General features: G+C 32.6%; 4 protein-coding genes and 1 long non-coding RNA gene across 10 annotated transcripts; 4 read left to right on the top strand and 1 right to left on the bottom strand.

Moving 5' to 3' along the window:
- The first annotated feature begins 13,164 nt into the window (after nucleotides 1–13,164).
- Nucleotides 13,165–16,482, top strand: LOC120091457 (probable O-methyltransferase 3). The gene is made up of 2 exons (XM_039049490.1): nucleotides 13,165–13,980; nucleotides 16,050–16,482. The coding sequence occupies exons 1-2, from the start codon at nucleotides 13,222–13,224 to the stop codon at nucleotides 16,356–16,358; spliced, it is 1,068 nt and encodes a 355-aa protein (XP_038905418.1). The 5' UTR covers nucleotides 13,165–13,221; the 3' UTR covers nucleotides 16,359–16,482.
- Nucleotides 16,483–17,825: 1,343 nt separating this feature from the next.
- On the top strand, nucleotides 17,826–23,329 carry LOC120090235. Of its 5 annotated transcripts, none has more exons than XR_005485462.1 (5): nucleotides 17,826–18,132; nucleotides 18,638–21,730; nucleotides 21,842–21,880; nucleotides 22,189–23,009; nucleotides 23,273–23,329. It is a non-coding gene; the product is annotated as an uncharacterized LOC120090235 (long non-coding RNA). The 5 variants fall into 5 exon arrangements; XR_005485463.1 differs by lacking the exon at nucleotides 23,273–23,329 and having other exon boundaries at nucleotides 22,189–22,297; nucleotides 22,514–23,180; XR_005485464.1 differs by lacking the exon at nucleotides 23,273–23,329 and having other exon boundaries at nucleotides 21,536–21,730; nucleotides 22,189–23,180.
- Nucleotides 23,330–52,419: 29,090 nt separating this feature from the next.
- On the top strand, nucleotides 52,420–54,671 carry LOC120091437 (trans-resveratrol di-O-methyltransferase-like). The gene is made up of 2 exons (XM_039049463.1): nucleotides 52,420–53,210; nucleotides 54,238–54,671. Exons 1-2 carry the CDS (start codon nucleotides 52,437–52,439, stop codon nucleotides 54,538–54,540), a joined length of 1,077 nt encoding a protein of 358 aa, XP_038905391.1. The 5' UTR covers nucleotides 52,420–52,436; the 3' UTR covers nucleotides 54,541–54,671.
- A 1,537-nt stretch (nucleotides 54,672–56,208) lies between these two features.
- LOC120091313 (pentatricopeptide repeat-containing protein DOT4, chloroplastic-like) lies at nucleotides 56,209–58,517 on the top strand. 2 transcript variants are annotated; one of them, XM_039049291.1, is made up of 2 exons: nucleotides 56,209–56,702; nucleotides 56,805–58,517. In XM_039049291.1, the coding sequence occupies exons 1-2, from the start codon at nucleotides 56,341–56,343 to the stop codon at nucleotides 58,327–58,329; spliced, it is 1,887 nt and encodes a 628-aa protein (XP_038905219.1). In that variant the 5' UTR covers nucleotides 56,209–56,340; the 3' UTR covers nucleotides 58,330–58,517. The 2 variants fall into 2 exon arrangements, with proteins under 2 accessions (XP_038905219.1, XP_038905218.1); XM_039049290.1 differs by having other exon boundaries at nucleotides 56,209–58,517.
- A 1,876-nt stretch (nucleotides 58,518–60,393) lies between these two features.
- LOC120089807 (DNA replication licensing factor MCM2) lies at nucleotides 60,394–66,690 on the bottom strand. Its single transcript, XM_039047209.1, has 17 exons — nucleotides 66,410–66,690; nucleotides 66,127–66,305; nucleotides 65,254–65,432; nucleotides 64,965–65,154; nucleotides 64,589–64,808; nucleotides 64,278–64,485; nucleotides 63,890–64,024; nucleotides 63,609–63,800; nucleotides 63,356–63,528; nucleotides 63,073–63,261; nucleotides 62,837–62,953; nucleotides 62,273–62,357; nucleotides 62,039–62,191; nucleotides 61,832–61,957; nucleotides 61,527–61,709; nucleotides 60,749–60,910; nucleotides 60,394–60,674 (listed from the first exon to the last, which is right to left on the bottom strand). Exons 1-17 carry the CDS (start codon nucleotides 66,637–66,639, stop codon nucleotides 60,558–60,560), a joined length of 2,838 nt encoding a protein of 945 aa, XP_038903137.1. The 5' UTR covers nucleotides 66,640–66,690; the 3' UTR covers nucleotides 60,394–60,557.
- Nucleotides 66,691–72,089: the final 5,399 nt, after the last annotated feature.

Here is a 72,089-nt window from a genome sequence, read left to right as displayed (position 1 = left end):
CATGCATACTGTTGATGTAAAATTTGGGACAGGAAACATACCTGACCCTCATGTGACATCAACAGTTAATTTATAATTCAAGGAAGAGAGGACCTATAAAATAAAGAAAAAGAGCTTTGATGTCTAAATCAGTAAGAGAATGTAAAGAATAGAGAAGAAGTCGAAAGTTTAAATTACTCATATGGAGCCATGATACTCTATTTATAGGGGATTTAATCTAGGGTTTTATCTTAACCCTACCAGAGTTAAGATTTGAGTTTCCTAATCCCTAGTAAGTTAGGATCAAGTCTATTATTATCTTATATTATCTTGATTTTTTTGTTTTATTTTATTAGGCTAAAATCAACTTCTTCAACACATATCAAACAAGACCTATATATTCAAACCACAAATTTTCTGGTTCTTTAATACATATATAATATTGCTTGTTGGAATGTATTCACTTTGTCAATTTACAACTCAACATACCGCCGTATTTTGTTATAAAACTTTTCCCCCTAGGTAGACTAAATTAAGCAAATCAATATAAATAAATTCACCTAGTAATAAATAAGAAAGTAAAAAGCACAATTTCAAAAACTTATTTAATTTAAGATAAAAAAAATTGGAAATAAATATGCAAAGTTAAATTCTATCCACACAAGTAATCAGATAAAATCAGTTGGAAACGTGATATGGCTAATTAAATATATTTGTTTAAATATCGTGGCATTAACTCTTTAGGAGTTGTTTCATATTTTGTTTTAGTGGATACTTATCTCAGAGGTTATTTTTCAAGGTGCCAACTTTGCAGAACATGATCTTTTTCCTTATTTAAATTATTATGTAGAATATTTCCTTTGAGATATTTTTCTTTTTGGTAAATTGGTATTATGTGAGGATTATTTCCATCATTTCATTGGACTATTTAAGTCCAAGAAGTTCTCGAGCTAGGGTTGCAACACATTATTTTGTGAGACCGTTTATTGTGTTCTATATATAATTATTGCATTGAATTCAAGAAGAAGATTCTGTGCTTTGTTTGTGGCGACGTGTTCTCTACTTGCTCTTACAGTGAGCGTTTCATAGCAACAAAGGTTGTTTAGTCTCAGGGGGAGCCTAAGACATTATTGATCGAGAAGGATTTCTCACACCTTAGGAGGAGCCTAAGGTATTATTCATCGAGAAAGGAGTTCTCAAGACTTAGGGGGAGTTTAAGTTCTCACATGAAGGGAATTTACAAGCATAAGGAAAGATATCATCAAGTGAGAGGAGTCTGATCACGCACTTAGGGATAACCTGAGTCTTACAACACAAATATACACATACTTAGGGGAGCCTAAGTTCGAGTGAGAGGGAGTCTCACATCTAAGGGGAACCTATGTCATTAGATAAGTTGGGCTCTACGTGTGTCACTCTAATATTCATTATTTATAGATAAATATAACATTGTAATTACTTTACTTTCGTAGATTAGTGGATTATCTTTCCTAGATACCCAACCCCAGACGTAGGTGAACCCATCACCAAACTGGGTTAACAATTTCTATACGTCTATTCTTAATTTGCTATTTGTTATTTTTGTTGTTGTCTCTATCTTTGTAAGGACATATTGTGTGACATCTATGTTTTGGGTGAGAAACCACATTCCAAAATTTCAAAAACAATTCATTTAAGCAAAATATTCTAGTAGAAAAAAAAAAGTTAAAATTAAATAGAAAAGGGTCAATGAAATTCAAATTGATTCCATAATTTTATAGTGGTTATGAGAAACTCGACTACCAAGTTCATTTTTTATATTTAACTGAAAAAAAATCTCTTTTTAGGACTTAGAGTTAATGGCTACAACATTTTTTTTCCCTTAAGAACAAGGTCAAACTCCATCTTTTTCCATATGGTTAAGCAAAACGGTTATAATGTTCTTTTTATAGGTTCAATATCAATTTTCAAGAATTGGAAACAGAAGAACAATAAGATTATACTCTCTCGAAGAGTAGCTAAATAAAACTAAGCTCACAAAATTTATAAGAGAAAATATTACAAGTAATAATTAATGACCAAGAAATTTTTTTTGAAAAAATCGAAACTCAAAATTGCTCCAGTAAGCTCTCAAAGATGAGTACAGTTTTCAAACCATTTTAAAATTTTCACAGCTTGGAATAGAAGATCAAGAGAAAAAATGGTTGCTGGGCATTCCGTGCAGCAGTTCCATGGGAATTCCTCCAGTTTGATTGCCTACAAGGCTACAAAACGAAACATTAAAGTCTCGTTTGGTAACTATTTGATATTTGATTTTTGTTTTTGAAAATCTAGTCTATAGACACTATTTTCACCTTCAAATTTCTTCATTTCTTATCTACTTTTTATCACTGGTCTGAATAATAAACTAAATTTTGAAAAAAAAAGAACTTTTAAAAGCTTATTTTATTTTTAGAATTCGATTAGAATTCAACCATTGTAACTGAAAAAGATGCAAATCATTATAAAAAATTAAAAACAAAAAGAATTAAAAGAATAATAGTATAATGATAAGTTTTTGAAAATTTTAAGATGCATCATCAAGCGAACCAGAATATTTGGTTCAGCATCTCAAAGCTGCCACATGTAGTCACCTGATTTGTCAACCTTGGCACATCACTATGACGTCAGCATTTTTTATCATTGATAGAGATTTGGCATTGGCTATATGTTTTAATTAAGGATGTTGCGGATGTTGTGACAGTTATTCCTTGAGTTGTTGGAATACTTATTTTTTTGGATTGTCCTTTAGGATTTTCTCGAATTGTAAATTTGTGTAGAATATATTTTTTTTATCTGAATTTTTTTTTGTGTTTATTTGGTAAATTTCTTTCCTCCTCAATGTTGTGCTTGCTAGTTTTGTATTGTTCTCTCTTTTTCTATTGTATATATTTAAGAGAATATTATTCCCTTTTTAGCTTTGTTGTTTTGAAGATATTTAAGTCATTGTCTTGTGTTTGTGTCGAAAATACAAGTGTGTCAATCCATGTGATTGTGAAGCTTTTGTTACTGTCGATCTTGTGTGATTCTCTAGATCATATTGAATCGTCCTACTGTATCTTGAGAAGGAGTTCTTGTTCTTAGAACGAGTCTAAGTTTTTCCAAGTGAAATAGTCATCATTTGAAGGTGGATTGATCAACGTTCTTGTTTAAAGGGAGTCTCACACTTAACGGGAGCTTTAAGTGATCATTTACTGATACTCTCACACTTAGGGGGAGAGCCTAAGTTTCATCGAAAGAGAGTCTCACATTTAAGAGAGCCTAAGTGATTAATCACTAAGTTAAGCTATTCATGTGTTACTGTAATTGTCGGTTATTTATAAATAAGTACAACGTTGTTATCGCTTGACTTTATATCAATGAAATTATCTTTTCTAGACATACTGTTCTTCAAATATAGATGGTATTATATCTAACTAGGTTACCAAACCTTGTGTTATGTCATGTAATATTTTCATGTGTACTTTACTTTATCATTGAAATTGTTGTAATACTGTGTATAATAAATTACACTTTGTACCAGAATCCTTATTTCAATAGAGACTGCCATATCATCATGCCACAACAATAAAAAGCCATTGTTGGAATTCCACGCTAGTGTCATGTCAATTGTCACATGATGCTTTTTGTCTTGTATCAACTTGTAACGTTACAATTTCTTTCAAATTTTATTTGCACCTAACTTCTCATTTGAATTCGAATGTGAGTGATTCGAAATGCGTTAAAGTCATCGACTATACGATGAATACTTGAAAATATTAAAATTTTCAATAAATAAAATTAGGTTTGTTACCATCACACACAATGATTAATTAATTTGAAAATGGTCACCACTATTAAGTTTCTTTTAGGAGATTTCTTTGGCAAATATCATTATATTCCCCTAAATTTTAGGAATTATTAGTTATTATTAGTTGTAACAAGTTTTTGCTATTTTTTGCTCTATACCATATTGGGAGTGGAAAAGCCAAAAGTAAATAATACTTTTCTTTCTCATTTATTTAATGATAGTAAAGATACATTATATAGATGTACAATAAAGGAGAAAAAGGAGCAGTTACCAACCAATGAGGATATTAATAAAAATAACAAAAACTTGTTACAACTAATAACAACTAACAAAAAATAGCAAAAACTTGTTACAACTAATATCCCTCTCAAGTTGGACTGAAAATGTTAGACAAACCCAACTTGGATTTTATAGCAGAAAACAGTGGAAAGGGAAGAGCTTCAGTGAAGCTATCAGCAAGTTGATGTATAGAACGGATGGGTAGCAGCTTAACAGAACCATCAGCAACTTTATCTCGAACAAAATGATAGTCAAGCTCGATATGTTTGGTCCGCTCATGAAAATAGGATTGTTGGCAAGGTGAATAGCAGCCTGATTATCACAATAAAGCAAAGAAGGTTGATAAATAGAAATGAGTAAATCATGAAGAAGAGACTGAAGCCATACAAGTTCACAGGTTGTGGAAGCAACAGCTCGATATTTAGCCTCTAAAGAAGATCTTGAAACCACATTCTGTTTCTTAGACTTTCATGAAACAAGAGACCTGCCTAAAAAAATACAATAACCTGTGGTAGACTTCCGTGTATCAAGGCAAGATGCCCAATCAGAGTTAGCAAAGGCGCGTAGCTGAAAAGAATCAGCAGGGGTGATCAAAACACCTTGGCCAGGGGCTGATTTCAGATAACGCAAGAGATGATATGCTGCAGATAAATGAGCTTTGCATGGTTTGGCCACAAATTGACTAATTTTATTAACAACAAATACAATGTCTGATCGTGAAATAGTCAAGTAAAGAAGGTGACCAACCAGCCTTCTATAGGGAGAAGGATCATCAAGAACTTCATGGTCAGAATTTCAAAGCTTAACATTCGGATCCATGGGGAGATTGGCTGGCATAGCACTAAAAAGACCAGTATCCTCAAGAATTTGAAGTGTATAATGCCGTTGAGAAATGAAAATACCTTGAGATGAACGAGTAAGCTCAAGGCCCAGAAAATACTTCAACGGTCTAAGGTCTTTGAGCTTAGCAACATGTAAAACCTGTTTAAGTTCATCAATAAGCTTAATATTTGCACCAGTAATGACAATGTCATCAACATACACCAACAAAGCAATAAAACTAGAGCCAGAACCACGAACAAAGAGAGAGTAATCGGCTTTAGACTATTGAAAACCAAGAGAAACCAAAACATCAGAAAATTTGGCAAACCATTGCCTTGAAGCCTGTTTGAGACCATATATAGACTTCTTTAATCTACAAACAAGCTTGCCTTTGTGATGAACCTTAGGTGTATAGCCAAGTGGGAGGTCCATATAAACCTTTTCAAATAAATCTCCATGAAGAAAGGCGTTGTTGACATCGAGTTGAACCAGAGACCATTGATAAGTGACAGCTAAAACAAGAAGAACTCGAACAGTGACTAATTTGGCCACAGGAGAAAATGTCTCAAGAAAATCCAGACCCTCCTGTTGAGTATATCCTTTAGCAAAAAGCCGGGCTTTGTATCTCTCGATGGAACCATTAGCACGATATTTGATTTTATACACCCACTTGCAACCGATGTTATGTTTGGATGGAGGTAAAGGAAGAACTTCCGAAGTGTCATTGTCTTCCATAACTTGCAGTTCAAGCTTCATAGCTGTCTTCCAATAGTCATAAGGTATGGATTGATGATAAAATTTCGGTTCATAATAAGAGGAGATGACAATGGAAAAAGTACGAAAAACAGGGGAGGGGTGATCATAAAAAAAAGATGACTGTATAGGATGATGTGTAGAAAAATTGGAAAGAGAAGTTTGGGATGTGATGCTGCAGTGATAGTCTTTAAGGTAGGAAGGAGGTTTGAGTATTTAGGTTGGAAGAAGGGGAAGGCTGCTGAGATGAAAGATCAGTGGAAAGGGAGGGGGATGTGACAGGTGAAGAAACTGAAGATGTAGTTGTAGGAGGCACCGAATAGGGAATGGATAGGGAAGGATTTGTAGAAGAAAAAGGTTCAATGGGAGTGGAAGGTAAGGAGGGTGCAATGGTAGGGTGGGCTGAAAAAGAGTCAAATTTTAGGGGCTATAGGAAGGACAATATGCTGAAAAGGGTTGGGTTGCTCAGTCTCCAAGGTCACTTTATGAAAAGAGAATAAATGTTCATGGAAAACAACATCGCGGGAAACAAAAAACTTGTTACTAATGATATCAAAAAGTTTGTAAGCCTTTATACCTGGTGGATAACCAATAAAGACAGCAGGGACAACTAGTGGAGCAAACTTGGATCAACCATGAGACAAAGTAGAAGCAAAACATAGGCCCTCAAAAGTTCTAATAAGAGAATAATCAGCCAAAGTACCCTACAACAGCTCATAAGGTGTTTTCCAACCCAGAATAGGTGAAAGTGTTCTGTTAATAAGATATACTGCAGTCAAAACACATTCATTCCAAAATTTGAGAGAGACTCTGGATTGAAAGAACAATGCTCTAGAAACATTTAACAAATATTGATACTTACGTTCACCTACAGAATTCTGTTCTGGTCTACCCACACAAGAATATTGATGTAAAATCCCTCTTTGTAAGAAAAACTCAACAATGAAAAGTTCAGGAGCATTATCAAAACGAAACACTTTTATTTTCTTATCATACTGAGTCTCAACAAAGAAAAGAACTGTGGTATAATCTTCAAAACATCATACTTGGATTTTAACATGAATACCAAGAAAAAACGACTGTGATCATCTACTATAGTAAGGAAAAATTTATGTCCAGCATGAGTAGGTGTAGAAAAAGGACCCCAAATATCAACATGAATCAAGTAAAAAATAGCAAATGATCTATCATTATGCGATTCAAAAGACAATTTCTTTTGTTTTACTAAAGAACAAATGTCACAAGGGAATGTGTTATGTAGAGAAACAGAATCAAGATGTAAAACATGTTTCAAAGCAAATAATTGAGATAGAGATGGATGTCCAAGCCTGGTATGCCATAAGGAAGAATTATTTGAAGAAGCAGCAGTAATAACATGAGAAGGTACTGTACTGATGTGAGGTTGCTCAACAATATACAAACCATCACACAACCTACCCTTGCCAATCGTCTTCAAAGTGGACTTTGCATGAATATCACAAGAATCAGTGGAGAAATGGATAAAGACATTACCATAAGATGTTAAAGCACTGATAGAAAATAAGTTGTATTGAAATTCTAGAACATATAAAACATGATGAAGATGCAGTGACCCAAAAAGTGTGACGGTGCCAATAAAAGAGACTGAAATTCTTTTGTTATCAGGCAGAACAATAGTAGTACTAGTCGGCAGGAGCTCGTGAAATAAATGCCTTTGGAAACATATATGTGTAGAAGCCCTAGAATCAATGATCCATTCATGATTAGAGAGAATTTGAGAACAGTTACTTGCTACATGTATGACTGAATCAATTTCGGCCTTGGCCATATTAAGCTTAGATTGCAACGTAGTAAGGAGTTGCTGAAGAGTGTCATTGGTAATCATATTCCTAGATGGAGCAAGAGACGAGGAAGAGGTAGAATCAACAGGATTAGCAGATGAATTGGAGGAAGGATGTTGCTTATGAACCTGATTTGAGCGTCCTTTATGCTTATAGCCTGGTGGATATCCATGAAGCTTGTAGCATTTATCAACAGTATGACTGGTGATGTTGCAATAGGTACAAACAGGGCGACTTTTAGTCTGCTTCGAAGAGGACTGGTGATGACTCTGTTGCAAAGGGTTATCATTCTTTTGCACAGACAATGTAACAGCAGAAGAAGGGGGGATTAGCAATGGATTGATGTTGTTCTTGTTGAACAAAAAATAGGTGGAGGCGGATCCATGAGAAGAAGCTGAGAACGAGTATGGTTGAAGCTGTCGTTTAGCCCCATCAGAAAACAGAGAAGATACTCGAATTGAAGAAAGTCTTTCATGGATTTGATGTCGTCGCAGGTACACTGCCCACACGTACAACCAGGGCGATAGGTACTCATCCCAGAAACTCTTCATTTTAGTAAAATACATAGTGGCTGAGTCTTGATTTTACTTAAGGCAGGATAACTCGCATTTGAGATGAAAAATGCGAGGTCTATTGCGTTTTTGGAAACGATCTTGAAGTTCAAGCCAGATTTTTTGAGCCGATTCGGTGAAGAGAATACTTGAAGAAATACTCTTAGAAACAGAGTTGAGAATCCAAGCAACAACAACATTATTGTTGTGAATCCATAAGGGAAGAAGATCACCTGTGGGTCGAGGGAGAGAACCATCAATGAAACCAAGTTTGTTTCGAATGGAGAGGCAAGAACCATCGATCTGCTCTAAGAAACATAGTTGTCATCGGTGAGAAATTAGGAAACAAGAACAAGATTGGAAGTGTCACTGTGATGAAGATCGTAGGGAGGGTACTGATCGGGATGAGAAAGAGGAAGCCCAGTAGTCGAAAAATCGGTTGAGGAAGATGGATTGGTCGGAGGATGAAGAGGTGTCTCGGGAAAAACCATTTTGACTTCGCGTGGGAAGGGGAAAGGGGGGAAAAAATTTAGGGATTTGAGGAATTTTCTCGCTCTGATACCATATTGGAAGTGGAAAAGCCAAAAGTAAATAATATTTTTCTCTCTCATTTATTTAATAACAGTAAAGATACATTATATAGATATACAATAAAGAAGAAAAAGGAGCAGTTACCTACCAATGAGGATATTAACAAAAATAACAAAAAATAATAAAAACTTGTTACAACTAATAACAACTAATAAAAAAGAGCAAAAACTTGTTACAACTAATAACAACTAATAGGAATGTATTAATTAAAATCTTGAACTACTAATTGTATCAATTGAAATTATGAAGTTTTGAAAGTATGTGTATCACTTGACACTATCCTCCTGATTTCGTTCGATCAATATCATGTGAAACTTATGATTTGAGCCAATTAAACTCCCAAATTTCTATAATCCAATTGAAGGGGACCGTGAGATCCGCAACGGAAGCGGGATCGTTCTTAATTTTTCAGTTTTTCACACAATTAAATTTACATAATTGAAAATATGCATTATACAGAGAATTTTATAGGATGCTTTGGAGAAGGAATTAGGGAAGAAGTAGCACTTACCTTTGAAGCCAAAAGATCTTCATGTATTTCCTCGAACCAGTCACGATCTCTCCTCTACTAAAATCTCAAAGAATCACTAACCTTCAAAGATTAGGGGAAGAAGATGACGTAACAAAACTGAACAACCTATTCCACCCTACACGTCTGAGGGGGAGAATTAAGTGGAAGGAGTTGTAACTCTCTCCCTTTTTAATTTTGAAAATTTAAATTATATATATATATAATAACTAACTTATTATATGTATATATAATTATATGTTCTATCAAATGCAACCTATAGGTTTTTTATATTGTATCAATATAATTTATAGTTTTTATTTATCTCAATCATTCATGGCATTTAATATAAATAACATTTTAACATATACTAAATTTAATTATATGAATCTCACCTATACAATTAGTATTTGAATCACATTAAAATATTCAATTCATTTCAAAATCAACTTTGTATTATAATGTATCAAATGCATTATATTAATTATATCACATATCATTAATTCCCTCAATTAATTTGAACAATACAACTTAATCTAAAATTAATTCTAAAAAATTCCTATTGAGCTATAGAGGGGACCTTATGAACATGTAGATTAAAGCTCCAATGATACTTGAATAATTAAGCAAATTTCTTTAATTAAATTATTCAATATCTATTAATTATCGGTCACTTCATTAAAGATCAACAACTGCACTGGTCACATTATAAATATATTTCTATGTCCATTGGATATAACCAATCAACAGTGTGATGATCCTTCACAAATTGTCGTAAGTACAGTTAGGCCAAAATTACCATTTTCACCCTCGTAGTTACCTCTAACTCCTTAAGTACCACTTATTTCTCTAATGAACAATAATTCATAATTCAACTATGATCAAATCCCTCTCAAGCCAAGAGAGGGTGTTGCCACATTGTTCAAGCCTCGAAATCAGCTCTTAAGGAAGCAATTTATCTATTTACCCCGATATAAAAAAATGAGTAAATTCTGTCTTGTGTAGCTGTGTTCCCAACTCCATAATCAGGCGAATCCCCAAAATGGTAGACATATTGAGTCGACGATCTGGTCACTCTCACCCATGCAAATTAAAGGATTGCTTTTATAGGCAGGAGTTTGCAACTCACTTAGGATTCAAGTCATATTGTCATCTATGGTCATCTTGGTGAAATGTAAGTTTCTACTATTAACGATGTATAATGAGACTAGTCATTTCGTCATCCGGTCTTATACAAACTCTTTGTATAAGATACCCCACTCACATATCTCCACATGAATGATCAGGATCAGACCATTTGTAGCACTTTATTATACTTGTAACATTTACAAAGCGGGTCGTAGCCGTAGTGTCACCAGGATCTGGTCACTCTCACACATGCAAATTAAAGGATTGCCTTTATAGGCAGGAGTTTGCAACTCACTTAGGATTCAAGTCATATTGTCATCTATGATCATCCTGATGAAATGTAAGTCTACTATTAACGATGTTATATAATGAGACTAGTCATTTCGTCGTCCGGTCTTATACAAACTCTTTGTATAAGATACCCCACTCATATATCTCCACATGAATGATCAGGATCAGACCATTTGTAGCACTTTACTATACTTGAATAAAAAGAAAAAAGTATCGCACGATCAGATCGCTCGAAACTAGGTTCTCCATTTATTCTTTCCATATTAAAACCAGCCGTAGTGTCACCAGGATAAGGTACCCAACCTTATCCATCTACTACAAACCAATTAGGTTATAATTTAAACATAATCTACCTTTATGTCTCTACATACATGTTTAAATTACATAAAATAACTTGGGATTTTTGTAATTGGATTGAGTGTATGCTCATAAAATAAAAATTATTTTAATAATAACAAATTACTTATATAAAGTTTACAAACTACGAGAATACATGAGAGATTTAGGATATCAATCCCAACACCAATTAATCTAGATATTTCATTAGATTACCTTTAAAAATTATCCATGCATTGATTCTCAATGTGTGTAGACTTCTTCAAATGTTGGTTTTACAAAATGAACGATTAGAGTAAATGCAATTAATGATTCTAAGAAAACATATGACTAAAAGTTTCACACAATATTTTCCAAATGGAATGTTATGGGGGAGGGGGAGGTGGAAGTGTTAATTGATATACTTACCAAAGTTTAGGGTTTAAAATGATACAACTATTAGCTATGAAGCAAGACACAGATACGGCTACACGATACGGATAAAATCGGATATGACGATTCATCCATTTCTAAAAAAATTAAGATACGGATATGTCTAATGATGCATAATTTATATATATATATTTTTAATATATATATTTCTAAAAAAACGAGAATACTGATATGTTGAAGATACATTTTTTTTTCTTTAAAAAAATCTAGGATATAGATAAATTTAGCATACAAGATAATAAAATAGCACAAAATAAAATACAAACACTGAAATACAATACAAAAAAGCAACATCTAGATGTTGAAGTACAAGAGTTAATAAAAACAATAGAAAAGTGACTCATATTACAAAGAAGAAGAAGAATATTAGAGAGAGAAGTATGAAGATAAACGTAGAACTTATTGTTGAAGATATCCAAATAGTTTATATTTTGGTGGACTTTGTGGGGACTCAAAATGTGAAGATGGAGATATAGATGATTCTAGTCTAGGGTTTGTTCGTTATTTATTTATTTTTTTTCTTTTAGTTTCAGACTCAAGTAGTGAGCTTTTTAAATAGGTTGCCTAATTTTATATTAGGAAATATTAAATGAGTTACTTGTCTTTTTTCTTAAAAAACAAAAAGTACTCATTGAAATAGATACGTCAAATCGCATGTCAGATACGTATCTAGAAAGTATCTGAAAGTATAAATATGTCAAAGCGCGTGCCAATTACGTATCTGGGAAATATCTGAAAGTATCAGTATTCGATACGTGTCTGATACTGATTCTTTGCCTCACATGAAGTATCTGTGCTTCATAGACTATTAGTCTACAAGTTAAATTGATACAACTCCTAATATTTAGGGGTATAAATTGATATTTTTCTTTTTTCTTTTTTTTTTTCGTAGGTGGGGAAAACCAATACCTGTTTTTGAGTAAGAAAAACCAATAATTTAATGCTACAATTAAATGTGATAGGAGAAGGATAGTATATATATTGAATTCCATTAATAGGAGAAGGAAGATTAATAGAGTTTAAATAAAGGATTCTTTCATTAATTGAGTTTTTATTTTTAAAGATTTGTGTTTATTAATTATTGATGTTCTTATGGTTGGAACTCAAATAGGATGGATTATGTTTTTTTTTTTTTTTTTAATTACAAATTTAGTCTCTAGACTTTTAAAATTTATGTTTATATGATCCTTAAACTTTAAAAAATGTCCAATAAATTTTCAATTTTTCAATTTTTGTGTCTAACACATTCATGAACTTTAAAAAAGTGTCGACTAGGTCCCTCAAATTTCAATTTTGTATCTAATAGATTTTGACATATTCATATTAGAAAAAAAAATTGTTAATTGATCCATTATATACATATAATTGAATTTTGTATCTAATAAATTTTGACATATTCATTTTAAAAATGGTTGAATATATAAATCAAAGATCCTATAAGACACAAAATTAAAAATTAAATAATAGTTTTTAAAGTTGAAAAATCTATTCGATATAAAGTTAAAAGGACTTAAATTAAACACTTCTCAAAATTTCATAAACTTGTAATCTAACTTTTTTTTTTTTTTTACTTGATTTTGTTGTGAATAACGATTTTTTTTTGGTTGAGTTAGAATATTACTTTAAACCTTTATTTAAAATGTTTGATTGACATTAAACTTCACATGGGTGATAATTTGATGGTTATTTTTTAGCAATAATTTTCTAATTTGATTCAACAGTTCCTAGTTTGACCCATAATTCAAGTTGGGTTTTTAGTTTTTGATTAACCTTCATTAATAAATTGATTGAGTTTTATAAAGGAGACTGAGTGATCTCTTGTATATATATATATATACGGAGTGTGAGAGTTTGTCAAAGTGTGGATCAAAAGCAAGGTTATTTGGGGCGGCATAGTTAAAGGTAATTTGAAGAGATAATACTATGGAAGATGAATTATTTCTTGAAGCTCAAGCTCATATTTGGAATCACACATTGAAATACATTAACTCCATGTCTTTGAAATGTGTTGTTGAGTTAGGCATACCAGACATTATCCACAACCATGGCCAACCCATGAGCCTTTCTCAATTAGTTGAAGCACTCCATATTCATCCCTCCAAATCTCAACCCCTTGCCCGCCTTATGCGTCTCCTCGTTCATTCCGGTTTCTTTTCTCAAACTCAACAACAACTAGTAACAAAGTACGGTCTCACACCGTCCTCTCGATTACTCCTCCGGCGCAACACGACGACAACAACGACAATCGAAACCTTACCATTTTTGGTTCTAATACTCCATCAAGCTATGATGGCTCCATGGGAAAGCATGAGCAGCTGGTTGCGTAGTGAAGAGTATGGGTCGGCCTTTGAAATGGTGAATGGGAAGTCAGTATGGAAGTATATTGGGGATGAGCCTGATTTTGGGAGTTTGTTCTATCAGACATTGGTGTATGATTCTCAACTGATTGGGAAACTTGTGAAGAGGCCGGAGTGTCGAGAGGTGTTTGATGGGGTGAAGTCTATGGTTGATGTTGGAGGTGGTGAAGGCATTGTGGCTAAAGCCATTGAGGAAGCCTTCCCACATATCAATTGTATTGTGCTTGATCTTCCCTACCAAACCACAAAAGATTTGAACGTCATTGGAGGAGGAAATTTGTTTGAACCAATACAAATTCCACCAACCGATGCAGTCTTACTCGTGGTATTATTCCCTTCTATAATTACAACAATACTGTTCAGATGTTGATATTTCTATCACTATTTTCACACTCTCGCTAGTTAGAGATATCAACATGAGGGGTGAATCGATATTTTTATTATAACGTAGAGAATTACACAAAACATAAAAAAATAAGTAACAAAATATCACTAAATAATATAAATAGTAGATATGTTAACTTGTTTTAAAATCATAAAAGATATTTATTTACTATTTCAAATATACTTTTTGATTTTTTTTTTTGTTTTTATAATTTTTTTTCAAAAAATTTCATAAAAATTGACATTTTCATTGATATTAACATTTTGAATCTTGGGTGTAGCTAGCCCAAACTACACCTTTCTCTATACATCCCTTCAATCACAAAGAAAAAAAAAGAAAATTTTATACCTGTCTATGTTCAACACATGATGGATACAACTTTTTTTTCTTAATTATAAGGTTTAAATACTATAGTTTTAGTTTTTACTCATTTTAATCATTGTACTTTCAAAACATATATTTTGATTCATATACTATTAAAAAATGATCTACCATTTTAATCCCTATTTGCAAGGTGTTAACACAAGTTTCAATATTAAAATAAATTGGAAATTATTTGATACATATATAATTCAAGGCAACATTCTAAGAAATTTAGTGAATCAAGTCATGGGTTAAATTTTTTTATTAAAAGAAATTGAGATAAAACTAAAAACGACGAAGGGACGAAAATGATTATTTTTAAACGCATAAGGTCAGCAAATGATATTATTTAAAAAATATCGAGAATAGAATGAATCCAAATTAAAAATATAAAAGAGAATTAAACTATAGTCTAGACTGAACTTCTCCATGTTGGCTAGTGCTTTCAACGGCGTCTTTTTTCTTTTCTTTTAGTGCAAGCCCAACTTGAGTTTTTTCTGCTTGGTGTGCTTAATTTAAATTAAATATTAAAATAACGGTACCATTTTGTTTTCATTTTTAAGCTATAATTTTAACTTTCTCCTTTATTAATAATATTTGTTAATACTTTACACCTTTTAGTATTAAATCATTCATCATCTTTCTCACAAAGTTAAAAACTACTCCTTTAAAAAAATAAAATAAAAAATTAAGGGTTATTAGCAATTACAAATTTAATACCGAACCTGCGACTTCATAGAACATTAAGGATCAGATTGAATTGACTTGAGATAAAAATATTTTTTAAAAAATTAATTTTTATTTAAACATTTTTTTTATAAAAATTGATTAAAATACACTTGAAAACCTATTTTGAGTAGTAACTAAACACTTAAATTTCTTTTAAAATGGATTATTTTTTAAATCAAACACTTGAAAATGTATTCCAAACATATCGTAAATGACTAGCTATTATAAAAATCTTAAATTAATTATGGATTAAGTGTGAAATTAGGTACTCTTAAAAAGAATTTGTAAAAGTCAAATTCATCTTGGCATAGTAGTACTAGAACCCTAAACAAAACATCATTTACAAATTAACATATTTGACCGAATTTCAAAATCTAAACTATAATTCTTAAAAAAAAAAAAATACATGCACAAAACTAATGAAATCATTCAAAACACTTTTTAGAAAATTTCTAATATTGTACATAATATCAAATAACTTTTTGAAAATAACACTCACAAACAAATTTAAATAAAACTAAATAAAAATGTAAAAAATCATACCTGGTTGAATATTTACACTAAATGTATAAAAACATACAATATATATATATATATATATATTTAAAAAAAATGCATGTATGATTGTAGTATATTAGACAAAGTAAATAAATCTTTTTTCAATCTAACATTGGAGTGAAAATAGAAGAAGATAGGGACATAACTCTTGTACAAAATAAAAAAAATCATATTAGTATTATTTATAATATATTAAGAAAATAGTTTAAAAAATGGCCAAAATATCTATAAATCTAGTAAAAAAATACATAAACATGTATTCATGATGAACAAGTAAAAAATAGCCAAATAAAAAATTTATGAATTTTAACACTAATTAATCATAGTGTATATTGATTTGGGAATTTGATAACAATCAGTCAGTTCTACACAAGTACAACGATGAAGAAATCATAAGGATACTGAAGAATTGCAAAGATGCAATTACTAATAGTAATGAAGGTGGGAAAGTGATAATCATAGAGGCAGTGCTGGAAAAGGAAAAGCAAATGGAACATAAAGAATCAATTGAAACAGAGCTTTGTGGTGATGTGTTGATGATGGCTACTTTTAACACTACAAAGAGGAATGAGAAAGAATGGAAGACTCTCTTCTTAGCAGCTGGTTTTAGTCACCATAAGATAACTTCTTTCTTGGGTTTAAGGTCTCTTATTCAACTCTACCCTTGATTTCATCCTTTATCTATAACTTCAACATGTATTGCAGTTCCAATAAATGCTAATATGCATGCCCTTGTTTAAGTTAATAATACTTCATCAGCCATAATAAAAGATTGTCAAATAAAGAATCAAATTATTATCTATTTTGCAAAGATTAGTATTTTGGAATCAAAATCATAAGAAGGCATGTATTTTGATGCAGCCAATTTGACCTCCAACCCGCTTCAAATTTAAACAAAAAAGAAAAAAAAAAAGGAAATTGCAAATATAGCAAATGACTTTCTAAATTTGCAAATAAAGCAAACATTTTAAATTCCATTTATGTACTTTTTATTATTTTTATTTCACCCTTGTTTGTTAATCAAAAGGTAAATCTAATCTACTCTATATTTTTGTTATGGTGGATTTTTTTACTTGATTATGGTGAATTTAGGAAATGGTTAAAAATAATATGTTTAAATTTTTATCTTATAAAACTAATATGCTTTTTAAAAACTCGTTAGAATAGTTTTTCTAGGTCTATCTCATCTGAGATCGGCCACCGATATTGAAAATATTTTTTTCTAACTTATCGATTGTTTTGAGCTGTTTTGGTATATCTCGTCAGAATTACACTCTGAGATTTACTAATTTTTCTAAATGTTATGTAATCTTCCCAAATTTTTCTAAAATTAAAAAAATCACACTACCAAGTATTACACAATTTGGAGGTAAATTATTTAGGGGCACTTGCAAAAAGGGCAAAACAAAATACATTAATTAGGCCCATAGCCCACATATTTATTATTTGTAAAAAAGGCAAAAACGCAGCCTGACCCACATGTAAAAGGTCACAATGGCCTCATTACTAATATAAATTCGATATACTTACTACACTATTGATATATAGTTGATACATTTGATACACTTCTGATATGTATTTGATACACTTATATATAACTACTATACACTTTGTACACTTGATAGACTTGATAGGTTACTAATACATCACTTGATACATTACTCATATTTGCAAATGCTCTCTACTTGTTTCTCCCTCTCTATCTTTCACTCTCTCCCAGCGAAATTTTAAAATATTATTTTAATTTTGTTTTATTTATTTTTTTGTATAAATCTGTTTTAATTTAGAACCGACTCCATAACGGAGCCACCGCCATGTATTTCCTACAAATTCTCGGTGGACACCGATCACCCTCTCACTATCGGAATTTCGTAGGACAAATCTTTAACCACCAGCACCATTTCTCAACAAAAACAGTACAACTTCTCACGCCCACACGAAATTTACCGAACAAATCGGTGAAAAAGAGGAATCGAATTACATTCTGATCGTTTTCTACACAGAAAAATTAATTGATTCTAAACCCGGACTATTTTATTTTGGATTGGGTTAAAAATTTTCAAAAATTTAAAATTCAGATCGAATCATAATATATATATATATATATATATAAGGCAGAAAAGAAACCAGTTGACGCCTGACGGTGGACTGGTGAGAGAGAGAGTGAGCCGAGAGTTTTAAAAAAAAACAAGCCCTCGCCGAATGATTTTTATTATATATATTAAAAAAAAACAAAGAGAAAATCGAGCATCGAAACCCTCGCCGAAGTTCACCCTCTTCGCTCGCCCTCGCCGAACGGTCGCCTTCTTCGCTCGCCACCGAACGGTGCTCGTCTTAGTCCGAACTCTGAAAACGAAAACCCTCCGCTTCCGATCCGATCTCCACCTTAGTCCCCTCGTCAGATCCGACCCACGCCTCACGTTTCCAATGAATTAATTTTGGGTACTTTTACTTATCTATTTAATTTTAGATTTTATTTGGCATTTGTGATCTATTTCTTCTCCGAAGTATGCATTTCTTCTGTTTTTCTAGACATTTGTACAGATTATTGTGTTATCCACGAAAGGTTGATAGTTTTAAATGGTAAATTATTAGAGGTTTTATTTGTTTTGCTGTCCAAGTTTTTTTTTTCATTCAAAATTAATAAATTAATTTTTGTTCCATTCAATATTTGAATTGTAAATCGCGATTCATTCAGATTGAATAATAAATTAATTTTTGTTTAATCTCGCGATGTCTTGAGAATAGTTAGATTCTTCAAAGTCGTCAAACTTCATCGTGAGAAATAATTTAATTTTTATTGTGTACATAAACGGTTTATGTGTTATTGATTGATGATTGATCTTTATACATGAGTTATTATGAGTTAATTGAGAAGCTAGTATTTGTTTTTTTAATTGTATAGATAGGTATAATTAGTTGTTTACTAGTTTCATTTATTTTACAGATGGACAGTAGTAGTGGTAATACCTCCTCCTCCCCTCCTAATGTTAGCCAAACTCCGGAAAAATATAGCACCTCTACCTCCCAAGTCCAATCGAAAGAGACCTAATATACCAACCTCGTCTGTGTGGGATCATTTCACAAAAATAGAAGCAAATCCTAATGATGAAGCTAGGTGCAAGTGTAACTATTGTGGTAAAGATTAATGGAAGTACTTAAGAAATCAATGTAAAAAGTACCCATATAAAGAAGAAGAAAAAGGACAAACCACCCTAACTCTCTACCTTCAAATGATGGAAAAAGAGTCAATGCTAGTAATTTTGTAACGACATTGTTTAGCCAACAAGCGTGTAGACTAGCATGCGCTAAGATGATAATTATGAATGAGTTGTCATTCAAATTTGTTGAGATAGAGGATTTTAGACACTTTTGTAGTGTTTCGTGTCCTAAGTTTGATGTTCCATCAAGAGTCACAATCACTAGAGATGTATATCAACTTTATCTTGAGGAGAAAAAAAAAAAGTTGAAATCATTTTTAGTTAAAAGCTCTCAAAGAGTTTGTCTTACGATCGACACATGGACTTCGCTATAAAATGTGAGCTACATGGTCATCAAAGACTATTGGGAAGATGATTGAGAGTTGTTTGTTGGAATGGGGAATTGAATTTTTTTTTCCATTACCGTTGATAATGCAAGTTCTAATGATGTGACTATTTCTTATGTTAAGAGAAGACTTAAACGTTGGAAATCGGTTGTTTTAGATGGAAAATTTTGCATAATGGAAGAATTTAAAGCTTGTATGATACGTTTGATCATCACCTAAGCGAATAGAAAAATTTAAAGCTTGTGTGAAACAAGAAAAAATTCAGTGTAGGACTCTTGTTTGTTGTGGCAACTAGGTGGAATTCTACTTATTTAATGCTTGAACATGCAATTAAATTTGAGAAAGCTTTTAGAACTTTAGAGGAGGAGAAAGAAGACTCAGATTTTGTTGATTACTTCGAGGAAGATGACCGTGGAAATAAAAGATTGGGACCCCAAAGTACATCGGATTGGTTGACTGTAGGTGTGTTTATTAAGTTTTTAAAAAGGTTTTATGAAACCATCACAACGATAAGTGGATCTTCATATGTGACTTTGGTTATAAGGAAATTGATAAAATTCAGTTTGCTTTAAACAAATGGAGCAATAATACCAACTCTATTCTAAGTATGATGGCTATGAATATGAAGACAAAGTTTGATAAGTATTGGGGTTCGTTTGAAAAAATGAATAAATTGATGTTTGTAGCTATGGTGATTGATCTTCTGTACAAGTTAAAGTACTTGAATTATTATCTTTCGAATGTTTATGACAGTGATGTGGTAATGAAGAAGGGGTAAAATGACTGAATGAATACGAGCTCACTTGAGTGATTCTTCCTTTCAGTTGATGGACCGAGAAACTTCTCCCCCCACATACGAGAAAAAGTCACAAATAGAGGCGAGAAAAGGCATATAAATTGTTTACTCGAGGGGATAATAGAAAGAGAATGGCTTTCTTGGAATTTGGCCAGGGCCTGAGTTCGAGAATGTTAGATCCTCAATTCAACATCGAGTTACTCCACCAGACATTGAGAGAGCTGTTTCTGATGTGAGATCCGAGGAGACTCGACTTGAGCCTCAAAACTAGGTTGCATGGTCCTCAAGAACAGTTGGTTCCATAGAAAATGAGGGGGAATTGGCCCAAAAATTGGATAGGGGGCCAAAGTAAGACAGTGAAAAGAACAGGACATCTTTCACGTACTGAAAGGCAAGCCTTTCTCATGGGGAATTCTCCAACTACGATCAAGGAAGAGAAAGCGGGAGTAGTCTGTTTTCATCATTTATATGTAATAAAGAATTTCTCAATGCAATCATACAGGACGTCAGAATAACTGGTAAGGAATCGTGCCTTGAAAAAAAAAGAACGTCCCAACCATCAAGACCTCCCCTTTCCTTTGACCAACGGGTCCTCGAACCAACCTGTCGAGCGCCATATTATTGGGAATAACGAAAGCATCTCTAAATACTCATTTTTGCATATCCGAAGCTTCGCGCACTGGGAAAACGCTAACGCGACGGGGCACGAAGTTCGAAAGAAAGGAATAAAAAAGTTAGATCAAGAATAGCCAAAGGCTAGGAAAGCAAGGGGCCTGATCGACATTCTTGTTTACTCTGATCTGGTCGAGGTGGTTTTCGTTTACCAGATGTGATGAGTCGACATCGAGGTGCCAAACGCAGGGGGATACAAAAAAGTAATAAGAGAGGCACATAGACCAATCAATCGTATTGGTCTTCTTCCGCTTAAATGATTTAGGAATGACTGGCAGCTGATCCCACAAATTATGCTAAACCATCCCGTTCCTTTCTTTGCAGGGTCATGGTTGGGGAAAGACAAATTATATAGAGCTACATCATATATATGTCTAAAGAGTCCTTTTAAGGCTTGTGTACTTTTTTTTTACCAGCCTTGGGTTGGAAAGAGTGCTTCTCGAAACTTGCTCCTTCCTGAGTTTTTGGCAATAATTCTCTATTACATAGCTCTTCTTCTGATTAAGGATATGGTTGAGAGTGTGAAATTATATTTGTATCGTCTATATGACTTTTACAAATCACATAACACTTCGCCTCGAGATAGTCATAGTACCAATGATTCTCAGCAATCAAAGACCGCCACTATAAATGAAGCTGATCATGAGATGGACGAAGAAATAGATGATCTGTGGATAACTTTTAAGAGATTGAGAGAAGAAGAAAGTTCATCGGAAGTGGAGAATGATTTGACTTCTTATTTGTCTGACAAGGTTATAAAAGATAAAGATGATAAAATAAATGACTACAAATATCCCATTTTATAAAAATTGTTCGACATGTTTTGGCAGTTCCGATATCTACAGTCGCTTCTGAATCTGCATTTAGTACTGGAGGAAGGATTCTTGATTCTTTTCGAAGTTCTTTGACTCCAAAAACAGTGGAGGCCTTGATATGTACAAAAAATTGGATTCGTGGTGGCTCAGTGTTACTAGATCTCCATCCACAACTTGAAGAGTTAGAGACGTGTGCAAATATTGAGTCGGGTAATTAAATGATTTTTTTTTTGTACATATCTAAACTGTTTATTGTACATATCTAACATGTATTATGCTCAAATAATTAATATATTTAATTTTGCATGATTTGTTTTGTAGGGAGACCATCATCTCACTACAAGAATTTTGGGCTTTAATGTCAGTTGAAAAAAGTGAAATCGGATGTATAATGTTCGTTTTGTTTTTTTTTTTTTAAAAAAAATGGATCTTTAATGTCGGTTTTAAACCGTTATTGTAGGGGTACCTTTAATGTCAGTTTTAAACCGACATTAAAGACCTGCTTAATTTTTCCCTCTTCACTCTCCCCCTATTTTCTTTTTCCTCTCATTCTCACACTTCCCTCTTCAGATCCTCTTCTTTCTCACTTCTCTCTTCCAAATCCTTACCATTCGTTCGTCGATCGTGGGTGAAAAGTCTGACGTGGTGTAGATCTGGCTTCCATGCAGGTCTGTTCGTTGTGCAATCCACGCTGCCGCACTTAGTCGTCGTGTAACCCGCACCCGTTCGTCGTTCGATTTGAAGTTTAGATATGAAGTTCGTCGTTCGTCCAGATCAGTATGCTCTTCTTATCTTTCCTCTCTTAAACTCATAGCAATTGTTGTTCTTATGTTACGCCTCTCAACTGTTTGTGTAAATGTCTCAATGAAAGCCAGATGCGGTTTCACTTCAATATGTCTCTCTGCTCCTAGATTTGGGCCTTTTTTATGTGTCTATGGCCTTTGAAATTCAATTTGATTAATGGTTTTGTTGTATATGATACATTTGTTGAAGCATTGGCAAGAGGCGTTGCCAAGAGTTACTCCTGCGTTGGGTATGTGTGAGCAAGAGCAGTGAAAGCGAAATGTTGAGCGCAAGGCGCTGGGTAGACAATTGTGTAGCAAATGGGTAGCGCTACACGATGAGGTAGGCGATCGTGTAGGCAGGCACTGGACGATCGTGTAGCAATGCGGCGAGCTAAACGATGAGGTAGGCGATGTGTCTATAGTAGATGTGCGGAGCTAAGCGATGTGCTAGACGATCGTGTAGATATGCGCTGGTGCTGGACGATCGTGTAGGCGGGAGTTGGACGATGGTATAGCAGATGCGCGGGTGCTAAGCAATAGACTACATGATGGTGCTACGCGATGGGCATGAGCGACGATAGCTGTGCTGCGCTAGACAATGAGCAGAGGCGCTACACGATAGGCGAAATGCTAAGCGATAGGCGATGACGTTAAGCGATAGGCGAATGCATTAGATGATAAGGCGTCAGAGCTAAATGATGGAGGTAAACGATTGGCGTGGTAACTAAACAATAGCCTATGCGCGAGATCGTTTACTAAACGATTGAGCTACACGATGGCCTGCTGGAGCTAAGTGATAGATGCAGGAACTAAACGATTGATTGACTTGAGAACATGTGCATTATGCTAATTAAATACAATAAAAGAATGTTTGACTCACTGTTTTAATAAGTTTTAGTTGATGACTCACAATTTTAAAAAGAAGATTCTCTCGTTTATTCAACTATTGAGTTTTCTTGTTTTGCAGGTGCAACAAAGGAGTAAAGATTTGGTATCGCAACCTCTTTATGCTTTTTCTTGGGGAACTCTAGTAAAGAATTTTGCCTTGAATGTACCATTTATACACATTCCCAATAAACACGGATAGTTGAATATGAATTCTGATCACATTTTCACTTTCATCCTTTGTCTTAAACCTTTTTTGTTTGTGATCCTTTGAACACAATGGTCAGACAAAGATGCCTATAACCAGACACTGCTGAAGCTGGGGGTGGGGAGGGGAGGGGGTCTGTTCATCGAAGAATTATGAAGGGATCCATACTTTCCAAGTGGAGAGGGGCAGTAAACTCATAATATTTGTAAAATCATAATGTTTGTATTACTTGTAATTTGTGTTTTCAAGGGCTGAATTATTGTACGACCTTTTAAATCATAATTTTATGAGTTTGTGGATTAAATATAATATATTTGCAATCCATACATAAATAATATGTCATAGCCACAGTGTTCAATGGTGATGTGTCATGTTATACTTTTTGAAATAAGCAATTTGATTTGGAGCATAATGATGATTTTAATGGTAAGTTTTACGCATTGAGAATGAGAAGTGAAAAGACCAAAGATGAAAAAGAAAACTCACTCAAGTCATTCGTCATGCCTCATGGCGCATTGGTGCTCTTGAATGTTATTATTGAACTTGGAGCTTTTGAATATTATTATTGAGCTTGAATTTTATGTAATACGTCAATAGTCATTATTAAACTTGGACTTTTTGTTTCTATTTTGAATGTAGACTTTGAATATTTGGAGGAGAAACTTTGAACTTGAACATTTGAATTGATTATTTGAAGAAGTTTCTTTTGAAGTTTATAATGAATTTATGGTGGTTGTATTTTAATGTAGATGTTAAGATTTCGCATAGATTACATGTTTTTTATTAAATTTTTATTAATTGGTAATATATTTAGAATTAGTTCACTTTTGTAAATATAAAGGTTTATTGACCTACAAAAATCAAATTGTTCAATAGAAAAGGAAGTAATGAAAAAAAGTCAAAATTCAAAAAAAAAAAAAAAAAAAAGTGACCCAACCCGAAAATTTTGGGTTGGGTTGACCCTAAAAAATGAATCAGGTTCATTATTAACCCACACGGATTTTTGGGTTGGTCCACAAAATTCTTCTAACCTGGCCCAACCCAGACCATGCACACCCCTAGGATTGAAGCAATTCTCAACCAAAACCATTCTTTTAAAAAGAAAAAAAAGTGTAAAAGGAATGAGAAAGAAAGGAATTTAACAAGTCGCAGCGAGGAAAAAATACAGGGTGCTAGTTTAGAATTGTTAGAAAGATAGAATTAGAATATAGATAAACGGAAATTAGGAATGAAATATTTGTCTGTATCTACAAAATGAAAAACCTGGATATAATTAACACTAAAACTCGACTTTCTTGGTGATTTTGGGAGGATTAACATCGAGATTCAATATATATCCCAAATTTTACCCAATCTTTTTTGTAAAATTTGATCTTTCCCAAAATTTAAAAATGAAAATGCAATCTTGTTAAATTTTGAAATCTAGAAAAAATAGTTTTGGAAAGTTGTTTTTGTTTTTAGAATTTTGCTAAGAATTAACTTGAACAATCTAATTTGATAACTGGAAAGTCTATTTGGAAATTTGGAAATTCATACAATTGTGAAGTCATAAATTATGATAAAGATTTGAAAAATTACATAATAATTTGATATAATATTTAGTAAAGATAATCAAATTTGGAGAAAATTTGAAAAGATATAAGATTTGGTATAAGATTTAGAAAGATTATATGCAAAATTAACAAATGTCAATGTATAATCTGGCCAGATGTACCGGTCCAAAACAGTTGATAAGTTAGAAAAAGTTTTTTTAACTAAATTTCGGTGGCCAATCTCGGGTGAGATGGACTGAGAAAATCTATTCTATCAATTCTTCAAAAAGCGTGTTAGTTTTGCAATGTGAAAACTTTAAAGTTATTTCTAACAATTTCCAATATTATTTTGTTGTTTTTATTCATTTTGATATGAAGTTGTTTTCATTTAATTAGTTTGAGATTTTGATTGTCTAATTTAGATCTTATTTTGTTGTTTTTATTCATTTTGATATGAAGTTGTTTTCATTTAATTAGTTTGAGATTTTGATTGTCTAATTTAGATCTTGGCATTTGTTAGGCTATGTTTTCAAATTTTTTATATGACTTTGATGGTATATCTTATTTTTATTAATTTGTGCCAATTGATGCACAAAATATAAAATATATCAATTAATATACAATTTTGAAATCAACTAAAATTCATCTTATTAAGATAAGTAACATATAGTTTGGGAAATTGTTATTTTTTACCTAAAAAAGTTTTTGCCATTCAAAAGTAACCTCCTTTTTAAGTGGACATCAATGTTTTGCTTCTTGAGAAGTTAACATTTAATATTAGCTCTTGGAATCTCCTAAATAAATGGTTATTCAATGTTTTGCTTCTTGAGAAGTTAAGATATCAAGACGCGTGCTTCACACAGTTTCTTTTTCCTCTCCAAGAATCCCTTTTCTCTGTAAAAAAAAAGTTCCACCGGCTTATCCTGAATCTTTGTTCATTTGTGTTTGTTGAAGAAGTACCTTCCAATCTTAATCTCGATTCGGTTTTGGATTCCATTGTTTTGGTAGGTCTCAGTATGATTTCTGGTAGGACCGTAATAATAAACCAAAAAACAAAAGTATTGAATCAACAAATCGTTAACGTAAAAAGCTACTAATTTTAAGGAATCGAATTCTAGACCTTTATCCATGCTTGAACTTTAAGGAATTGTAATAAAATGTGAAATGTGTCTTCACGAAAACTAGGAAAGGGATTTGGCATTTAAATGAGTAATTCGCATGGAAGGGCGTAGGGTGACTTTTAAATACAAAGGGAAATCATTTTGTCATTTTCCCCTGAAGTATTGGTAACTAATCTCATAAAGTGTTTACAAGAAAGAAGATAGGGAGCCAAACAGGTCATTGTCGAAGGTTTGAGGCTTTGTCATTTTCTCATAATTTTTAGGGGTCTTATAGCGTCTTAAACATTACGAGAAAGAAGATTGAGTTAAAACTTAAGGATATATTTGGAAAATTCTTTGAAGTGTCACACCCCTCCTGAGCTTACCATTCTAATCCGAAAGGGAGTGTGAAGACTACAGATATTAGGAACTTCTACTGTGTAAGTTTTTTTTTTTTTTTTTCCTATTACAAATCATAACTGAGCTTTTCAGTTAGAAGTGTTTTATACAATACACTATCGTTTATCGATTATAAGATTACACTACTACCATGTGTCTGAACCCTCCTAATAAACGGTCGAGACGAGATGACTTCTGCAATCACTCCACCGATTGGTTCTAAGCACAATCCATCGCCCTCTTTATGATACCTAGTGGGAGGGGGGAGAATTTAGAAAAACATTGGGAAAACATGAGCGAGAGTGCTCAGTGAGTGGTAAATTCGAACTAAAAATTATTTGCTTCCAAAAAATTTTTGGAATATCAATATCATAGCATATATGACCGTTGATTATATACATTCAGTCTAATAAATGAGACCAAGTTGGCATGATCACATAATCCTCCAATTACGTAGCAAAACACCATAAACCAGTTTGAGAAAACAATTTCCAGTACCCCAAACAATCTGTAGAATGTGCACATGTCGACAATTTCTACTAGACATACTCGGGCACGTAGATAACTTCAATCAGATATACTGACAATTCTAATCCAACCTCAATCAGATATACTGATAATTTCAATCCAACATCCATGAAGTATACTAATAATATCTAGGTACAATTTCCAGTTTCCAATCAAACTAATAGGAACAAATATCCAAACCAAGACTCAAAGAGAAAGCAGTCATCCAAACAAAAGAATAAAATTTATAATCCATGAAACCATATTTTTAGATCATGCCAAGTTTACCAAACTGGTACAGATATATAATACATCCAAACATTCAAAAATATAAACCACCCACCGTCAATTTTCTTTCCTTTCGAACTCCCGGTCCTACGAATTTTTGATAAATCCTAAAATTTAGTTAATACTCTCCTAATTATTCTTTATAGTCATAAACGAATCAATAGTGCGTAAATTTCCCAAACTTCTAATTTGATTTTCAATAGAAATAAATTCTCACCATTTCGAATTTACTCATAGTTAAATTCTCTTGATTATTATTTTCCAAATTAGTCTAATTTTCATTTTACAGAACATAAAAATCTCAAAGGACAGAAACATGGATAAACTAAATTAATTGAGCACGAAGATGAAGTTCTTTTTTCTTTTTAGATTGGTCTTTACATAATTACAAAGCTCACACTGAGGTAATATTTCAAAACAAGATCTTATATGGTTCTTAAAGTTTGATTTTTTTTTTTTTTGTTAATGAAACAAACCTTACATGTTTGGTTTAAGATGCAATGAATTGATTTTTTTTTTTGTAGAATGGCTTAAATGTATGAGCTAAACTTTTGGGCATACGATTCTTTTATTCTAAAGAAAACTTTGGCAAACTTCTCTTTTTGAAACTATTTTCACTAGTCTTTATTCATACAAGATGGTTTATTGAACTTATAACTATTGTTGTTTGATGAAAAGGTGTAAAAGCAAAATATTGTACCATACGCTTCTTTAGCTTTTCCCCTTTCTAATTCATCAAATGGGTTTCTTAGGATTGTAAGAGTATTTAGCAGCAGAAGCCGAATCCCTTCAAACACCAAACAGCAAGGACCCACGCCTTTCGGCAAGCACCAGTAGGTAATACATTTTCTTTTATTTTGCAATGATTCATTGAGAAAATATAATGTTTTTGTTAGTTTCCTTCAAAATTTTCAAAGTGGAATCAGTCACTTGATTCTCCGTGTCTTAAATTAAGTTTTTGTTATGCTTAATTAACTTGTGATTCACTTTAACATTAATGCTTTCATAACATTCTTGTTATATTATGGAAGGGTTAAATATGGGATCCACAGATAATATATAGTTAGTGTGTTAGGTAAGTTTTAAATGAATTAAATAGGGGATCTGTTAGGTAAAGGATTTAAAGTTTTAAGGTGTAAAGAATAATTCTAAAAATTTCAAGGATTTCCCGACTAAGTACACTTGAGATGATATATATAAGGAAACATCAAATGTATTGTGTGATTGTTGATAATCAAATAGGAAAGTTTTTTTTTTTGGTGATGTTTGATATTTTCCTGTGTTGATAATGAACTAGGAAATTCAACTTTATGTTTACTTTTAGATATTAGGATTCGAGGTTTAAGTTTTAAAAATCTTTCATAGTCAACTTCCTTGAATTTGCTTGTTTTGAGAAAGACTTCTCCTAATTACCAGTTTTGACATTGTTCCATAGAACTGAAGAATTATTTTTATTATACATGCATGTTTTTTTGTTATAAAATTGCAGTTTGTTGGTGCATGAATGACTATTTGATCTAATAAAGAAAAGCACATTGATCCAATTCTGAAACCCAAAAGCTTTTGTTTCATTATGACGCTTAGTACTCTTGTAGTGACATTCTATTGAATTGTATGTTTAAGATTTCTGTCATTTTTGTGGACTCTAACTTGCTTTACTTTCTTAGCTTTGTTTTTGTTTTACAATATACACGAGTGTTTGTGCATGAGCAATTAACATTTCGAGCATAACTTTTTATCTTCTTTTCTTCTTTTTTTAATATTTTTCTGGTGTTATATTTGTGCTTATCTTTCTAAAATTATTAATTTCTATTTTCAAGTTCAAACTAAGATTTCTATAGAAAGTGCTTATTTAGGAAAATCTAAATCCTAGTTTCACTATGTTCCAGCATGTAACTTTGTAACCTTGAATGTCATAAAGTTTTAGGTGATGTTTAATATGATCAAATAACAAAGTAAAGTTCAATTTTATCATAGAGGAGAGTTGTTGATTTTTTTCTTCATATTAATTAATGGTCCATTAGGTGAAATAATGTATTCGGAGTTTCTGAATAAGATTTGGTAGGGATGGTTGCTTTAATTCTTATTTTAATTTTGTTTTAAGTATTTGAATTATATTCTCAATTGTAAGCTTTGTACAAGCTTTTTTTAGTTTTGATTAATTTACTTTAAATTCTCTATTTTATAATTAAGCAAGTGTTGTGTTGCTCGAGTGAATTAGTTAATTTTGATGTTTGTTGAAAGTTGAATTGTGTATAGAATGATGTTTATTTAGTGCATTTGTCCGATATGCATTAATTATTGGCTTTATATTGTAGTGTCCTTTACAAGTGGGAACTGTCGAATGTGGGTATTATGTTATGAGATATATGCGAGAAATCGTGACTAAAGAGAAGAATATATCACAGATGTGGTATGTCTTTAAACTACTTATATATATTGTATCATTATAAATAGTGTAAATAGTAAATAATATATATTTGACTTTTTATGTTTTATAGATTGATACGAAGAGCTAAGATTGGTCTTGTAAATTTTGGAATTGTTCATATACACGGAAGATAATAGAAGAATAAAATTGTTTATTTTAGTATTGTGAATTGTTACGTTGGATATATTGGGCTGATATGTAAACTTTAAATATGTGAACTGTTTATTTTAGTTGATGAAATTGTCTTATTGAAACACATGTAATGTAGGAAATGAGAAATTGAAATTAATTTTGAATGTTTAATTTGGAAAAAAGAAAGCATAGATTAAATAGGAAATGTGTCAAGAATAGATTACTTGACCATTGTTTCGTTTCAAGATAAAAATATATTTGATTAATAAAAAATGTCAAGAGTAATCATATGATAACTAATAAGTGTCAAGAATTAATACCCTTGACATATTATTAGTGTCAAGTGTATTATATTTCTTGACACAGAAATTGTGTCAAGAATTATTTCTCTTAACGTTTTTACAATATCAAGTTATGACATTATACTTGACAGTCGAATAGACGACACTTTTATTAGCGTCAAGTATACCCTCTACTTAATTTTGGAAAAACATCAAGTAATCCAATTTCTATACTAGTGATGCTTTCTCTGCTGTGAATTTCAAAGGAAAAAAATAAATTCAAAATTTACCTTTGAAGTTCTAAGTCTTCTCGCTTCCTCTCCAACACAGCAAAACTCTAGAAAAACTCCTTAGCAAGAACATCAATCCAAAACGTACATTAGCAACGACACACCATCACAACATCTTCCTTGTTATTCTCAAGGATGAGGAACAATCAGAGAGGCGTAGGCTTCTGATCTTTAATTTTGGTAAGGGAGATTTTACTTTTTTTTTTTTTTTTTTAATAAAGAATTTCACACAGAGAAAACTAACACACCGAGAGAGCTCTTAGGAGGATGGAGATGATGAAGAAGTAGGCTTCAATTTTTCATCTTTGTTCTCACGTTCGATAATGCAAGAGAGAATTAAGGTGGTTGAGGGACTTATCAAATAACTCCCTCCTTTTTTTCATTTAAATTAGAATTAAAATTAAATGTATTTTAATATATAAATATTAACCCATATATATCAATTAACTTAATATATACATAATTAAACTATATGTTATATTACATATAACATATAACCTATAGTATATTATATCACATATAATATGTTTATTATTCTCTTATATAACCTATAACATTAATATGAATCATATTCATATTAATTTTAACCTATATTTTTTATATGAATCACATTAATATAATTAATATTTGAATCATTTCAATTATTTATTTCTCTCATTAAAACTTTATATTATAATATATCATATACATTATATTAATTATATCTTATATAATTAATTCTCTTTAATTAATTTGAACAATTCAGATTAATCCAAAATTAATATGATTCTCATTAATCCTTATTGACCTAACAAAGGGTCTTTATGGACCTATAGAAACTCCAATGATACTCGATTAATTAATTAAACTCCTTAATTAAATTTTTAATTAAATTAATCAACCTTTATTAACTATTGGTTACTCTACTAAAGATCGATAGCTGCACTCTTTGCACTATAGATATATTTCTGTTTTCATTGGATATAACCTATCAACAGTGCTTGACCCTTCACAAATTACTCGTAAGTAAATTGGGTCAAAATTATCATTTTAACCATATAGTTACATCTAATTTCTTAAATACCACTAATCCCTCTAATGAACAATTAATTATTGTCCAACTATAACCTAACCTCTCTAGGATCAGGAGAGGGTGTGGCGCCACATTGTTCAAGCCCCGGATCAGCCCTTAAGGGAGCAATTTATCGACTTACCCTAACAATAGGGAAGAAGAAAATTCCTTCTTGTGTAGCTTTGTTCCCAGCTCCCCAATCAGATGAGTCCCTAAAATGGTAAGCTTATTGAGTCTGCGAGTCTGGCTATCCTTATCCATACAAATCAAAGGACTGCCATCATAGGTAGAAGTTTACAACTCACTCCGAATTAAAGTCAAGTCACTTATGGTCATCTTGGTGAAATATAAGTCTCTTCTAGCAATAGCGTTATAAAAAAAGGCTATTTATTTCGTGGTCCAGTCTTATACAAACTCTTTGTTAGGACACCCACACTCACATGTCCTAACATGAATAATCAGGATCAAATCATTTTTAGCATTTTACAACAATTGTAACAACCATAAAGCAGATCGTATCTGTAGTGTTACCAGGATAAAGGTACTTAGCCTTATCCATCTACTACAGACCGTTCAGGTTATTACTTAAACATGATCCACCTTTATGTCTCCACATACATGTTTAAGTTGTAGGGATCAAATTCCAAGTGGAAGTGTGAGAACGCCTTGCATTCGTTTTTAACATTTTAAAGATACAAAATACAGCAAACTAAAACATAATAGAAAAGGATAAGCATCATAATAAGCATGCATTATAAAGGAGAAACAAAAGGGATGAACGATTCTTACTTTCGTAGATTCCCAAACTTATCAAAATCCCCCTTATTCTTCACACAAACGTATTCTCAATGATTACCGACACTTGGAAGAGGAAGTGGTAGAGAGATTGTAGAGAAAGTGTAGAGGGGAATTCCCTTGGAGGCTAGGGTATAATTTTTGCACAAATGAATGATTGCCCTAAATGGGCTAATAGGATGAATTTATATGGAGAATGGTTTATTCCTTCTTCAAGTATTTTCTTTTTCACCCTTGATGTTAATTAATTAAATAACCCCTTACTTAATTAATTGACACATTAATTAAATAACCATAAATTAAATCTAATTTAATGTATAGTTAATTAATTAATTAATATAAACATCACATGTTTATCTGCTTCCACCTCTCTAACATTATAATTAATTAATTATTCACGAATCTAATTCACATAAATTAAATATTTGAATCTTATAAAATATTTTTCTCTAACATAATTCGAATCATAGATCACATTTATAATTAATTATATATTAATCACATCAATATACAATTTTCGCAATTGATTTGAACAAATCAAATCATTCCTCATTAATATCCTTTAGTGAGCTAACAAGGGGACCTGGTGGACCTACAGATTATAAGCTTCAACGGTATAAGATTATTTGGCTAAACTCATTAACCAAATTAATCAATATTCGTTAATTGTGGGTACATTCCATTAAAGACACGTAGCTACACTCTTCTTACTGCAAATATATTTCTGTATCCACGAATATAGACTAATAGCAATAAGTTCGTCTTTCACGAGTGTTCATAACACTAACTGGGTGAAATTACTATTTTACCCTTGGGTTACCTCTATATCCTTAAGTACCAGTGCTCCTCTAATGAACAACTTGTTTTATGGTCCAACCATTAAATAGAAATCCCTCTCGGGCCAGTGTGAGGGCAGAGCCCTTTATTCAAGTCCCGGAGACACCATTTAAGGGAACACTCATCTACTTTACCCTAAAGTCGGAATGGAGTGAAATCCATCTTGTATTATTATGTTTCCAGGTCCTCACTCGATCTTGTCCCTAAAATTTTATGCTTATTGAGTCTACAAACTAGTCACTTTCACCCATATAAACCAAAGGACCATCCCTCGTGAACAAGAGTTTATAATATCTCAGGATTAAGATTAAGTTACCTAGGTAATCTTATTGAAACAGAAACCTAACTAGTCAATGATGTTACATCTAATGGTTACTATTTTGCAGTTTGGTCTTATGCAAACTCATTCCATAGGATACCCTCACTCACATGTTACCTACACGAACGTGTTGGATTATTACTTTTGTATCAAATACAAAGTGGGTTATATCCAAAGTGTCACTAGGATAAGGTACCTAACCTTATCCCTTTACTATAGACCTTCTAGGTTGTATCTTGAACGTTGACCCCTGTATGTCTCCACATATAGTTCAAACTCATAAGACAACCTAGGATGTTAGTTTATTGGATTTAATATTATATAATTAGTTAAAAATTTTTAATTAACTAAATAAATTTGTTTCATTTTAAAAGGAAAGAAATTTAATTTTTTGAAATTTAATTTTAATTTAATTTAATTTAATTTTAAAATGAAAACTGAGAATTGGTTTTTAAATTTTCATAGTGGAATTATCCAACATTTGATGTTATTAATGGATTAATCCTAAAATCAACACCTAGCCCACTATGTTAATGTCATTTGAAGTGTCAAATGGTTGAAGAACTTAATGTTTGCATGTCTATGTTAAATAAATACTTCAATTTCTGAAATGAAAGTGAAAAAAAAATTATGAGATTTTGGAAATTTCTAAAAATTTTGTCTGAGCTCTCAAACCCACTCCAAACTATATCAAACTTCTCTTAATTCAAAGTTCCACAACTCAAATCCAAAGTTGAAAATAGTAGAGAAGATCCTCTTGGTGGTCCACTGTAAATTTGAAGGTCAAATTCAAGGAGAGCAGAAGGATTAAGGTGGAATTCTTCAAATGTAATGAATTGAAGCCCTTGTATGTGAAAAACTGTATTTAAAGCAAGCTTGTAACTCAAATTAAGTGTAATTAGAGTGCTTAATGATTCTGTTTGCTTCCGCCTTATGCTTGTTTTTTTCCATCAGAGTCAACATTTAAGAGAACGACTTATCTACTATTCCTAGAATAAGGTAGGAGTGAATTCCATTTTGCTAGATTATGTCCCAACTATCTATCCGGTCTTACCCCTAAAATAAAAGGTATATTGAGTTCGGTAATATTGAGCCACTCTCACCCATTCAGATTAAAGGATAATCCCGAATTAACAGGAGTTCATAGTTAACTCAGGATTAAGATCGAGCTACCTAGGTCATCGAATTGAATAGTCAGTCTTATCAGTAAATGGCATTATAAAGTGAAAGTGACTATTTTGTGATTTAGTCTTATGCAAACTCATTGCATAGAATGCCTCTACTCGTATGTCTTCATATGAACGATTTAGGATCACATTGTTTGTATCAAATACAAAATGGGTCGCACCAATAGTGTCCCTAGGTTAAGGTACCCAGCCTTATTCGTATACTATAAACCGTTTTGGCTATATACTCAAACTTGATCCATTTTTATGTCTCCACATATAGTTCAAGTATTCATAATATAATCAAGGATTCTTAGTTTATTAGATTTAGGGTTACAAAGATGCAATTCACATATTCAATAACATCTTTACTGAATAAACATCAATAACAACTTTATTGTAAAATAGACTATATTTAATGTTTTCAAACCACGAGTTTTAGGACATAGAACCTAACATTTGATAGTGTTGCATTTGCTGGAAAAGGTAAAATTCTATGGAGATGTGCTACTCGTTCGCTCTTATCGTGCTTTTGGGAAAGAAAGACAACATAATTTTTTAAGATAAGTATGCCTCTTTTAATTCATTTTGAGCGGTTGTGCAACATACAGTCTCTTGGTAGTATACAAATGCACCATTTTTTTTTTTTTTTTTTTGAAATTATAACTTTTGGATGATTTTTAACAATCAGAAGGTTCTCTTTCGCTAGTGCTTTGGGGAGGGGTCGCCTCAGCCTCTTATCCTTAGGTTGTTTGGTGAGACATATACATTTGTTTCATATATATATAAAAAAAACAAACAAGTCAATTAAATCAAAATCAGATAGCTGGTGACACGTGTATTTTGCAATCTTCATCCATGTTTATGGAGAAAATATTTTAAAAAATGGTTTTGTTTTTGCAAATATTTAAAAATATTTTTTAGAATATGATTGTTGTAGGCCACAATAAGAGACAATGCCTTAATTGTTGGAGGTAGCTTACAATTAGCGGAAGTAAATAGAATCATTAAGCACTCAAATTCAACAATTTTAGCATTTTAGAAAGCATGTTCATAACAGAAAAAAAGGGTTTGAAGATATATCTTTGAAGGCCTTCTTCAATCCATGAATTCAACTTGAATTTCCACACCAAAACCTTGTAGATTACCACTGAACTTCCCTACTATTCTCTTGGACGTTAGATTGGGTGGTGGAATCTAAAATGAGCTGAGATTAAAGGGAATTTTATAGAAGAATGTTGGATTTACTGCTGAAGTTTTGAAGAACACTTCTTCAATCTTCACCAACCAAATTCAACTTTTCATGCATTTCATCTCAACTGAATCAACTAACTTGTTGGGGTTGTTGGAATATTGTTGGGGTTGTTGCTCTAAAGTCTCGTGTCCTATAGTTTGTAAACAGTTTATATGAATACTTGTAATGTTAATATATGATATTTACTTCACATCTTGTATTTTTGCTTAGTTGCTTGTTTTATTTGCTTTACCACAAACCAATAAACATAAAATCCCTGGTTATCTGTATGTGACTCAAACATGTATGTGGTGACATACAAGTGGATCATGTCTTGAGTGATAACCAAAATAGTCTGTAGTATATAGATATAGGAGGGAAACCTTATCCTGGTAACGCTACAGATGCGGCCCGCTTTGTGGAATGGTCACAAGTATTATGACTTATCACAAATGGTCTAATCCTGATCATTCGTGTTGGGGACATGCGAGCGAAGGCATCATATACAAAGAGTTTGTATAAGACCTAACCACGAAGTGTTAACGTCTCGTTATATAACACCGTTCATGACAGAGACTTCACTTCACTAGGATGACCATAGATAACATGACCTCAATCCTGAGTGAGTTGGGAACTTCTGCCATTGAGGGCGGTCCTTTGATTTGTATGGGTGCGAGTGGCCAGGTCGCCAATTCAAACCCACCATTTTAGGGACTCGTCTGATTTGGGAGCTGGGAACTCAGCTACACAAGATGGAATTCACTCCTTCCCCGAGGCAAGGGTAAGTAGATAGATAGCTCCCTTAAGAGCTTATTCCAGGGCTTGAACGATGTGGTGCCACACACCTTCTCTTGGCCCGAGAGGTGTTCACACATAGTTGAACTATGTTGTATNCTTGGCCCGAGAGGTGTTCACACATAGTTGAACTATGTTGTATTGTTCATTAGAGGAATCAGTGGTACTTAAGGAGTGAGATGTAACTACAGGGGAAAAATGCTAATTTGGCTCAGCTATACTTACGAGCATCTGTGAAGGGTCATCGTACTCATGATTGGTTATATCCGATGGACACAGAAATATATCTGTGGTAAGAAGAGTTCAGTTATTGGTCTTTAGTGGAATACCTGACAGTGAACGGATGGTGGATTTCGTGGCTAAAGTGTTTAGTCAGCTATACACGGACCGTTGGAGCTTCAAGCCATAGGTCCATTAGGTCCCCTGGGTAGCTTGGATAAAGTCGAGAACTAGTGTTTGAATTAATTTGAAATGTTAAAATTGACAAGAGGAAGTTCGATTATATATGATATAATTGGATTGATTAATTATATATGATATAATTGGCTAAATGTATAAGATACATTATTTTGGAGAAAATTAGATATAAATATGGTTTATATCAAGTAGAGGAGAAAATACTATAGTAGATATGTGATATCAAACTATAGGTTAAAAATATAATATGATTATATTTATTAATATTTTAGTTGGTTGATTATATGATAATTAACCCAAAATCCCGTTTGGACGTGGGTTAATAGGGCAGTGACGGTGTTATTGTAACTGATGAATTAAAATGAAAATAGTTTTCATTTTGATCATCTGTCCAAAAGAAAAACAGAGAATGCGCTGGTGAATCAAAAATGATCGCTTAAGCATTTCGAGAGCCTATACAATAGTCACTCTCCGCTTAAACGATCGTCCACCTCATGCCTAAACGATCACACGCTAGTTCCTTCACGATCGGATGGCTTCCCTAAATGATAGTATAGTGTGCCGAGTTTGCTAAACGATCGTATACCATTTCCTAAACGATCGTTAAGAAAAACCTACACGATCGTGTAATGTCTTCTAAACGATAAGCATCGTGCTATGCGATAACGCCTTTTCCCTCCCACTTGTTTATCGCCTACACGATCCGTGCTTCCTCCTTCCTCTACCAAATTCACCAAAGACCACGCTTTGGGTTCTCACTTCAAGAATACCCAGGGCTCTTTTCTAGTGGTGTCGTCCCCGCGGTGTCCGTGTTCGTGCAGTTGTTCATGCTGCTGTAGTTGATGCTACTACTGGGTGTTGGTTGATCGGGTGGAGGGTTCCGCTACGTTGAGTTCCAAAGATTGAAGATTGTCTTCAACTGGTATGACACTCCCTCCCTTGTTATATCCTTTTCATAGCATGCCGTTAATTAAGATTTGTTTACATAACTGTGCATTTGAATGTATATTGTTGTATTTTGGTCACTATGAGATCGAAGCGATCTAAACGTACTCGTGGAACTCTTCGGTAAGAGATCCTTCACTTCCTGGTGCTCTCACTCAAAATATTTTGTTGATTATTATATTCAATACATTTTTCTTAATTGGTGTACTTTTATTTCATTATTGTAATCAAGCTAGTTTTGTCTTTTGTTTATTGTTTTAATAGTTTCATCTTGTAAATGGATATATGTCTACAACATCAAAATTAGAGAATGGATAAAATTTTCCCCCTCTTTCTTTAAAAGTTAGGCGACGCTTCTCACCACCATCATGCTTTCTTTCAAATTTTGTTTATATTCCTTTGGAGAAAAATTTTAGCGGGGTAGCATGGACAACCATGGATTCTTTTGTGGCACCATTCACAAATTAGTTTTAATTTGCATAACTATCTGTTAGAATGTATGTGTTGTATTTTGGTCACAATGAAATCGGAAAGATCCAAACGTGCTCATGGATGCTCTTCGTGAAGAGTTCCTTCACTTTCGGATCCAAATTAGTATACCAATCAAAAGAATTTCCTTTTAAGGTTCGGATAAGCTACTTGAATTGCAGGTCCTCTTGTTCCTACATTTTCACAGATTTTAATGAAGTGAGCAATATGTTGTTTTAGATTGCCTTTTTCATTAAACAGTTTGAACTTTGAAGGTTGGTACAGCTGACAGTCTCAAGTTTTCAATTCTTTTGGTGTACGACTTGGAGTACATAAAAGAAGATTTGGACAGTCCTCTGTACTGGGCACTTATAGAGTTTGTAATCATATCCTACAATTGTTAAATTGATAGATAGGCGACAAAGGTAGATTGTTATGGTTGATTTTTCTGCAAGATAGTCTTTCCTTAAGAGATTTATCAGTTTATCAAGCTTACATTTGATCTCTTAAAGTAGTGATTTCATGATTTCACTCTTCAACGACTTTCATTAAGAGATTTATCTTCCTTTCTATCTCTGCCATTGTTGACTCAATCATTACCTCAGCCATCATGATAGACACTACGTTAAGGTGTGATTTTTTCTTTGATTGGTCAAAAGCATAAGTAGAGTTGTCAAACAAGGGATTTCCTCTTATGACGATCATACCTTTAGGAGAGTCCGTCAGCTATTCCCTGATTTTCTCTGCGATGACAGAACCTTGTTCTTGCTCCTGTATAATCTCCTTTGAACGACTACAAGTGACAAGTCATGTGTAGGTGTCGCTTATAGTTGTAATTCCGGACACAACTTTCTTTGATGTCATTGGTTTGTTTGAATGTTGAGAGAGAGATGAGAGTAAAGATATCCCACCGGGTGTGCCAATTTGTTCGTATAAGGTTTCTGGAGAAACCTGCTTTGTGGAATTTGAACTTTGTATTTGCATTGATTTCAGTATAGTAAGTACAATCTCTAATACATAATCCTTTGTTATTTTCAAAATAAACTTTAATCTTTAAGCTGGTTGATCTTTCTGGATGATCGGACTTTAGGCTTGTTGATCTTCTTGGACGATCGACCTTTGGGCTTGATGATCTTCTTGGATGATCGACCTTTGGACTTGATGATCTTCTTGGAGGTTTAATGTTCGCATGAGGCTTCGGGAGAAACGTATTTCATGGAGTTATTGTTGATATAGATTTGATGCGATTGTGGTTCAATCTCTAGTACTTGATCATTTGATTCTCTCTCGGTTGAATATGTAGGCTTGATGTATGAAAGCGAAGCGTATAGATATTCTTAAAGTTGAAATCTTGGAAGAATGCTTGTATTTCTAAAGGACTTCAGTCTTCAAGTGTAGTCAGTTTCAAAAGTTGAGGAATCCTCTGATTGTTGTGAGAATTCTCTCTAGGCTCTCTAGAGTGTAATATTTCCGACCTCCCACAAATTAAGAGAATTCTTTTATTTATAGAGTTCTCATATGGGTTTTATGGACTTAGGCTTGGTTGGTCTATAGACCTGACTCTTGGGCCCAATTTAATATTTGAATCAAATTAAGCATACTCTTGGATTCAATTTGAATTTAGCCAAAACCTTAATATTTAATTGGACCAAAATAATTAATTTGATCCAATGATCATGATGAAAACATATAGACTTAAACCTTGTTCCTACATGACCCGATCCATTCAATTAGGCACTCACCATCTATTTTCATTATTTAACTCTTTGACAACATAAAAAAACCAAAAAAAAGGCTCAACGTTTTGCTTTTATTATTTTTTTTTCTATTCAATTATATATTATTTTTTAGTATTCGTATATGGGGATGGCAAAACCCTCTTGAGGTAGCCTTTTTTCTTCTCTATGATTGACTAATTTATGTCTTCAACTTTAATTTGGGACACATGTCAACTTTTGATTAGTAACAAATTCAATTATTTATAATTTCGCCATAAATTTGAGAAATGACGTGACAATTTCTTATTAGTCCAAAATTTCTCATTCAACACATAATATTAAAAGAAAAAGTGTAAAAAAGTGACAAAGAACAAATATGAGGAATTAACTTATATCATCGCATAATTAATTTAAATAAAGTAATTAATTTGCAAAAGTAATTAATATAAACAATTAATTATATTTTGGGTGGTATTTATTAATTCGTTGCTTTTTTTATTATGTGCTTTTTATTACATTTTTCAGTTGTTCAAAGAAAAATATTTTTTTAATATTTGCAATACTCAAATATTTATTTTCTCTCATAAATACTAATATAATAATGTATCAAATACATTATAGTAATTAAAATTAAATTAGTTACATCATATATAATTAATTCTCTCAATTAATTTTAACAATTCAAATTAATCCAAAAACTCATTCTCATTTATTCTAATTGAGCTATCGATGGGACCTCATGGACGTGTAGCTTGAAACTCCAACCGCGCGTGAATAATTAATTAAACTCTTTAATTAAATTATTCACCATTCATTAACTGACGGGCACTCCACTAAAGACCGATAGTTGCACTCTTCGTACTACAGATATATTTCTGTGTCCATTGGATATAATCAATCAACAGTACAATGACCTTTCACAAATTGCTCGTAAGTTAGCTACGCCAAAATTATCGTTTTTCCTCTATAGTTACATCTAACTCTTTAAGTACCACTGATTCCTCTAATGAACAATAAATCATACTCCAACTATGAACAAATCCTCTCAGGCCATGAAAGGGTGTGACGCCACATTGTTCAAGCCCCGGAATAAGACCTTAAGGAAGCAATTTATCTACTTGCTCCGACATTGGGGAAGGAGTAAATTCCTTCTTGCATAATTGTGTTCCTAACTCCCCAATCAGACGAATCCCCAAAATGGTAAGCTTATTGATTCGGCGATCTAGCCACTCTCATCCATACAAATCAAAAAATCGCCCTTATAGGCAGGAGTTCACAACTCACTCAGGATTCAGGTGATGTTACTTATAGTCATCTTGGTAAAATGTAAGTCTCTGTTATGAACTGCGTTATATAATGAGACTAAACATTTTGTGGTGCGGTCTTATACAAACTCTTTTGTATAGAATATTTCGCTCACATGCCTTTACATGAATGATCAGGATCAGATCATTTGTAGCACTTTACAACAATTGTAACATCTATAAAGCGAGTCATACTCGTAGTGTCACCATGATAAGGTATCCAGCCTTATCCATCTACTACAAACCATTTAAGTTATCACTTAAATATGATCCACCCGTATGTCTCTACATACATGTTTAAGCTACAAGATAACCTTGGATGTTAGTTTATTGGTTCGTGGTTAATGCAACTAATTTTGAAATAAAACATCACATATTTTATTACATAAATAAAATGTGTGTATATTACAATTACAAACTATGGGACCCTACGAGATTTAGGGCATCAACCTCAATAGCAAAGCCACGGTAATTTGCTTCATTTTTGGGCTAGCTAAAGAACAGCGTTGCAACACTCCAAAGGTAACGTTGTGGCAAAAGCTTCACCTGCATGTTTCAACTGTTGAGCTTGCTTCGAACTTTCTTCAATTATCACCTAATTGCAACTCTATTGACTTGCAACTCTATTGACTCTAACAAATTTACAGACACTTAACATATTAAGGTCCATAAACAAAGAGTCAATTACAAGAATTAACACTGAATTGAAGAGGAATCTAATGTCAAAACTAAAATTATCCATATCAACACCCATTTTCATACAACCTATGAAAATCACCCACCAAGCTAAAATTAATATGAATTAAGTGCATAAAACATGCTATGATACCAATTGATAGTGTTGACATTCAACATATGGAAGTAATTAGGATTTTAAGCACTTTATTCTATCAATTTTAGCAAAGAAACATGCAAGATAAAAAAAATACAAATAAGGTTTCTGAAATTCATACCCTTGTTGAACTTTTCAATCCTTGAATTTCAACTCAAATTTCCTCAACATCTTGTAGACCAACACTTGATCTTCCCTACTATTCTCTAAAACATTAGATTGGACAGTAGAACCTAAATTGAGAGAGAGATTAAAAGTAAAGAATGAACTGGAGAGAATGTTGAAGAGAATCCTAGTTTTCCTTCAAATTTTCAGTTTTATTGCATGCAGATTTAATCAAATTAAATCTTCCCTTTTATAAAACAAAAATATGTAAACAAAAATATGCACTAACTTGGTGTATTAGGTGTAATGAAGATGGGATATGTGGGATAATCCCACTCCCATTTTCATTTTTAATTTAATTTAAATTAACAACTTCAATTTAAATTCTTTTTTCTAAATTTGTTAATTTAATTTAATTTTTTATAACTAATTTAATTTAAACAACGGATTAAATTTTGAATTTCTAAAATTCATAATTTTATCAAATAAACGAATATATGCTTAATTAAACTATTTAATTAATTTAAAACTAATTTAATATCAAATATTAAATTAATAAAACACCTAATCTAAACATGAAACCTTATTCATGTAATTTGATATTTAAATCAAATTTAAATATTTTTAACTTTAAAAACTCGTTTAATTCGTCAATTAAACGTTATTTATATCGAATATAATAATCCAAATCCTAAACTGAATTTGAACATTTCAAATTCTCTCAACATGTTATTTTAAGGTTTAATCCTTTTACGAGCTAGTAAAGGGACCTAATTGACCTACAAGTCATGAGCTTCAACTATTTGAGATTAATTGGTTAAACTCTTTAAACCGAACTAATCAATATTCGTTGACTACCGAGACACACCATTATAGCTCAGTAGTTGTACTCTGCTCACTGTATATATATTTCTGTCCACTTTATTTAACCATAACCAGTAAGTCGATCCTTCACATGCCTATAATACATCTTGCTCCTTAAGTCTCCACTGATCCTCTAATGAACAATTGATTTATGGTCCTATCAATAAACCAAGTTTCTCTCAGCCATAAAGAGGGCGGGGCCCCTTTGTTCAAGACCAGGAGTTAGTACTTAAGGGAACAACTTATCTGCTAATCTTAAAATGAGTAGGAGTGAATTATGTCTTGTAGGACTATGTCCCTAGCTATCTATCCGGTCTTACCCCTCAAAATGGAGGTTTATTGAGCGGCAATGTTGAGCCACTCTCACCCATTCAGATTAAAGGATAATCCTGAATAAACAAGAGTTCATAGTTAGCTCAGGATTGAGATCGAGTTATCTTAGGTCATCAAATTGAAATAGTCAGTTTTAATAGTAAATGATCGTTATAAAGAAAAGTGACTATTCCGTGGTCCAGTCTTAAGCAAATATCTTTTGCATAGAATGCCCCCTCTTGCAGGTCCACATGAACAACTTTTCGATCACGTCGTTTGTATCAATATACAAAGGCATCCATACTGTCCCCAGGATAAGGTACCTAACCCAATCCATATACTTATAAATCGTTTTTTTCTATATACTAAAATTTGATCCACTAAGTCTTTACATAAAGTTTTAGTATTCATATTATATCCAAGGATTCCTTAGTTTATTGGATTTAGGAATTTATAAACGCAATTTACAAAATCAATAACAACTTTATTGGGAAAAAAAATCAATAACATTTTTATTGTGAATAGAATATGTTTAATGTTTACAAACTGCGAGTTTTAGAACTTTTTCCAACATTGCCAACGTAAGTAGGCGAAGAAATGGAGGGCGAAGGAGGGGAGGGCATATGAACAAGAAGCTTCTGTTCATATTTCTTTTTTATTTAATGTAAATATATTTATAATTCCTACATTATATATAGTGATTTTGTTTATTTTTATTTAATGTATATAATTTTTTTTTTGGTTATTCTTAGGTTACGCAAAACATCTTGTTTATTATTCATTTATTTTATGTACCTCACAATGTTCTCTTTGAGTTGAAGATGAATGATCATAAATGTAAACAAAAGATTTTATTTTTCGAGATTTGATTTAAGATCAAATCTAAATTGTATTTATCTTTTTATTTTCCTTTTAGTTGGAGATAAATGATCATAAATACAAAAGAAAGTTTTTTAAAAAATATATTTGATTTAAAATCAAATATAAATTTCATTTTGTATGTGTATGTAGGGAAGACATCATTTGATAATTCTATATAATTATTTATTCATTAAATACTCAAACTCAAAATTATTTTAGTATGTTTTATATTTATAAGATTTTTATTTCAATTTATACATAGTAATTTCATTTTCAACCTTATAGAAACACGTGCAACATACATAATTTCAATTAGTATATATAAACATTTTAAAAGTCTCATATGTGGAGATAATTATCATCCGACACCGATTGTAAAGATTCAAGACAAAATACAAGAGAGAGATAGAATTGTCTAGTTGCAACACGACTTGAAAAACACTTTTTTATGAACTGGTTTACGGGTGTAGGAGAAAGACTATATAATGTTGTATCACTTGTTTTGGTTATGGATTGGCAGGCTAACATATGAAATGTATGAATGCATGGATATATGTGTCTTTTAAGAATATATATATATGTGTTTGCATATACATACATACACATACATCATGCTATTTGCTATTAACGTAGTTAGGTTGGCTAATTCAACTTAAAAGCATGTTTGGAAAATATCTAAATATATTTGATTCATAAATGGGTCCTTAGTTTGGTAGTAGAGCATTTGACTACCGATCAAGAGGTCACCTTTCGAATCCGGTAGGGCCCTTTTTTTCTTTTTTTTAATAATATTTTTCTATGATAATATAGATGCACTAAAAACTAATTAATTTTCTTTTAATTTTATTTTAGACTGAAAAAATACATCTAATTGATATATTCAAAGGCGAAATGTCATGTAAAAGTTAAGAAAATGTAGAAATTCTAAATGGGTCATTAGCTCAGTGGTAGAGCATTAGACTGCAGATCAAGAGGTCATCGGTTCAAACTCGGTAGGGCCCTTTTTACCTTTTTTTATAATATTTTTCTATGACAATGTAGATGCACTAAAAACTAATTAATTTTCTTTTAATTTTATTTTAGATTGAAAAAATACATCTAATTTTATTTTAAATTGAAATAATATATATCGAAAAATATACCTAATTGATTTATTCAAAATAGATAAATACATACATAAATTTAAGGAAAAGTGAAAGTTCTAAAGAACTATATATAAAAGTTTTAGAAAATACCCATATGTGAAGATGAAGATCATTAGCCACTACTCATATATGGAGATAAAAATTATTAGACACCAATTCTAAGGATTCAGAACACAATTCAAGATAAATGGAGTTGTTTAGTTGTAACATCGTACATGAGAAAGACTATATAAAGTTGGACCACTTTTTTTTGTTACAAATTGGCGAGCTAATATACGAAAAGTGTATCTGTATGTATAATTCTATATATATATATATATATATAACTTCACCATTAAGAAGCAAATGGCAACATACTATTAAGAGTTTGGGGCTTCAAGCTTTTAGCCTCTTTTGAGTATGTTTGTGAGTGATTTTAACAAATTTATTTTGACATGTTTAAAAGTGTTTTTTTTTTATTTTTAGAAAGATTGATTTTAATAAAACTGATTTATTAAGAACTAAGTTTCAATGACTTTAGGACATATTTGTTAATTGACTTTTAGAATCATCATTTTGAGCTAAATCATTTAATCATAATTAGTTTTCCAAAGTGCTATAAATCAGGTTAAGATTTGGTTTATACTTTTACAAGTAATTTAAATTAAAAAGTATTTTTAAACTATTGATGTTTGTTTTCGAAAGTAATTTTAACAAGATGAAATTACTAAAAGAACATTACATTTAAGATTGAAAAATTTTGAGGGTGGTAGACAAAATTATATAGAGAGAAATAAAAGTTAGAAAATAGAGAGTTAGAGAAAATTTTCAAAGAGAAAGAAAAGGTAAGACAGACGAAAATTAAGAGAAAAATTTAATATAACCAACAAAAATTTGAAGATGAAGAAATAGAGTTATATAGAAATAAAGGTGGGTTTTTTTTTAGAATAACAAAAATTTTTGGAGAATAACTTTAAAGAGACGAAAAAATTTAAGAGTGAGAATTATTTTAAATGACAAAATTATTAAAAATATTTACAAATAATAGTAAAATTAGACTATTATTCGTATCTATCCTGACATAGATAGGCACAAATAGTAGTCTATCGCGGTCTATAGTAGATAGACAATGAAATTTTCATATATTTGTAAATATTTTAGTTTATTTTCCTATATTTGATAACAATCCGAAAGATAATTACAAAAAAAAAAAAAAAAAAAAAAAAATTAGAGAAAGAAGATGAAAAAACTAAAGTGAGTTTTTCTTTTAAATACAACAACTATGAGGATGAAGATTAAATTTTCGACCTTTAAAAAAGAAAGTCAAGTGCATTTACAACTATTCAAGAGAGAAAACATGAGGAAATGATAATTAAAAAAAAAAAAGTAAAATTAGAGAAACATTATAAAAACTTTAGAGAGAGATTTACGGATAAAATTAAAGAGAAATAAAAAATTAAAAATGGACAAAACCTTTAGATTGAAAAAGATTTTTAAAAAAAAAAAAAAAAACTGAGAAAATAAAGTGAAATAGACGAGAATTTTTTAACATAAAATAATAGTATTTTGAAAAGAAAATCATGCACAATCACATAACAAAAATCACTTAAAAATCACCTTCCTAATTATTGACCGTGAATCACTTTAGGTGATTTTTTCAGAATTATCAAACATCACAAATTTAGAAAAAAAAGGTGATTTTAGTTATGCCAAAAGTATGATTATGGTGAAGAAAATTCAGTCCTTGAGTTTCATTCTCTCTCTTTCGGATGTCTTATATGCTGAAATTTACAGTTTATTGCTTCATATTAGAGGTGTTGGATTGAACTTTGCTATAGATCTTGTAATACGGTAACCCATACTTTGGCCGCCCATGCCTTTAACATTTCGTTTGGTTGTCGTTGGACTGATTCATTTCCATGGCTTTCCCAGCTGGTTGTGAGTGAAATATCCTTGGATGAGCCTTGTCGATTTAGTTGAATAATTTTTTTATATAAAAAACATAATGTTATTTTAATCATTCCAAAATTACTCTCAAACATGTCCTTATAAAGAAATGTGCAATTCATTCATTTCATTCCATTTCATGTTTTATTCAAAACTCAAATTACGTACGTAAGTGACATATGTTAAAGCTGGTTTTTTCTTTCTGAAAGTGATACATTCGATCGAAAAACCAGTGCTATGCTTAACACATGCGTTTTGGCTATTCCCAATATATGGTATGGTTCATCTAACTTAAGATCTCTTGAAAAAGAAAGCATCAAAAAAATAGAAAGTTCTAATGATTTTTTTCTTTTCTTTACTTTTTTTTAAAACAAATATATATATATATATAATGTTTAAATTTTTAATAGTTATACAATTTTCAATTCTTTTAAAAATAAAGAAAAAAATAATACTTGAAAAATGAAATTAAAGAAACTACCGTTTCAGTAAATTAATATCTCGAAGTAAGAATTATCTATATTATTTTATTCTTATTTTTTAAGTACACTATGGGTTGATTTCCTACGTACCTTTACAAAAAATAACTGTTTTTTTTAAATTATTTATTTAATTTTATTGTAATTAGTTGATAATTATATAGTACAATTATATCTCAATTAATACTAATTATAATTTATAAATGATATTTAATAGTTTATTAATTATCATCAAATTAATCAAATAAATAACTAGAATTACGAATAACTGTGCATGTTAAACAAACATATATAACATGTGGTAAAGCAAACATAGTTCAATTGATATACGAATGTGTTGGCGATCAAAAGGTGTATATATCCTTTTACACTATTGAACTAATAAAACATATACAACATGAAACAAAACTCAAATCCAAATACATTCTCGAAAATCTATGTAATCTACTCGACACACATAATTAAAAATTTAAATATTTAATTAGACATATTTAAAATTTTGATACTAAAAAATATGAATTTAAAAAATGTATAGACAAAACTTATAATTCGACCTTAAAAGAGATTGGAGTGCCTTCCAAATTATTGCTAAGTTATGCTCCCTTTAACCATTTATTTTTTTACTTTTCTGCGTCATTATATTTCTTTGATTTAGTAATTTACAAAGTATGATTCTAACAATTTATTGTAAAGAGTAAATTAATTAATCGATAAATAACTATCACTAATAATATATCTATTATATCCAATCAGTCAAAAGGTTTCTCAAAAGCTTAAAGATTTTTCCTTCAATTTTTGTAACTAGATTTCCTTGAATTATAATACATAATTTTAAAAAGTTTTTGTTTCATTATCTACTAATACATAAAAATGGTCTTTCTTCTAACATTTCTTCTAAAAGTTTATTTTTATTATTATTCTTATTATTTATAATTTACATAGTTTTTGCTAAAAATGTTTGCTTGAGAAAAAAAAAATAGAGTATTCGGACCAGCTGATGTGTAGCTTAACTAATCTCATAGGACAACCCACCTGATCCTATAACATTTGGGTGTCAAGGAACTCCATAGAATATAATTAAATTTTAGGTAGGTAACCATCGTGGATTGAATCCATGACTTCTTAGCCCTTTATCAAGGTCATGCTCTCTATTTACCATATTAGGCTTTAGCCTGCCTAGAGATGTCTATGAGATGGGGCGGGGCCGGGGATGTCATTCCCCATTCCCATCCTCGTTTCCCATTTCATTCCCCATCCCCATGAAATTCTACCTGGGGATTGGGGTGGGGAATTCGCGGGAACCGTTCCCCGTGAGGAATTTTTCTCCGTTACTTTTTTTTTTTTTGTACAAATTTAATTAATTTAAATCACTAATTTGAGCAAATTTTAATTAAATAATTAACTTTATCACTAAATTGTTTATTATGATTAGTTTTGAATGATAATTTGAATTTAAAGATAAATTACTTAAATTTTATCCTAAAAAAGCTAATTAATTTTTTTAGTATAAAGAAATAAATATAAATCAAATTATTCACATATATAATCTAAATTTAAACATTCAATTTAAACATATTCATTATCTTTTCTAATAAATAATCAAATTTGAAATTTAAATGTTATATTTATATAATAATAATAATAACACATCATTAGATAACTATACTAAATAAATATGTAAAAGCTAATCGGGATGGAGACGGGGTCGGGGCCGAGGACAGCCATCCCCGTCTCCGTTTAGTTCATGGGGAATTTTTTTCCCCACTCCCTCCTGGACATCTTTAAGCCTGCCTATGATAATTAACTTATTGACCAATATTTAGAAAAATACTTGATGCATTTCGAGCTATACCTATCTTTGTGCAGCTCACCTAAGAGTCCAATCAGTAGTTGCTTATGTGGCAAACTTTAGTTTCTTTTTTTTTTTAAAAAAAAAAGATATTTTTAATTTTTTTTTTTTTTTTTTTTGTGATTGGAGAGATGCATAGAGATGGGTGCCGTCCGACCTACACTCAAGTATCACTTATTATAAATTTCTGTCATTTATTTTTGTGTTATTTGATACTTCACATTGGATAATAATATCTATGGTTTTAGAAAATGAAAAAAAAAAATGACCATTTTTCTGAACACATATGACAAAATGGGTACAACAAACATGACCTTATGAGTTGTTTTATGAATATTACCTCTAGCTAATTTATTGCCTCAGAGAGGTTATGTAGCCCTTTGAATTTGTATGAATCAATTAATTGCATGCGTAACTATGTCCACGCATTTATTTGCTTAATGCCTTTAATTTATTGATGGTCATAGTTTTAATTACCGTCATTACTCAATATTCCTAAATAGATTTAAACATTAGTAGTTATAGTAGTTAAGTGAGTTAGGAAATAGTCATCTAACATAGATTTCATCTCAAAAATCAGTTAACAATAAAAGGGGTAACTCATGTAACTTATAAAGAGTAGGAGTGAGTAATAAAACCTAAAAAACCAAACTGATCATCGATTATAAAAAATATCCCCGTATTTTATACCTTGTGTCAAAAATATCCTTGAACTTCCACAAGTTTCAAAAATACCATTAAGCTTTCAAAAAAAAGTTTAAAAAAATGCTCTTGTCGTTAGTTTTGGATGAAAACTGTTAAAGTTTTGTTTCAAAAATACCCCTAAACTTGCAAAAGTTTAAAAAATACTTACCTTCACCGTTAGTATATGAACAAAAGCTATTAATACCTTGTTGCAAAATAACTCTAAATTTTTTTTAAAAAAAGTTTTAAAATACTCCTACCATTAATATGATGATTAATTTGTTTGAAGTTTTCTTAGGTTCGAAAAATCTAATTTTAAAACAAATTATACAGATATACTCATTCTTTTTTATATAAATACTTTCATTTTTCTTTTAATTTTTCAATTCTTAGCTTACACTAATTTTCTCAACAACCAAAGTTTAAATTTAAAATATAAAACCCCATAAAGTCACACAAAATTCCAAAGTCAAAATCTCCCCTAAAACATACCAAAACAATAAATAGTCAAACAAAAAAAAATGTATTTGGCTATTAACGTACACTTTGTTAAAACATTTAAGCCCTAAATTCCGTTGGTGTTTCCTTTATTCTCTTTCTTCTTGTTATAATCTATATACCTTATTTGAAGTGGACAATTTTATTTATTTACTTATTTTTTGTAAACATATGTTAACAAAAATGGGAGTAAGAGAGTATGAAGAAGGGATGGGAAAAAAAGATCGAAAATAGAGAAGTAAAATGGTATTAACCGTTTTTGTTCATATAATAGTAATGATATTTTTAAAACTTCCTTTTTCAAAGTTTAAGGATATTTTTAAACTTTTGAAAGTTTACAAGTATTTTTTACACAAAGCATTAATAGTTTCCATTTAAAATTAATGATAAAAATATTTTTTTAATTCAATTGATAAGTTTTAAGGATATTTTTGAAATTTTTAAAAATTTTAACGATATTTCGAAACAAATTACAAAGTTTAAAGTATTTTGTAGAGTTTAGCCACATAAAAAAGACTTGAAAACAACGATTGCACATTTAATGCACGAAAGTAGCTGCTGGTTGGTTATCTAATTAGGTAATAATGACCTATTTTATTTAAAAAAAATAAAAAGTTTTCTTTTCCTTGATATTCGCTCATTCTCTCCCATTTTCATATGTTTTTTCCTCCCAATTTATCTTCTTCGTTCTTCCCAAGTTTATGCTAAATATGGATATAATTAGGGATTTTCAAAAAATTTGATGAACAACTCAATTCAATCCGTGTCGTTTGGATTTGGGTTAGATTATCAACTCATTTAGATTGAGTTTGGTTCAAATAAATGAAAATTTTATGTGTTGAATTAGTTCATTGAGTTCACCTAATATAACCAAAACCAATCCGAATTTATTATTAATTTTAAAATATATTTTTTATTAATTATAACATAATTATTTATACATATATTGATTTTAATTTTATTTAATTCGAATATTTTTTTAATAATTTATTCTTCAATAAATCTTAAAAGTAGTTTCTTTGCATTATAGAAAGAAAATTTTCACTATATAAATTAAAATTGAGTTGTTAATTTTAATTCAACATATGAAAACAATTAAATTAGATTTTTACATATTTATGTTTTGCTTCTTGTTAGTATAAAATTATAAATAAATGATCTGATTAATCCGAACTAATCCAATTTGATTGGGTTGGGTTGAGTTCATTTTTTAATAAGAGTTATTTGGGTTGAAAAAATTTACAATCCGAACAATTAAGTTTGGTCTAAAAAGTCTTTCAAACTAATCTAACCCATGAACACCTAGATATAATTGATAAGTGATTGATAGATAAAAATTCTTTTTTTATTTAATTTTATTTTCTTAAAAATATGGTGGTTAATTATTTCCCCATAAACGTTGATTCTATATGCATATATAGAGGTGTTTGTTTTTTTGGAACGGAAAATCAAGAAGGTTGTGGGTGATCACATAATGGGAGAAAACAAAGAATTGCTCCAAGCTCAAGCTCATATCTGGAATCATACATTCAAATGCATCAACTCCATGTCTTTGAAATGTGTTGTTGAGTTAGGCATACCAGACATTATCCACAACCATGGCCAACCCATGAGCCTTTCCCAATTAGTTGAAGCACTCCATATTCATCCCTCCAAAGCTCAATGTCTCGGCCGTCTTATGCGTCTCCTCCTTCATTCTGGCTTCTTTGCACAAACTCAATCCGGCTTCTTCTCTCTCACACCATCCTCTCGCCTTCTCCTCAGCCAAAACCACAAGACAATATTTGACACCAAAACCTTATTGCTTCTATTTCTAAGCCCACTCATGATGGCTCCATGGCAAACCATGAGCAACTGGCTATGTGCCAGTACTCAAGATTATTCCACTGCTTTTCAAATGGCAAATGGGAAATCTATATGGGATTATGTTATACAAGAAGAAGAAAGTTATGGTTTTGGGAAGCTATTCCATCAAACATTGGTGTGTGATTCTCAATTAATTGGGAAAGTGGTGACAAGTGAATGTGGGGAGATGTTTGAGGGGTTATCGTCGTTGGTTGATGTTGGTGGAGGTGCTGGCACTATGGCTAAGGTCATTTTGGAGGCATTCCCACACCTCACTTGCATTGTGCTTGATCTACCTCAAGTTGTTGCTAATCAAAAGCCTCAACAACCCATAAAAAATCTCAACTTCATTGAAGGTGACATGTTTGAAAAAATTCCACCAGCAAATGCAGTCCTTTTGAAGGTATATATGTCTTTTTTCTTCCTCCTCCATAGTGTTTTCAAAGATGAATGAGTAAATTTATATGCATTCCAGACTGCACATAGCTTTCTACCTCATACTAAAATTGTCTAATCATAATTTGTCACGTGAAAAATATTTCTTACTTCTTTTTTGAAATATTTTAATTTATTTTATGTGTGTGATGAGAGTGAGATGTATAAATTGTATGTACCTAAAAATATTGCTCATATCCAATTTAAAATTATGGTAAGAAAAAAGCTTGAATGTTGTTTGAGCTACATCTATTTTTGTGCAACTAGACAATTACCCAATAAAATTTTGGCACATGACAATTTTCTTTAAAAAGAGTTGAATTGTTTTTGTTTTATTTATTATGTACTAAATGAGGGATACATGAGATTAACAGCAGCAAACTGCATCTAATTAATGGTTGCATCTAATTCCTATACTCCATTTTTTCTTACAACTAACAATAAAAATTAAAAAAAAAAAAAAATTGAAAAAAATTGCCATACGGCAGACTTTTATTGTGTGCCTTGGTTGCACAGAAGATGAAGTTTTTTTTTCTTAAACTACGAGTATTTAGAGTATGAACTTAGAGATTTTAATAACTTCATCAACTTTAATTTCTATTTTTTTTAATGAGTTAATGAACTTTAAAATCTGTCCAATAAATCTATAAATTATTTATTTTGTATGTAAAAATTTCTTGAAATAGATTTTGACTTACTCGACATTTTTTTAAATTCGTAGATTCTATTATTGACACAAAATTGAAAGTTCAATGTCTTATTAAATATAAAATTTAATTTCTTGTGTAATAGCTAGATCCGTTACTTTTTAAAAAAAAAAAAATGTTGAAGATGCCAATGACCTAGTGAACATAAAATTAGAAATTTAGAAACCTATTTGACATTTTTAAGACTCAATTACTACACACAAAAGTAAAAGTGTTAGTTTACCTTTTAAATTAAACTTGAGTGATTCCTAGGCTAATATATATTTGCTGTTGGGTTTTTGTTATTAGTCAATTCTACATAGTTGGAATGATGAAGAAAGCATCCAAATATTGAAGAATTGCAAAGATGCAATTCCAAGTAGAGCTGAGGGAGGGAGAGTAATAATAATAGAGATGGTGCTGGATCAAAAAGAGAGAGACATGGAATCAATTGAAACTCAACTGTGTTTTGATGTGTTAATGATGACAACTTTCAGTGGTAGAGAAAGGAATGAGAGGGAATGGAAGACTCTTTTCTTAGCCGCTGGTTTTAGTGACTACAACATAATCCCTATATTGGGTTTAAGGTCTCTCATTGAAGTGTACCCTTAACAATTCAACCCCCTTTCCCAAGTCTCATATCCTTTAATAACATCCCATTGCCTTGCAAATCCATATATATATATATAATAATGTGAAATAATTGTATTCATAGCCATGGAATCATCCATATATTACAAAGTGAAATTAATTTAAATTACAAAATTACTTAAAGTATTTACAAATAATAGTAAAATATCACAATCTATATATAACAGACACAAATAGTAGTCTATCACAATCTATCATGATCTATTGTAGATAGACAGTAAAATTTTGTTATATTAGTTCTATTACAAATCTATTGTAATTAGGGGCATTCACGATTCGATTCGGTTCGGTTTGGGGCTCAAAACGAATCAAACTGCAAATTTTAAAAAGTGTATTTTCTGAAATCAAACCAAACCGCTTTTTGGTTTGGTTCGATTCGGTTTCATGGTTTTATTCCTCTTGTCCATATTCTAGGCTCGGGCCCATTCCTACACTCCCTACTCATGCCCCTCTTACAAAAACACATCTACTAATGGCAGACATGAATAAATCCATCTTCAAAACATAGAAGATTTGGACATAAATCTATCATTCTTCCTCAAACTTACAAAAGAAGACTCACTAAAATTGAAGGGTCGGTGTTCCTTGGCTGGCGACAATGTGAGGTGAAAGAGGCGGAGACGTGAGGTGAAACTCACGATCTGGTATGAGCTGAGAGACAGAGTGGCAACGACAAGACTTGAGAGTGAGAGATAGAGCGGCAACAGCGAGACTCGAGAGTGAGAGACAGAGCGTCGAGCGGCAACGGCAAAAGTGAGAGACAGAGTGGCGCATCGACGTCGTGAGACATGAGATCTGAGAGTGAGAGGCGACGGTGAAGATTGAAGAAGAAAACCTAATGAAAATGAAATAACTTATATATATTTACAAATTTGAAATTGAACCGAATCACAATAATTCGATTTGAAAATATATCACATCAAATTGAACCATATTAATTCGATTTTAGTTCGGTTCAAGTTCGATTTTAACGATCTCGGGTATCACCCTTAATTGTAACAACAAGAACTTGTGAAATAATGAGACAATGTTTTTTTAGTATCACGTTTATTATTAAGATTTTTAGAATCGAAATTAAGAAAAGAAATGTAACCTTTATTTATGGGGCAGTTGGAAGAATAAAAAAAAAAGTATATTTAGCCATGATTTTTCTAAATTTGCAAATATAGGGTAGAAAAACATGAAATTTGATTTCCATTTTTAATTTCAATTTTATTTTCACTTTGGAAGGGGATTGAACCTGATTTCGATGTTATCATACACACTTGATGTCAATTGAATTATACTCATTTGACATTTTTGTAGTACATTATTATCACGTTACAATGACTTAATTCATTATGTTAGTAGCCATTTTGAATTAATGTTGATAAGTTATTGATATACCAATGTTACAATTGAAATTAAATTTTGAACTCAGATATACTACTAATATACTTAAACAAATATATTTCTAAGTATTGATATATGTATAAAATTTAAATTGATGTTGATATGTTACTAATACATTAATGTTATATTTAACATTTTATTTAGAATGAATGTTTGATATACTGGTGAGATAATTAATGATATACTTGAAATTAATTTTTAATGAATATTGATACATTAACGTGAAACAAATTTTTAATGAATATTGTACATTAACGTATATGTTCCAACATCCCGTTCGCCCAATTCATCCCATCGGGGTTCCTAATCACTCGAAAAACAGACGCTTAATGTGCTACACTTCTCGTAAGCAACGTCAGAAATTCTACCATGAATCTTCTTCTCTCCACCCACGTTCATTGTCTCCCCATTACTCAAGAAACCAGTCACAGACAACCATTTAATAATCCCCCTCACGTTCGTACTACAACTGCCAAGAATTCTGCTAATTTAAGTGTAGCCCACCAACTGTTCGACGAAATTCCTATATGGGATACTTTTGCTTGGAACAATCTGATTCAAACCCATCTCACTAACGGAGATTTGGGGCATGTAATTTCAACATATCAACAGATGTTGTTTCGTGGAGTTCGCCCTGACAAACACACCCTTCCTCGAATTATATGCGCTACCCGCCAGTATGGCAATCTGCAGTTTGGCAAACAGCTCCACGCTCAAGCTTTCAAACTTGGGTTCTCCTCTAACCTCTATGTACTTACTTCTTTAATTGAATTTTATGGGATTCTTGATAGTGCTGACACTGCAAAGTGGCTTCATGACAAATCCGCTTGCAGAAACTCTGTTTCTTGGACTATGTTGGCCAAGCTATACTTAATGGAAGATAAACCCAGTTGTGCCATAGACTTGTTTTACCAAATGGTGGAGTTGGCGGATGATATTGATGCAGTGGCTTTGGCCACGGCCATTGGTGCCTGTGGTGCACTCAAAATGCTGCAACATGGAAGAAACATCCACCTTCTTGCAAGAATTCATGGCTTGGAATTTAATGTCTTGGTCAGTAATTCTCTGTTGAAAATGTACCTTGACTGTGATAGTATCAAAGATGCTCGGGGGTTCTTCGACCGAATGCCATCCAAAGACGTCATTTCGTGGACAGAACTTATCCATATGTATGTTAAGAAAGGTGGAATTAATGAGGCCTTTAAACTGTTTCGACAGATGAATAAGGATGGAGGATTGAAGCCTGATCCTCTTACAATCAGCAGTATTCTCCCAGCCTGTGGGAGAATGGCTGCACATAAGCATGGAAAAGAGATTCATGGATACGTGCTTAAAAATGCTTTTGATGAGAATCTCATTGTCCAAAATGCTTTGGTCGACATGTATGTCAAATCTGGATGTATCCAATCTGCATCAGAAACATTTTCGATGATGAAGGAGAAAGATATGGTTTCGTGGACCATCATGACTTTGGGCTACAGTTTACATGGCCAAGGAAAACTTGGAGTCAGTTTGTTCCGTGAGATTGAGAGGAACTTGAGGATGCATAATAGAGATCAGATAACTTATACTGCAGTTTTGCATGCTTGTACTACTGCAAACATGGTAGATGAAGGGGATTTTTACTTTAGTTGCATTACCGAACCAACCGTGGCACACATTGCTTTAAAGGTGGCTCTTTTAGCCCGAGCAGGGCGACTGGATGAAGCAACGACATTTGTAGAAAAAAATAAACTTGACAAACATGCTGTGATTTTGAGAGCATTGCTTGATGGATGCAGGAAACACCATCAACGAAAACTAGGCAAGCAAATCATTGAGAAGCTGTGTGATTTAGAACCTCTAAATGCTGAGAATTACATTCTACTTTCGAACTGGTATGCGTGCAACAAAAAATGGGACATGGTTGAAAAGTTGAGAGAAACAATGAGAGACATGGGATTAAGACCTAAGAAGGCTTACAGTTGGATGGAGTTCTGCAACAAAATTCACGTGTTTGGGACAGGGGATGTATCCCACCCGAGATCACGGAACATTTATTGGAATTTACAGTGCTTGATGAAAAAAATGGAAGAAGATGGTTCCAAGCCGAATCCAGATTTCAGCTTTCACGACGTTGATGAGGAGCGAGAGTGTGTTCCAATAGGACACAGCGAACTCTTGGCGATTTCATTCGGGCTGATTAGTACAAAAGCAGGAAGGACAATTCGTATTACAAAGAACCTTCGTGTATGCCACAGTTGTCATGAGTCTGCAAAGTTCATATCCAAGATGGTTGGTCGAGAAATCATAGTAAAAGATCCTTATGTTTTCCATCATTTCAAAGATGGTTGCTGTTCTTGTGAAGACGTTTGTTAACTTTTATCAATGTTGTCATTGTTGCAGTAGTCTAGAGACCCCACTGCTCCCATTGGTGCTGCTTAATTCTATAGCATTCTGAGATTTAAAAAATAAACAAAATTTCAGGAGATAGCCTTTGCTACTATATTCATTCAATGAACCAGACTTGCTTGAAAATAACAAAGTAAAAGAAAAATGAAGGAACCGGGGACCATGGGCTTTAACAACTAAGAGGGCTCTTTGATTTTGAGCTTGTACCTCTGCAGACAACCGTTTGGTCAAAATTTGAATGATGCAATCAATCTGATTAGTACTGAAATCCATTTTATTCATGAGATGGAGAGTAAAAAAAAACTTCACTCCAATCATAAGCTTTGTTCATGTTTAATTTTAGAGATGCAAAACCCTTTTAAACTTGTGAAAGAATAATGACATTCAAGTATTAACTAACCGACCAAGAAAAAAAAAAGCGTTTTGGTTGCACTAAATAACATGATCAATAATTAAATTTAATCTCTCAACTAAAACCTAAGCAATAATCTTGTAACTAACATTAAACCAACTTATAGGTTGAAATTCGCTCACCAGCTTGGGATATTTGCACTTTAGAATGTGCACAATGGTGGTTTTGTTTACTTGAGACAGCAGAGGCAGGCTGTTGTCACATCCCTCCTCTCCACCACACTTTAGCATGTTTGGTAGACCATCGCCAGTAAGCCATCAGGGCTAGGAGCCATGGATAGGTGCATTTGTTGTTAAGCCACTAGTGGATGACCACATGTTTTTCATCTTCAGTCCAAATCTCATTGAAATTCCCAGCTATCAACTCATCCCTTTAGGGTAGAAGAGATATTTCTTACAATGATTTAGTTCCTGAACGATACTATTAAAATGAAAGGTATGATCTTGTAGCGGAATACAAACATCTATATCTATAGTGGATATAGAAAGGGTTATAAGAGAAGAATTTTTACACCTTCATTTTATCATTATATCTTTTAATCATTTCTATTTTGTCATTTGTTACAACTATTTGGATCGAGATAGTTACATGAAAAATAGTGTATTCTTTTGTGTATGAGTGTGATTTAGACCATAGATATAAAACATCACAATCTAACATAAACAATCACTAATATGGACAATCACGTTTGTTGTCCTATTACAACTATTCAGGTCGAATGGCTACGGACGAAGTGGTATATCCTTTCGAGTATGGGTGTGATCTAAACTATACATATGAAATATCACGATCTAACGGTAGATATATGTTTGAATAGACAATCAAGTCCTTTGCCCATTAAAATTATTCGAGTCAAAGTGGTGTATCCTTTTCACATATGGGTGTCTTTTAGGCCAAAGATATGGACATCACAATCTTACATGTACATATATTTAAACAAATAATCATGTCATTTGTCTTTTACAAATCCATAAATTTATTTTCATTCATTAATGAGAATATTTTACTAAAGTATGATTATAAATAAGATATTAAATTTCATATGCATTCCATGTGTTATGGTCTAGTAGCCTATAAAAGACATACACTTCAGAGTGAGAAAAAAAAAGTTTCAATAATACAAATAAGGGTTTAGTGATAAACCATAAGGGCTAAATTCATGAGGATTTATCAAACCAAATTCAATTTTAATTATGAACCTTAAGAACTAAATTTGAAATATAGAATAGAGATCTCATATTGCCTAGGTAAGAAATAATAAATTAATTTGTCATTTCAGCACATAATAAAAGGAAGATAATGAAAAATAAAATTTAATTTTGTTCCCTTCATATTCTTTTCTATTATCCGTTTTAACAATCTTACATCGAGTCAAATTTGATTCTATTGGAATTAAAATGAATATACTCAAATGACGATTCAATCTTACACCAGAGTTTCTATTACCCTCATGTTTGATGACAAAAATTAAATTTGAAGCAAAGGTTTGCTCTTATAGATCATTCCAGCTATTTAATACCCTTTCTATGTCAACACAGCATACAATTCCAAAATCAAGACTACCCCAAGTCATCACAAGGCTTTAGCTCGTGGAAGAGACTGCATGAGATCATGCTAAAGAATAGAAGTTCTTTAACTTGTTCTTAATTGGATTAAATGAAGATCCGAAAACAATACACCTCTAAATTCTCAAAACAGGGTAGTCCTTTGAATCCCATTACGAATATCATCAATTCAGTAAGATAACTACCTATCTAATCCATTTCCAATCATAATCCTTAAATCATCTGGCAAGGTGATGCCTGATTAGTCCATGCTCTTCATCCAGCACAAATTTAGCATTTGAAAAATGAGAGCTGTTGAAGAAGGGTTTCAGATCATAAATTTCATGATCTTGTGCCTGCATCGATATCAAATGTGTAAGTCCTCGTATTTGTCTACATTAGGTATAGAAAATAACCACGATATCATTACCTTGCTTTGTAGGTCTTCCAGTTTCACATTGATTTGGGTAAGCTCCGATGTAGATCCACGAACAATTTCCTCAAAGTGAAGTGCATTCTTCACAAGTTCTCGGAGAAGATATAGCAGCAGTTCATTGTAATCCTTCTTGAAAGTCATATACTTTCTGAAGCTCTGCAAGATACCAAAGGTTGCTCGGTTTAACTTGCAAACATGAAATCAGAGCATAGTTGATGGTTCAATTATGAACATAGGAAAGGCATGGGAATTTTGGGTTTATCCTTTGGCTTGGCCAAATGGCCATCTTGACAGAATAGAAGCAGTGAGAATAACAAAAGGTAATTTTGCTCCGAACTTCCATAAAACATATTGGCAGCCACATCGCTGATCTTAAGATTTAAGACACTAAAATTAGTTATTCCAACAAAAATACAACCTTAAGAATTACACAAAGTTGTCTTTATTAGCAAACTATAGAAAATTGCAGAATATTAGCACTTCCACTAGCAACACCGGTCATCAAATTTCTGATGGAAATATTCCTCATGGCAACATCAGGGCCTTGATCATTCAATTCAGAATAATCAAGAAATTATATTGAATTATCTTATACAGTATAATTCAAAGATCCAAGCAGAATGCAAGCTCCGAGATCCAGGCATATATTTGTGTATAATATATAAATCAAAGAAGCCAACTGGTTGATTCTTGTAGTAAATATTGAATAGTCATATCAACATTTATAGGACATGTGGGTAAAGAGAGAGAGAGCAGTGATCTCCTTTAATACCTTTTGCAGAGCTTTCTGCACTCCAAATTTCTGGGTCGAAATGAAAGAATCAAGTAACACACGAATTGCCATATCAACATCTTCTTGCGTGACATGCTGTCTAAGGTGCATTCTTGCATGCGCTTCAGACATGCGTATCATTGACTCTATGTGCCTAACTGCAATAGGAACTCCTTGCCCATGCTATTGTCACATTACAACACGATAGTTAATAGGCAATGTTTCCATCGACAAAATTAAGTGCCCTTCATTAAAATACTATCAATAATAATAATAAGGATAAAGAGGAGGCAATGGAGCCTTACAGAAGATTCCCTTCGTAATTCTGCATAGACATGTGTCAACTTATCCAAATCAGCATCATGCAACCTTGGAAAAACATTCAACTTAGAATAAGTTATGTATTTCCTCAGCAGATCTTGGGGGAGCACCTGGAAAAACAGTATTTAGGAATGTTAGAGCAGAAGCCCACAGATAACCTACTAAGAGGATGATAAGTACAAGTGTATGACCTCCGGATCCAGTGGCCTTGCAGAGTCTTGACTGTCCTCCTGGGATTCATTTATAGACTTGTCGTCAAGATTGACTCCCTTTGGCTGTGATTTGAAATGACTATCAACTACAAACCTAGCAAGCATCTCGTCTGTTACAGAGTCTACCACATCCTGCAAATTATCCAATGGCTTTTTGGTTACAATCAACTTCCACAATTTTAAGACAGAAGCATGCAGTTTCTTGAAATTTACCTTAACAACGCAGAGGATGTCAAAACGAGAAATGATAGGATCGGTCAGCTCAACATTTTGTGAAAATGTTTTCGAGGAGTCATACCTATAAAAAGGCTAGTTCATTAAAATAATGATGTAATTTCAAAATTCCTAGATGTGAAGGATGAATGAAAAATAAGTGATCATTTTTTGTTGTTCTTATTAGAGAGAGAAGAGAATTGGGGAAGTTTGTATTTTTATTCAATCACTCCCCACTATAATACCAACTCTACATGCTAAAGATAGCTAGTTGACAGCAGAAAACCAGCCAACAAAATCTACTAATCAAAGTCCACAAACTAGCCAGATACTTAACAACTTTGCTAGATACTTGAATTTTGGATAAATTCAAAACTACTAAAAATAGATATGCAGCTTGAGTTAACAAACACTTTTTTCACCATGGTCAAACACAATAAAAAAAACATGATCATCCTATAATTGGTCAAATTTATGAGACCAACAATTTATTATTCATCCATAGGTACCGTTCAACTTTATTCCTTGCATAATACAAATCAAACACTAATGTACTTGCCATACCTTCCTCCAATGGGATTGGCAGCAGCGATGACCGAACATCTGGCTTGAAGAGAAGTGACTATTCCAGCTTTTGATATGCTAATGCTCTGCTGCTCCATTGCTTCATGGATACTCACCCTAATCACAGATGAGAACTTTAATTCCAACACACCAAAAATTTAAGACTTTCTCATCTGGGCAGGAAAATAGATGGATTTGCAAAATTCAGAATGTGAATCGATGGTTGCTTTTCCTACCTGTCCTGATCATTCATTTTGTCAAACTCATCAATAAGACAGATTCCTCTATCAGCTAATACAAGGGCACCTCCTTCAAGGGTCCACTCCCTTGTGACGGGATCCTTATGCACTGCTGCTGTTAGTCCTACAGCTGAAGCTCCTTTCCCTGTGGTGTACACTGCTCTATGCCCAGTTTTCTCAACATATCTGGTAAAAATATATACAACTTAATTATTCAGGCAGCTGTAGACCATATGCCATTTATGAAGTTCATCCCTAAACTGATAAATGTAGCTCTTACTTGAGAAACTGAGATTTGGCTGTGCCAGGATCACCTAGTAGAAGAACATTGATATCACCTCGTAACCTGTGTTTCCCTTCAACATTTTTTTCTTGACCTCCAAACATTGCAAGAGCAATTGCTGTTTTTATGTCCTCGTGACCATAGATTGATGGTGCAATGGACTTGATTATCTGTCATTAGTTCATACCAAATCAAAAGGCTTAATTTTAACACTAAAGGGATGTACTCGTTAAGTTCTTAAATAACTAACCCTTTCTCCAATTCTAGGGTCTTTAGCCAACTTCTCAATCTCTTCCTTGTCTTCCTGGGTAAGCTTGTAAGCAGAAAATAAATCTTGCTTTTTGGTAATATAATTTGCTTCAACAACGGTGGAAAATACAGGAAACCCGTTCTTTGTATTCAATGATAAGTCAAAATTATTTGTATAAATGCCCGTGACTTCCTGAAATCAATCAGATCATACATAAAAAGTCTGCAAGTGTTTCAAATAGAAAAAGATTGACACAAGCACATCAAGGGCAGGGAACATACAATTTCTTCCCCAGGACGGGCACAATCAATTAGATCATTCAATAGTATCACTTCCTTGTACCTTGGAAGTCTACCAGCTGGCACAATTCCAGGACTTTCTTGGAGGGTTAGCTTTTGATAATTCCTATATACAGTCTGCAGCAAAACAGTCAAGAATGTAAGGAATTTGATTAACATTCAAAGGGAGGTTTTACTTCACTGCGAGAAATGCTAAACAAAAAATACTTGACAAGAAACCATCTCACCCATTTTGCACTGCAGAGCAGCCGAAGCAGATAAATTAAATAAGTCTTTCAATGAGATTCTTAGGTGCAAACTACACCGTGATTTTCTTAAGCAAATAAAAAAAATTAAAAAAAAAAAGAGAGAATTAAAACTAAGAATTCACCTGCTCGACATTTACTGTGAATGGCCCTTTCGATTGGCATTCAGGACAAGAACCAACCTTGACCTCTGAATAGGAATTCTGAAAAAATGGTCCCAATATTGTGCCACATTTATTACAATCATACTTCACCTGCTGCAACTGGGGGAAGACACCAGAGCGTCGGGTCACTACGCCTCCGATGCGAATCATGGTATTTAAATGAATTTGCCTGCAAAATGCAACGGGACACAATTGAAAATAGGATGATTAGGAAAACAAGAAATAAAAACACACATCTGAAAAGACACTGCACCATGAATCTTCCAGGATACCTAATATTTCGAATCTGATCATAGACTGGTAAATTATTGATGCGAACATAGATCTTTTGGTGGATATTTTTGTAGTTTGGATGTATGTCAAAGACAACCTTCTTTGCAACATCTTCCATAACTTCTAAGACGGGCTGGGGTGCATCAGCCAACCAGATTGCAATATTTGGATGAACAAAGATGAACTGTTTGTAATCAATCTCCAAACTGCACCTATTGGCTGCAAACCAAACATTAAAGCAACCAGTCTTTGAAAATGAGAGAAGCATGAACATGACTCCACAGATCATCGTAGAAAACAATATTAGTTTGACCATTTTACAGAATAAACCAAATGTTAACGATCCAGTACAATTACAGTGAAGTAGATGCTCACCTAGCACCATCTCATTTATCAATCGCATGTACTCAAGCTCACCATTTCCACTCTTTGGATTCACATATGTTTCCAAGAATTTCTTAAATTTTTTGCCTATAAAGCGCCGAACCGCATCCATGGTAACATGTTCTCTAAGTGGCCCTTGAACACGATACATCTCATGCTCATTTTCATCATCGTCTTCATCCTACAATTGGAGGTAATTTGTTAATTCCAGATATGGCCAACAATAACTAGGTGCAAAATCCTACTATGTGGAAAATAAAGATGTAACAGCCTTAAAAACCTCATATTGGTCATCAACAGAATGATCTGTCATGGGCACATCATCTCGTGAGTTTTCCCTTTGGGATCTACCCGGAGAACTTTGCATACCATCAATGTCATCGTAGCTTCTTGCTGCAGCTGGAGGCCGAAAATCAGCTCTTGATCTTTTTGAAGGCCTGTAGTTGTCATCCTCGGAGTCTTCATAAAAAAATAAAAAAATAAGTAAAATAATAATAATAAATAAGTTTCATAAGTTAGATCTGCCAGTCCCCAAAAAGGATGAAAAGGGAAAGAACTAATAAGTTCACAGCGGTCAAGATTAGTAAAGCAACATCAAGAAAATATCTCTAGCTTTTATTTCCTTCAAGAGGTTAGACCTCAAACTATCTTCAACGGTGTTTAAAATTATGAGACAATCACGTCAAACCCATATGATAAAACATCTTTGGTGCCGTGTACCATTCACAATTTTTGTGTAGCTAGAGCAGATAACCACGTTCTGGATAACAACTCGGAATGGCTTGAATACAGAAGGACAAATGCTCCACGAGTTCATTTTATGTAGCCAAAGTTTTTTAGTCAAAATTTGATGGTTGCATACATAAAACCTTGTGCATGCCTAAATATAACTTCAATACAAATTGAAATTGAAGATCTTTTAGATATTGAAACTCATCAGGTAGAGAAGAGAGTTCACTTCAATTAGCTCTATTTATCTCAAGCTTTTGTTAGGGAAAAGTAAAGCTGAAGAATCAATATGGTGCAGGGCAAGAAAAAAGAATGGAAGAACGCGTAGCTCAGTGACTACTTACCAAGCGAGTGAACATTCAGAAATCAAGGGAAACAGTTATAATTCGCGATTCGGGTAGAACAGAGTCGGAAAAAAATTTACCATGATCATGTAATAGCTCAGGAAGCTTCCGACGGGTTAACTGAGCATCTCGAGTTTCCAGTTCCATCTCGGCAGCTCGTCTGTCCTCCATAATCTGATCCAAATCCCTCTCGTCCTCTAAAGAATCGTCGAGGCCCAAGGACTCGTACTGGTCATGCTCATCCATTCTCCGATAATCACTACAAGATTAAGAACAAAACTCGTAAGATCAGTACCTCCATGTGGCAATAGATTTCGACGAAATGAAAATAAAAAAAAGGGGGATTTCTTGTCGAGAACCGACTCCAAGAAATTGTCGTGGTAGAGATCCTCTCCTTCCTCCTCTTCATCGGGGTCAGGCTCGTCGGGAAGGATATGAGGATCGACGGCGGCTTCGTCCTCATCAGGGTAGGTGTCGGAAGTTTGGCTGAGATGAGGGAGCTGGTCTGTTTCGAAACCGGCGGAGGTGGTGGGGGAATCAGGCGTCGAAGGCGGATTGCCGGAGGAATGGCCATCGGGAGTTTCTCCAGCCATTTCTGAGGGAAAGGGAGCGGAAGGAGTGAAAATGGACGTGGAACACTCCACTGACCTAAACGCACTTTACTCGTCCAGGAGGATGTTTTGGCGGGAAGTTTTGGCGGGAAATGAGGTGGCTCTCTTCCACTCCACGTCAGCTTCTTAGAATCCTACATTTCTCTTTAAAAAAATAAAATCTTAAATTATAAAAAATGTCTATGAAGTTCACATTGTGTCAAAAATGTCTATGAAGTTTCAAAAGTTTCAAAAATACCTTTAAATTTTCAAAAATAGTTCAAAAAATATCTTTGCCGTTAGTTTTAGATGAAAATTGTTAAAGTTTTGTTTCAAAAATACCCTTAAACTTTCAATACATTTCAAAAATACCTTTAACTTAATACACCATTAGTATTTGAACAAAAACAGTTAATTCCTCGAGACCAAAATGACTTTAAAAATTAAAAAAAATTAAAAATACTCCTACTGATCAATTTGTTTGAAGTTTTCTTAAGTTAAAAAAGAACCAATTTTGAATTAAGTTATATAGATTCCTCTTTTTTTTTCATACAGGTACCTCATATTTCTCTTAATTTTCCAATTTTTAGCTTACACCAATTTTCTCAACTACCAAAATAAAAACTTGAAACATACCAAAATGATAAATAGTCAAACAAAAAAGTATTTGACTATTTATCGTACATATAGGTACTCTCATATTTCTCTTAATTTTTCAATTCATAACTTACACCAATTTTCTCAACAACCAAAACATACCAAAACGCTGTGACGCTATCACAAAGTGCCTTTGAGAGAAAATTGGAAGGAGTGTCTCTTCATGTGCGCTTATCAAATGAAGAGCGTTGCAGCACCACAGGGCTGCAATGCTTGTCTAGCAGACTGTCTCTGTGAATGACTTATCGTAGCGCTTGCGCAACGCTATGTCTTCCCTTGTTCGATCTCATTGTTTTACCTCCCGTTGCTCGCTAATTACTCCATTTAAGCCCGAATTGCATATGGAACATCGTGACAACATCTTTTGCTCGATAACCTATCTGAGAGCTAAAATAAATATTAAATCATAAGAACCAACACGATTTATGCTCATACATTTTTTATTTGACTATTAATCATTTTTGTACATTTCAAGAGGAGATTTTGATTTTGGAATTTTGTGAAGTTTTGTGATATTTCATGTTTTAACTTGATTTTTTTTGTTTTTATTTTGATTGTTGAGAAAATTGGTATAAGCTAAGAATTGTAAAATTAAGAGAAATATGAGAGTAACTATATGAAAAAAACGAGGATATCTGTATAATTTATTTTAAAATTGCTCCTTTTTGAACTTAAGAAAACTTCAAACAAAATGGTAAGTAGGAACATTTTTTTTTATATTATTTTTAACGTCATTTTTGTCACGAGGAATTAATGGTTTTTGTTTAAATACTAACGATTGAGGATTTTTTATTTTTTAATTTTTTAATTTTTTAGTTAAAGAAATTTTTTAAACTTTGTGTAACGACTCGAGTTCATGAGGGGTACATGAATGAACCGGTATCACACCCGAACGATAGAGATCCTGAGGACATGAAAGTATGGTTAAGAAAATCTTCAAAGAATTGAAAGTTACTACCTATACCAACAAGGTAGGCCTTCCTTTTCGGTGGCTCAATCATAAGAACTCCAAAGTTAAACGTGCTTAGCTTGGAGCAATCCTATGTACCGGTGCCATCAGGGGTCGAATCCGGATTCCGAATCCTGGGCCTGTGGCGTTACAGATGGTATCAGAGCGGAACCTTTCCCAGTAAGATGTGGTCCGGGGACGAACCAAGTGGAAGCGGGCATGTAACGACCCGAGTTCAAGAGGAGTACATGAAAGAACCGGTATCACACCCGAACGAGAGGGATCCTAAGGACATGAAAGTATGGTCAAGAAAGACTTAAAAGAATTGAAAGTTACTACCTATATCAACAAGGTGCACCTTCCTTTTCGGTGGCTCAATCATAAGAACTCCAAAGTTAAGCGTGCTCAGGACCCGTGTTGGTTTGTGGGGACAACTTTCACTTTTAAAAAACATTCCCGAAAAATTTCAATCAATCCAAATCAACTCAATTCATAAATACCCCTACTTCAAGAGCATGTTTGACACAAAATGTAAAGTTCAGGGACATTTTTTATAATTTAACAAAAAAAAATCGTTGTGGCGTTCATAAAAAAATAATGAGAAAATATCCATTTATATCATTAAAAGAAGTTGTATCAATTTAAACTTTTAATTAATAAATTATAGTGATTTAAATCTTAATTTAGGTGACCCCTCAACTAGATTACAAATTTATTTTTTTATAAAATAATGTCATTTTAGTTATAAATATGAGTTATTTGATGCAGTGGTCGTAGGATGCTCCAATCCTCTCAGTATTAGGGATATTTAAATGACCTGACAACCCGAACAACACAGACTATCCAACCCAAACTATAAGGATTGGGTTGGGTTGAATAATAAACATGTTAACTTGGTTAAGATGAATAAAAAGGTTAATTTATCAATTTATCAATTTTTTTATTTTTTGTTTTTTATAGAAATCAAACTCCAATTGTCTATTGCTTACATGACAAATATAAGAACGGTGAGAAAAATACTTTGTGTATATATAGCGTAAAATATGCAATAATTTGATATATAAATGATTCTTTTAACACATAAGTTAAAACACCTATCACACTAACTCAAGTGCAGATCAATGTAACAACAAGTAGTACTTGGAATGATGCAAGCTCAATTCCTCGGGACAAATTTACTACAAGTGATGTGTCAATAATTGTAGACTTGACTAATTGACCCTTATATGCAATTGCAGTAACCATTCAAAAAATGTGATGCATGTGTATTTTAGTTTAATTAAAAACGTAAAGACAGTAGTAATGTAGGAATTTGTGATGTATTGACGACCATGTCGTGGACAACTAGTTTGATTGACGTATAAAAATTCATAGAAATGCACGCAGACTTGACTTTTTGACTCCCTATGCTTTCACGTTGTAAATGCATTAACCAGATGTGCTCTTGTATTTGCATACAAACCTAAGCGAGAAAAGCCTACATGAAGCAGAATATTGAGATAGTTATATGTCCTACATGCCAACTCTATGCATTGACCATCGTTTTCTCTATATACTTCCAAGTGATTGTATTAGTGATTCTGTTGGTTCTGGCTATCCTTCGACGGTCAAATTTGATGTAACGAATAGGCACCAACGACAGTCGTCAGAAATATGGGACTTGCAAAATAGAAACTCATTATAGGCTGATTCGCGGATCTCACTCTCTTTAATGTATTTCACGACTCTATTCAAGTGTGCAAGCAGTTCTACAGAAGTGCCACGTCGTCCCCTAGATAAAACAACCTAGAAAATTGTCTCAATCGAAAATGCATGGTACCCGATTGAAAAAACTCACATGCTTTAGACCGACTTGCTCATAAAACTAAAACGAACAAGCAAAGGAGGTCGAGAGGGAATTCGAATTCTGAGAAGATGAAATGAATTGAGATGATCTGAAAAAGCTGAAGGCTTGCGCCTTTTATAGGCGCAGAGAGCCAACAGGCACTAATGCAAAGAACGCCCAACCAAGGAATGTGTAGCTACGCAAGGCACGCAAAGTCGCTAAATATACAGGTGTGCGCACGAAAGCGCGCGGAAGACTTGACCGTTGTGGCTCGCGACACGTGTTGGTTCTGTTAAAGGATTGAAAAAAATATTAAATAAAATAGAATTAATTAATAATTATTTTTTCAAAAAATAATCACACACACATTTGTCTTTCTTCTCACTCCTTCTAAAATATGGGTTCCCCTTAGGGCGAAACCCAAAGTTCAAGATGAGAGTATAAGAAGGAGACTCTTCTTTAAAAAATAATCAATGTGTGATTCTCAACCAAAAGTTTTTTTCTTTTCTTTTAAAAACTTGAAATTTCACCCAATAATCTCTCATTTGAAAATTTAAAACATAAAAAAAGCATTTTCATCAAGCAATATCAGTCTATACAACATTGTACATAAGCAAAGGTGTCTTACGACTTGAACCTTTACGTAGTGTAGATGATTCAGAATATACTAGAGTAACCCTTGGTTTTGAACTCTATCCCTAACAACATCTCACACACAGTATCATTACGGTGTAGTTTGAAAGTCCGTGCTTTAAGGCCTAGCACGTGTATCTCGATTTGGTGAACGCTCTAGAGAGTTTGCCTAAAAACTCCACAGGACGCGGCCCCTACTTCCACATTCACATTGGTGAGTCTATCGAGAGTATTCCTATAGCTAAGTACCCCACTTGAAATAAAGTATGTATCTCATCAATAACTAATTTAAACCTAAGTTAAACCTTTCTTACGCTTCAGGATATCATGCTCGGACTCTAGGTCATAGGAAGAGAACTTTGTGTTCGTTTTAGCACGATTCACTATATATCACTTGTGATCAATTATTACCCATTGAACCTGTTTCCTGTGATCTCCAGTCTACAGGTTAAGTTTTCCTCACAGTGATTCATCTCTCTACAGGCATGAGTCTCATCATTTCTAAGGTTTTAAAAACCTTCTTTCTGCCTAGTCCTTTCGTCAAAGGATCTGTCAAGTTTTCATTAGTCCATATATGATCTACTCTAACTGCACCAGTAGCAAATAACTTTCTAATGGTATTATGCTTACAATGTATTTGTCGTCTCTTTCCGTTGTAATAACGATTCTGAACTTTTGCGATTGCTGTAGTACTATTGCAATGGATCAACATGGCTGATACCAGCTTTTCCCATTGGGGAATCTCCTATAGTAGACTTCTAAGCCAACCTTCTTTTTCACTAGTTGTTGCTAGAGCTATCATTTCTGACTCCATCGTAGATTGGGCTAAAATAGTCTATTTCTTGGATTTTAAAGAGACAACTCCATCTGTTATATTAAAGATATAGCCTAGCCTTTGACTCATCCAAAAGGGAGTTCCAGTTAGCATCGCTGAATCATTCCAGGACAACGGAAAACTTTTAATAATGTAATCCTAGGTTTTGGGTTTTCTTCAAATACCACATAACCCTTTCTATAGTATTTCAATACTCTATACTAGGTCTTCTTGTAACCCTATAAAGTAATCCTACAACATAAGCTATATCAGGCCTAGTGCAGTCAGCAGCGTATCTAAGACTGCCTATGATGCTCGCATACTCAGATTGATTAACACTATCACCAGTGTTATTGAATAACTAAACACTAGGGTCATAAGGAGTACATGTTGATTTACATTCAAAGTAATTATATTTCTTTAGAATATTTTCTACATAGTTAGATTGATCCAATGAAATTCCCTTTTCAGACTTAGTCACTTTTATGCCTAAGATTTCACTCACTTCTCTTAAGTCTTTCATGTCGAAGTTTGCACTCAATGTAGATTTCACATCATTTATGACGTGCATGTTC

The sequence above is a fragment of the Benincasa hispida genome, chromosome 11, assembly GCF_009727055.1.
Source record: "Benincasa hispida cultivar B227 chromosome 11, ASM972705v1, whole genome shotgun sequence".
Taxonomy (NCBI): Eukaryota; Viridiplantae; Streptophyta; class Magnoliopsida; order Cucurbitales; family Cucurbitaceae; genus Benincasa; species Benincasa hispida.
The sequence above is the reverse complement of the archived record's forward strand: the minus strand, read 5'-3'. Positions and strand labels throughout refer to the sequence as shown.

Excerpts from the sequence above, each read along its gene's own strand:
- LOC120091313 (XM_039049290.1), top strand. The coding sequence starts at position 56,341 with ATGAATCTTCTTCTCTCCACCCACGTTCATTGTCTCCCCATTACTCAA.
- LOC120091437 (XM_039049463.1), top strand. The coding sequence starts at position 52,437 with ATGGGAGAAAACAAAGAATTGCTCCAAGCTCAAGCTCATATCTGGAAT. Across the intron at positions 53,211-54,237 it reads CAAATGCAGTCCTTTTGAAG|TCAATTCTACATAGTTGGAA; the intron begins GTATATATGTCT and ends TTTTGTTATTAG.
- LOC120089807 (XM_039047209.1), bottom strand. The coding sequence starts at position 66,639 with ATGGCTGGAGAAACTCCCGATGGCCATTCCTCCGGCAATCCGCCTTCG. Across the intron at positions 60,911-61,526 it reads TGCAGAAAGCTCTGCAAAAG|AGCTTCAGAAAGTATATGAC; the intron begins GTATTAAAGGAG and ends GGTATCTTGCAG. Across the intron at positions 60,675-60,748 it reads TGGAAGACCTACAAAGCAAG|GCACAAGATCATGAAATTTA; the intron begins GTAATGATATCG and ends ATATCGATGCAG.
- LOC120091457 (XM_039049490.1), top strand. The coding sequence starts at position 13,222 with ATGGAAGATGAATTATTTCTTGAAGCTCAAGCTCATATTTGGAATCAC. Across the intron at positions 13,981-16,049 it reads CCGATGCAGTCTTACTCGTG|TCAGTTCTACACAAGTACAA; the intron begins GTATTATTCCCT and ends GATAACAATCAG.